The sequence below is a fragment of the Syngnathus acus genome, chromosome 3, assembly GCF_901709675.1.
Source record: "Syngnathus acus chromosome 3, fSynAcu1.2, whole genome shotgun sequence".
NCBI classification, from domain to species: domain Eukaryota; kingdom Metazoa; phylum Chordata; class Actinopteri; order Syngnathiformes; family Syngnathidae; genus Syngnathus; species Syngnathus acus.
In genome coordinates this window covers 5,003,457-5,075,545 of record NC_051089.1, presented here as the reverse complement: position 1 = coordinate 5,075,545, position 72,089 = coordinate 5,003,457, and the positions used below count along the sequence as shown (strand labels likewise).

The 72,089-nt window shown below is 41.6% G+C and overlaps 1 protein-coding gene and 1 long non-coding RNA gene across 2 annotated transcripts; one reads left to right on the top strand and one right to left on the bottom strand.

The window, feature by feature from the left end:
- Window positions 1-27,278: 27,278 nt before the first annotated feature.
- irx5a (iroquois homeobox 5a) lies at window positions 27,279-30,207 on the bottom strand. The gene is made up of 3 exons (XM_037248050.1): window positions 29,531-30,207; window positions 28,654-29,086; window positions 27,279-28,268 (listed from the first exon to the last, which is right to left on the bottom strand). The coding sequence occupies exons 1-3, from the start codon at window positions 29,825-29,827 to the stop codon at window positions 27,583-27,585; spliced, it is 1,416 nt and encodes a 471-aa protein (XP_037103945.1). The 5' UTR covers window positions 29,828-30,207; the 3' UTR covers window positions 27,279-27,582.
- Window positions 30,208-30,437: 230 nt separating this feature from the next.
- On the top strand, window positions 30,438-35,983 carry LOC119120792. The gene is made up of 2 exons (XR_005097576.1): window positions 30,438-31,702; window positions 32,269-35,983. It is a non-coding gene; the product is annotated as an uncharacterized LOC119120792 (long non-coding RNA).
- Window positions 35,984-72,089: the final 36,106 nt, after the last annotated feature.

The following is a 72,089-nucleotide window of genomic DNA, read 5'->3' as shown; positions in this document are numbered from 1 at the left end:
AACCTGGAGACGGAAATAAGGCATTCCCGGTTTCTATCAAAAAGTGAAAGTATGTCAACTGGAAGTTAGGGTGACACACTTTCAAATTGTTATATTATAAAGATAAATGTATGATAAACACAGGAAAAATTGAAATTGTAATCATGTCATGATATTTTTATTCACCATCATTTTGAATATTCTTCCCGGTTCTGACGGAAAACAGGAATAGCATCCGCCGCTCCCTTCTGGTGTATATATTTTCACCATCTAGATAATGCCGGATTAGGTTTCCGCCCTCCCCCTCGCCGCCCCCACCCCTTGCTTGAAATCTAAAACTTAACGCTGCAGTCTGTCTCTCAGTGCTAGTCCCTAGTGTGAGGAGCCTTTACAATGGCAGCTTTAATTTGTTGGAAAACAAGTTGAGAATATTGATTTCAAAAAAGTGCTCCCTTTTCGCTCCTCTGAGGAAAAAAAATGCATTGAATGTGAAAAGCTGTAGCCTTCAATTAAGCAGAGGTTTGTAGGTGTTTTCATTTGGGCACGGTGTTGACTGGAAATGATACATTTAAAAGGCCGTGTTTTACTTCAATCCCACTCTGATAATATACACGCAGACGCCGAGTGTCTCCTGAAGGACTCAAGTGTTGGCACTGGATCATGCCGTACAACACAAGACAGATGGGGCGTATTTATCACGGAATGAGAATCGTGTTCTCATGCTCAGAGAAAGAGAGAGGAAGGAAAATTCTGCCGCTAGAGAAGGCGACACGTGTGCTGTGACATTCACACTTGTCCCACTTCCCTATGTTGCTATCTTTGTTTGACAAAAGCCACACTTTGTTTTCCTTTACCACAGTGTGACTATTTTAATTTACTCACATATCACACGGGGATGGGTTAAATGCAGAGGACAAATTTCACCACACACAGATGTGTGTGTGACGATCATTGGGACTTTAACTTAACTTTAACTCACTTATAGTGAACCAGAGATTTATTCAAGGTAGGGCATTTGTTATTAATTATGGCTACATCCAACCAGTTCTATTTGTCAATCCAGTCAGTCCTCGCAAAACAAACAAGGCATTCTATTATTTTGATTTTAACTCAGTTTTCATCTTCATCAATTGTGTTAAACTCAAGGCCCGGGGGCCCAGAAATGGCCCACCACAATATTTTATATGGCCCATGAAGACAGATTTGTAATGACTTTGCGTCATTACTAAAATTACAAATTGTCTTCACTTTTTAAGAATAGAGATATTGCTAGCAATTGTTTACCATTAATCTTTTTAAACTATTTGAACAGTTTTTCTCCTCTGATTTCAAAACTAGTTCTGTTCTGTATGTTGTGTAGCCTATACTATCATAATGAATGAATGAATGAATGAATGAATGAATGTCATAATGGCCCTCTGAGTTGAAACTATAACTACAACGCGGCCTGCGGCAAAAATTAGTTTGACACCCCTGATCTACACCATTCCCTCTATTATTGTGAGATATCCTGTAATCTGGCCATTGAACTTTGAACTTTCTACACCTTTTAAGACTACACTGGTTTACTTTTTGTTGTCATATATTTTGTTAATTGAGCGATTTATTTCCAGAATGAAAGGAAACTCTATGGTTTACAATCGAGAGACCAATTAAATAGCGCTTCCCTGCGGTAAGGCCATTTTTAATGCGAGGCCTATTTGGGGCTCTCATCTGGCGCTTAAGGCCCAGACAGAATTGGGTGTCAACACGGCGAGTGACTGGAGCTACAGGGCTTGTAACACGGGCTTTTGGAAGTCATCCCGCTTAATACAGACACGACTAAAGCTCCCTATCATCCCCCACAGAATGACACGGCGCGGCTCCAAGTCTTACCCGCGCACAAAGAGCTTAAATATCTTAATGTGTAATGCATAAAGGAGGTCCTCCTATTACGAGCCCATGAAGTACTCTTGAGGCTTGTTCGTCAACGGGCTTACCACCTGATAGCGGGAAAGTAAGAAGTCAAATGAAGTTGTGAGCTCATATTTTCTTTCTTTTGTTTCTCTTTTTATGTCACCGACAAGCCTTTGCTCGTACTGCGTGTTCAGGTTTTAGCAGGAATGGAAAAAAAGGGGGCGAGAAGTTCCCCTAGTGGTCTCTCCAGAGAGTTACCTCGGAGAGTTGTGCTCAGCTCAGCAGCAAGCAAACAGATTAATAGAACCAAAAAATAGCAAACGTGTTACTTTTTTTGTTATTGTTTTCATAACAGCAGGCTATTTTTTGTTTGCTTACATATATATATATTTGTGGAGAAAAGCTTTGTTTGCAGTAAGCTTCAATACTGTGTCACAATTTAGTAACTACAATGTTCTCATCATGCACTACTAAATAAAATACAAGCGTTGAGGGAGATATACGTGTACACAAATTTTAAGTGTGAACATTGATTTTTATGCTCGCTTTTCCCACTACAATTCCACTGAGCAGCTTTTTTTTTGCTTTGTTAACTGAGAAAGCGATTTGCAGTCTGTATGCTTTGAAGATTGCATTTATTGTTGTTGTCGGTGGTGCAATAAAATCACTGAATGATGAAATCCATGAGTGAATAGCCATTCATGGTGAACAGGAGACACTAATAATATTTCATTAGATTCACTGAAAACAGAGCAAGAATGGGCCGATTCCATTTTTTTACGCAATTGAGATTGTAGTATGTGTTTTGCTCTTGTACTAAAAATAGGCTTATTAAAATGTATTATAAAATAAATATATTTGGATACTTATTTATAGACTTATTAGTCGGTCTATTTGTTGTTAAAAAAGGTTAGAGTTAACATAAACATATTTTATTAAATAATTTATTCTAGATAATTATTAGATAATTATCCATCCATCCATTATCACAATTATTTCCTATTATGGAACCGCTTTGGTCAAAACCAGCTTATGGACTCCATTTTTATTATTTTGTTGTTTTGCTGGGAAACAAAATACACGGTATGACTTGGCAAATTAATCATTGCATCAATAAAAATAGATTTGCAGCATCGAAAACAATTATTTCCTTTCATCGGTCTCTTTAAACGCTGTGTAGACATTGTTGAAGCACGGAGATGCTTTGACCTAAATTGATTACCCGCTTCCTTTTTTCATCATCCCACCCCCCTCAATGCAAGTGCCAGGTTGCTGACTGGCCAGCTGATGGTATCAGGAAGTGTCACAGGATATTTGAATTTCATTGGATTTCAAGTGAACGAAGGAGGGGAAGGGCGTACACATTAGCGCCCTGATACAATCACATTTGTCAGCATGATCCGTTTTAAGTGCATTTCAATCAGGACGTGATTTGTTGATGTTGTTACATTCCAGCCCTTTGCTGACAGACTGCTATCTAATGTGCACAATTGAATTTTCTTAACGCTGCTTTTCATACGGCGGGTTCCTCAGATGCTCTTTGGTTGCGATACAGCAGGCTTTTAATGGAACGAGGTAAGCTGGGAAACATCTGTCGCATATCAACATAACATCTGTATTTATGAGGTGGCCTGGCCCTTTATCACTTCTGGGCCATTATCTCGTGCCGATGCAATAATACAAGATGCTCGTGGAGATGTGTTGGTGCTGACTGACTTCTATCAGCTATCTGTGTTCACTAATCTAATTCATGATGTTACAGATAACTCATCACTTGATTCTCAGCATTTCGGAAATAGGCTACCTGTGGAGTTCACATCCGTAAACAATCGATGTGTTCATTATCATGAACTTCAAAAATCTTAGGCTATGAGAAGTGGCCATCAAAACACGTACAGCAGGTTTTTGGTTTATGACGGAATTCTATTGATTATGTTGCCCAATTTATATGAAAGTCGGAATAAAATGGTCTTCAAATCTTTTTCTCACTATTTGACAAAGATGATGCTGCCATCTTCAGTTGGCTCACTTCCTGGTTTCGTGTTACAATCACAGAACCTTGACCCTTTTTTATTATTTGTCTTTGTCCCCTTTCCTGAGACACACACGTTCCGATACAAGGACTGTCCCTACTTCCGTTCACATTAGTGGAGATTTTTATTTTTCTAACACTGAGCTCACCCTGAATTTTACTGCCTTAGATGTATTTTCTTTCTGATGAGTGGCTTTTATTCAGGACACACAGAAGCCTCACAGCCAAATAGGAATCAATAAAGTGAGCTTAAAATTCAGAGAAGGGTGCCGCAATGTCACATCAAGGTTGGAGGGTATCTTCGGTTGAAACAACATATCATTCACAGGAAATCCTCTCTAAGTCTTTTCCACTCTTCAGTGGTCGCTTGGCTACACTGATATGTTGCTGTGGTATATGAAAGCCGCCATAAATCAATACAGAGACTGAGAATTTGGGGTGTTGCGACCGGGTCAAGAACAAAACTGAAGTAATGCTCGGGCAAGTAAAGACCACGAAAAAGGCAGGTCAAAGCCAAGATCAAGTCTTTGAGGATTTCATACCAGGTCAAATTCAATCCAGAGGCAAAGGGAGAGCAGGTCAAGGCCAAAGCAGATCTAGAGCAAGTCAGCAAGTTTGAGGCAGGTCGAGACCAAGTTAAAGTAAAAACCAAACCCATGCATGACCAAGTCAGACTCTTTGGGGAGTTCAGACATAGTCAAGACCAGTACTTGAAAACCAACCAAAATTGATGCCAAGACCGAGTTGACCCAAGTAGTGAGACTAAGCTCAAGACCAAGACCCAACTCAATACTTTTGTTGGGTCTACAGTATGTGCTCAATTGACCAGGACCAAACCTGCCAAAACGTCTTGCCTACAAACTCACTGAAAAGGAAGTTCCCGGCTTTCGCCAGTGTTTTCCCAACAGACAAATATCAGAGCCAGCTTGCGTAGACACTGCTCAGACCCTTGACCCCGGCCTCCCTCCTGGCAGTAATCTGCATTGGCCCACTTCAGGCTGACACCACAGAGTCCCCTCTGTTGTGCTATTATCAGCCGAGTGTTATTACCCCTCTTTGCGCTGCCAAATCTGCCTTGATTTCCATCGACCGTCTCCTGAATCAATGCTTTTAAAAATCTTTTACTTAAGAGCAAAAGCATGCATTTTATGTTTTGACATGACTGTATTGATTGGGGACGTTGGGGTGGGAGTAGTTTTGCAGGGTGGTGGCGGTGGGGGGAGCATGTTGACCTCTTTATCATTCTTTCTGCTGCTTCTCCAATCTTTACGCTCTTCTCTCTTTGCACTCTGCCAGTGTCTGGTAACACTGCCATCCTTAATGGCTTTCTCGTGCTCCGTCTTTGCCTCTCTGCCTCCGAGCACTCCACCACCACCACCACCATCCTTCATGTCTCTCCGGATCCCTCCTTCCTTCCTACCCCCCTCCACTAATCAATACTCCCCTCTATCCACACCCCACGTCACTCACATTTGGACCGCCAATAAATTATGGATGTAGGCCTCTCACATCTCACATCTAAAATTTCTATTGTGTTTGTCAATGGATGATCGATACACCACCTCATCTCATCCTCAAATCTCCTCGCACCTCCACACGCCTCGCTCTTCCACTGTTTTTTGTTTGTTTGTTTTCGTTAGTTGGATTTTTGTTTTGTTTGGAAGAAGTGCTTCATTTCTGCTGCCGGAGTCTCCCGAGGCTGAAAATAACAAAAAGGTAATCATCAAATAAAAGCCCTCGGTTCCTCTCCTCCAGCACCTCGCTCTGACACTTACAACCTTTTGTTTGATTTTTCTTTTAAAATGTCATTAAATGTGTCTTGTTGGAGAATATGCCACAGTTTGCGGCTGTGGAATGCAGGGACCTCATGGGTGAAAAGGGTTTACTTTTTATTGCTGCACAGTTAAGGTTTAAGCCAATTGGAATTTTGGCATGAATTTATTGAAGTGGCATTATACGGTGTCCTTGGTTTACGACTGTGCTCAGTTGCTTCGCCAATGACTGAATCCAAATTTGTACGTAAGTCAGCATGCATCTTAGCCAGTCACTAACTTATGCTAAGGTGGTTGATAAATCATGATTGCAGGACTATTTTGGTAATAAAATCTAGTCTGTAAGTATGACGCAATCGGTGTCCACCTTATAAATAAATTTTACACATGTGATTCCAAATCTCAATATTTTCCCATATTTAAACGGGGGGTTGAATTAAGCATAATTTTGAACCACTCTTTTTTGTTCAGGAATTCAAATAATAATAGTTGGAAACCTTAATCAACAAATAATAATGCACTTTACCATTTCTATTTGAATCGGAATGACAACTTTATGAAAAATATCGTTTGGGTTCAAGTTTTTCCATACTGGTGCATTAACAATGACAGACTCAAATATTTGGTTATTACCTCTGCTGTTAGTTTAGGGCAGCTGCTGCTCTGATTCATTTTGTTAACTCACCATATATACATTAAATAGCTACTCAACCGTTTGACTTTGGGGTGGAAAAAAACAACAACATTCTCATACACTCACGTGCCAGATTGAGTTTCTCACACCCACAAATTCAACTCTCACTTTCTGCACGCCAAGCCTGCAGGGTCACATCAGTGCGGTGGTGTAATTTTAGTGCCCCCCCCCCTCACCACCCACCCAAGTTGCACCTGCTCCTTACACCACATCTCACCTCCCACCTGCTGATGACGGAGACTTTGCCGCCTCGTAACTTCAGCTGTGACTTTTCGGCCTCCCGTTTCCATGACCACTTAACCCCCGGACACTGGCTTTTAAGTGAAGGTCTGCTATGTGTCTGCCAGCCTCCACTTGGCAGCTACGGCTTTGTGCCATTACCTAAAGTAACACGCAAACCCCTGTCAGTGAGGAAGGGGGGGCGGGGGGTGGGGGTGGAGTCCTTTCAATTGGCTGGACTCACACGAATGTTTGACCTGTTGGCGTCTGTTTTCTCATCTTATGATTGGTGGATATTATTGACTCAACTACTTGTAATCTTGTAAGATTTTTTTTTATAAACTAAAAAGAAATAAACATAAAATAGTGAAACAATGTTGAGGTTAGAACAAGTTCATGAACAAAATGTGATATTGTGGAAAAAAATGTAAATGTAAATTTGAAAGGAATAATCCTTCAATCAACACTCCTTCTCATAGAGGAGCTCTAAAAAGCCTGAGCCTGTTTTGGCTCCATCTCTCAGTGTTATCTGCTTCCTGTCTGTCTGCACCTTTGTGCCCCCCACTCACCCGCCCATAACCTCAACACCCACCCACCCCAAGATCACTGGCAGAGAACCAGACCAGTTTCTCTACACCCACTTGTCCAATCCCTTCGCCCTGTCATTCCACCCTTTCCCAAAAAGCAGGCCAGGTGAAAAACAGACTGTCTCGGACACGCCTTATTGGTTCATTAAAGAAGCCCCCCACCCTGCTCATGTCCTGCCACCCAGAGAGACACGCACGCATGATCATATGCAGGCCCGTGTGCACTGACACATTGCCACTCTGACAGGCTACAGAGCAACAAAGGCAGCCAGGCACGATAAGTCCTCCCCATCAGCAAGGGTCAACAGCCTTATCGTTCCCGTGTCTGAACCTCACTGGTGTGTTTCGCTTCACTTGATAGTCTCCCGTACAAGTCCAATCATGGCAATGTATTTCTGTGACATAAATATCATTTTAACCAGAGTACATTTGAGGGCATCATATACTGCTCCATTAGGTTAAGGCTCAAAAGCCAAAGGTCAAAGTCATGCTCTTGTCAAAGTGGGTCAGAATGTGACTGAAGGTCCACTGGTGACACGTGGGGACTACTAAGGTCACTCCATTTCCAGAAATTCCAAGGAAGGTGGTCTCCCCCTCGATATTGATAAGCATACACATGTACGTATGAAAACGACTGGCGCAGCTAAGGGGGGGCACTGCTCCCTTCAGTGAAGCAAAAAAATACCAAGTTCCACATCACTTCCGATTATTTGCGGTATGGCTTTCAAAAAATCTTATATTCCTTCTCTCTTCATGAGTTTCCATCCTAATACTCATACATGCACACGATAGCACACACTCATTCATCCCAGAGTCGAAGTGTACAAGCCAGGCTGCCGTCAACTCCGAGCCGTCGCTTCGGATTTGCCTGCGAGAGCAACGAGACTTCGCTGATTTGTGTGACAAACACAAATGCTTTTAAATTCCCAGAGCCCCGGCTCCTTACCAGCCTCATACCTTGTAATGCATTATTCACATCCTTCTCCTGCAATTCCCTCACCCACCCCAACACTCCCTCGCCCAACCCTCTCGCATCACTGGAGGAACAGCCGCAGACTACTCAGCAGGCAGGAAATCCATACGGCCTTGACATTTTTGCTTCAAGCGGCCAATTAACCAAAGGCGGATATTTTGTCTCTTGTACTTAACGGCAAGGACATAATGATGTACTCAAATTTCAGCTGGCCTATCATGATTGCGAGTGGATCTCAACGACTCAGATTGTATGCATCCGTTTTATTTCCTCGAATCATGGCCCTTAATCTAGATCCAGGGACCGTTACCTGTCCTCAAATACGTTTTACCTCTTAGGTGAGTCTTTATGCAGGATTGGACTCATGAGGTGAGCCATGCAAAGGGTTAGGGTTAGGGTTAGCTCTGGTGAGCTCTGTGTTTGTTTTCATTTTGCTTGCTGAATTTACGAATTTTTTTTTTGCTCACGTGAAAATGTAGCATTTTGTATAACTTTATTTGCCTTGCAGAGCGGAAGCAATTAATGATAGATATCCTCTCTCGGATCCACTCAGGAATTGTCTCTCTGCCTAACACGTAAAGGCATATGGCGAATCTTTGTCCGACCTCCTTTTGAAACTCGTCACACTTTCTCTTTGTTCTCGGGCATGTCAGTTTACTTACAAAATAGGTTGTGTCACCCGCCATTGATGAATAATGCATGGACAGCAGCCAGCTTATTTTCCCTTTAATAATACTGAAATCTTCTGTAATATTAAGTGATATTTGCATGGATCTCTGTGACAGAATGGAAGCGATGCTGAGATGATCAAACGCCTTTCGGGTCACGTCATCTATCCGTCTAAAGCTTCTCTTCGAACCACTGGAGGGAATCCCTCACCCCCTCCCAAATAACACCAAATCACTCACTTTTCCGGCTCTTCGTCTCCTCCCCATCCCCCGCCGGAAGACGTGTCAGGAACCGACGTCTGTCACGCTGTCCCACGGCGGCCTCTTGATCCAACAAGTGAGTGGCGCCTCATGTCTTGTCACCTGTTATCTCCGCCGTGTCTCGTGCTTCTGCATCTGATCACTCGCAGCTTTCTTTTACAATTCTTGAGCGCTTTGACGTTTGTTCATAACGATTAGAATTGATGAGTTTGGATGAAGAAGAAAGATTGGATTAGCGGTTGGCATCCCAGAGTCACAGTTCTGAGCTTTTTGGGTGTGAATCTCGGTTTGGACTGGGGACATGAGTCAAATCCATATTTAAACTATTAAAAAATACCATAAAATTAGAAACCAAAAACCGTTCCAGAGTTTTCCACAGGGAAGGAATAAGCTTTGTCCCTGATTTTCCCCATGGCGCCTTCCTCTCTCTGGCTTTGGCGGTGACAGTCGGATTAGGGCGACCTGTACAAAACTGTTGTAGGTACAAGCATGCGGCATGTACTTTGGATTAATAAGAGGCGATAATATATGTGTAAAGACTTGAGTGCTACCTACAACCCCCGAGAAGTCCCGTGGTGAGTGTGCAGCACCGGAGCTGAGAATTAACCGAGAACTCGTGGCGACATCTGTTTCAGGTGTGCAATGAGCTGCGGAAAAATCAACATGACATGTCGGTAACTCTAAATAGCATTAATATGCTGTTGCATCATCCTTTACCATCCAAGAAAAACTGTACTCGATTAGCTTATTCCTACCTAGCTACTTAGGTTTAGGTGATGTGAGGGATGGGCAAGTACCAATACCAGGTATTGGTATAGGTGGTAATACCAAACTTTTTTCAAGGTATTGTGACTCACGACTCTTGTGGCCATTTTATAATCAGTAACTAGAAATTAGAAGAATAGAAAATCTGCAATATCTTCATGCAAATTTCTGCCCATATTTTTTCAATTCTTATAAAAGTTTTTTTTTTTTAAGTGTATTATTTTAGTTAGTTATTTTTTGGGTTTTCTTATGCTTTTTATCCCATGAAGCCACTTAAGAGGAAATGTCTAAAGATAACCACTGATTCAGACAGAAACAGGTCTAGCTTAGTGCTAACATGCCTTTAAAATGACAAACACTCCGTTTTTGTTTGCTTTTAGTTCTGTGTGAGATTGTGCATATTTTGGTAGCTGTCAGCTTGTCAGCAAGACTTTTTCCCTAATATCACATTCCTCAGCTTGTCACACAGCGTCCACAGCGAGGTAGAAGGCATGAGGAAAAAAGCCACAGGGCATACCAGCGAGCTTAGACATACCACAAATATCCACCCTGAGATATGACACACAGGCTCGAAGTTGTGAAACATCACCACAGAGCGATAGCATTCTCCTTTATTATCTCTCACTCTACTTTTGTTTCTCCTTTTTTCCACCTCCTTTCTCCCAGTGTTCCCACAGATTTCCCTGCTGTCGGCTCAAATCACGAACCCCCCCTAACCACCCCCAAATCTGTTAGCCAGTTAGCGATAGGGGGGCCAGACTTAAAAGGAAAGTCTTAAGGACGAGAGCTTATACAGTGTGCCATATTTTGTTAAATAACTATGAGACGATGCTGGTGCCAATTCGTCAGTAATTGTCCCTTCTGGCGGAGTCGTGTTGAAGAGTGCCGGTGGAAGCCTAAGCTCGAGATCACCGCAAATGTTAATCTTCTTATACTTAAGGTATCAGGTTTTTTCTTTTGATGTCGCTAAACATGTTGACTCCTATCTGGGGCGCAGAAGGCAATCCAGACATAGCTATGAGCCAGATGGGGGTTTGTCTGTCTTCTCCTTCCAAAAATCTGCAGCTTTACGTGTGTTCTTGCACCAGCCGTCATTATGCTGCTAAAATAAAGCAACAACAAGACAAGAAAAGGAGGGGAAAAGGGATTGATTTTGCGCTAATTGTTCTTTTCTTGGCTTGATCTTTCCTGGTTGTGATTCATATTTAATGACGTACAATCTTACTTCGCAAGCAGTAACACAGTTTGTTTCTGTGGGACCTGTTGAGTCAATTTGACACTTCAAAGCAAATAAATGTGGCGATCAATCAACTTAGTGACGTGTGAGACTTATGCTCCAATTTTCATTGTATACCTGCTGTACAATAACAATAAAGGCCTTCTATCCTAGCCTAGCCTATGCTATGCTATGCTAGTTTATCCTATGCTATCCTATGATATTCTATCCTATGCTAGCCCATTTTGTCCTATCCTATGCTATCCAATGCTATCATACTCTATGCTATCCTATCCTATGCTATCCTATGCTTTCCTATCCTATCCAACTTCACTCAAAGTGAAAATTAACTGCGTCTGATGAACTTGAATGTGTTTGCTCACACATATCTGACAAAGGTTTTTACACCAGTCACTTTCTCCATTGAAACAGCAGTAGTCAAAAGATTGCCTCCCAGACGGACGCCTCAAAGTCAAAGGTAAAATTACAGTCAAAGACATGCCTCACGCTAACAGACAGTCGATTCAATAGAACGTCTTTCTGAGAAGTCCTCACTTGTCTTTTTCTTAACACAAACCTGAACAGTTAAGTTGTGCACATAAATCTTTCAACATACGGTACACATTTGAAAAAAGAAGTTCCCTCAGGCATTGAGACATTTTTGTTTTATTGCAGCATGAGGAGAAAGTAACAGAACAGTGTTTGCAAGTTTGTATGATTGAAAAATTGCTTTGCACGCTAATTTAGAAGGAGAGATTAGCGCATGTTGACACATGTACATAGAGATATACAATGATAGATGTTAAGAAGGCTAATTTTAGGGATTTTGAGCGATTCCCAACACAAGTGTGTCCTGAGACAAATTAAAAAAATGTCTTTACTTAACTCAGTCACGCAAGTGTAAGATAAAATAACTAATCTAGTTAAAAATAGGCGGCTCGGTGGGGCACTGGGTGGCACGTCCGCCTCACAGTTAGGAGGGTGCGGGTTCGATTCCACCTCCGGCCCTCCCTGTGTGGAGTTTGCATGTTCTCCCCGGGCCCGCGTGGGTTTTCTCCGGGCACTCCGGTTTCCTCCCACATCCCAAAAACATGCTTGGTAGGCTGATTGAAGACTCCAAATTGTCCCTAGGTGTGGTTGCGAGTGCGAATGGTTGTTTGTCTCTGTGTGCCCTGCGATTGGCTGGCAACCGGTTCAGGGTGTCCCCCGCCTACTGCCCGATGACGGCTGGGATAGGCTCCAGCGCTCCCGTGACCCCCGTGGGGACTAAGCGGTTCAGAAAATGGATGGATGGATGGATAGTTAAAAATATATCTGGATCCAGATCATTTTTTTATTATTTCAAACACGACAAAATAAAATACAGTAAATTCAAAACCATTTTTTTCCAGTGTAGAAAAGCTGTCACACGTTTTTAAATATAAAATTGGTACACTTATTCATAGTTATCACACTGAAATCATACATTTTTTACTGTCTCTGGTAACACCAAGCTCAAATGTAAACAGTTTTCCCCCTTCCAACTGCTTAGCTCCAGCTTGTTGGATCAATATTAGCATGTTTCAAAAACACAAGATGAAGTGGCCCTCAGTAGAAAAAGTTTGGACTTTCTGTTCCACACGATCATTACACTGGGAGAACAATCAAAGCAACACTGTGTACTTGCCTTTCAATCCCAACTGAGCTTCAAGCAGCCCTTGACAAATCTCCACCTGCGCAAAGGATCAGTGTTGTTGTCGTACGTGCGGGAACTCGCCTTGATCCCTCAGCCTCCTCACCCGAGGCTCTCCCATCAACCAACTCACTGACTGACGGATTGATGGGAGAAGCTCACCTAACGCTAAGGAATCAGGTGATTGATTACCGAGGCTCACCTGAGCACTCGAGGCGGCGCCGATGCAACAAACGCAACGCCGGACCCCTGAGAGGGATTCTCTCTTTCTCGGCGAGTCCACCTGAGTCCCTGGGGCGGATTCCCCATTGCAGGCACCTGCGTGGTCACCTGCACTGCACGGATTCCAACATCCATCAACAAATGCCTAAAACAGTCAACCTTTAGTTCAAGTGATAATAAATAAAACTAAACTCAGTCTGTTTTTTTCCCACAGTGAAAAATGTAATTCATTTGTTCAAGGCTTAAACTGTCACCAAGATAAAAACAGAATTCAAGCTTGAGATTTTTGATCACATTTCGACATTCCTAACTGTTATATAAGTGTACGGAAACAGAGGTTAACCACAGTAAAATAAAAGAAAATTAAAATAATAATGAGCTATTCATTTTGAATTTTATACGGCTTATTTTTACACTTGTTTGAATTTTTAAAAACACTTTAAGGATGAATTGTTTTGGTCACTCCCCTCTGTTGTCATACTTTTTTAATGTCACGACTAGTTCAGGTGATTTTTACTTTTATTTTAGTTTTCTATAGTCCCATTTGTAGTGTGACGCTTAAAAATGTTTTTAATAAAGAGAGAGGAAAAACAAACACCAACAAACTAGGCTGGCTCTACATGCGTCATATCAAGATTAATTTATTGCGTTTTTGCTTTATTGTGTCTCATTGTGACATTGTCAACTAATTGTCGTGCTTGTAAGACTACGAAGAATCCCAAAATGCTGCATAAAAGTTTACTCATGCAGTAAGTCAATATTTTAATGACGGTTTGATTGTCAATTGGATTTCATAGAACATTTTGTGACTTCAAACAAACGAAATGCTCGTTTTGAAGTCGAGAGGTTCCAGTCTTCTGTGACTTGGCATCGTACGTTTCAACGTAGCACATGATGAGTTCATAAATGTAATCGTCCTTAAACGCTTTGCTTTAAAAATGTGCCAACATAATTTGCTAATTTGAAGCTTGGAAAACATCAAACCACGTCTCTGTCTTTATTCCCAAAGCCATAAAACGTGTTGCCATACACATAAATGGCCACAGGACCCCCCCTTAAGCCCAGGCAGGTTCTAACAGAGCCGGACCCAAAGCTTATTATTACATTATTGCCGGGATGACGCGTGGCGGGTATAGACTGGCATCAGTCAAAGCCACAATCTGGCCCCCGCGGGGGTCACGCCAAAGCTGGCACTTTAAAGACAGCACTCACATCATCCAGCTAATGATGGAATTACAGCACTGACTCACCGTGTAGCTACATGTAAGCACCGGGAGGACGGCAATAGATTATAGTCTGAGGGGAGGGAACAAGCGAGAGAGAGAGAGAAAAAGTAGTTCCCGAGAAACGCAGCTGTCAGTGGGGAAGAAAGATGGAGAGAAGGAAAGAAAGGTGGAGGAGGACATAAACTCCCCGAGAATGAAAGCTTAGATTATCGTAATTATGGCCCTCTTTAAAACGCTCAATACTGTAATTATCATTGAGTCATACATTCAGCAGAAGGGGGCCGTTTAAAGGGGACATGTCATCATTGTCTGCGGCTAAAAAATAAATAATTTTTTTTTAAAATGGCCTTTAAGATATACGCACTGTCTTTTTAAAAATGGGTACCGTCAATAAACAAGAATGGGACGTAATGGATTATGTCTGGCTGTGGGTTTGTTTTCAGCGCTGGTTGCTATTTGTTATTACACTTCTCATGAATATGTGGATATGTTTAAGGTTTGAGGCATGCCCACTCATTTGGACCATCTGAACTGCCTTCAGAACGCCTTAATGCCAAAAGGCTTGTAAGTGCAACCGTGGCCACTGTTAGCCTCTGTTGTGGCAGCTCTGTGTAAATGCTGCGGTCGCTCTGTTTTCTTACTTTGCTTTTATTCGTTTTTTGTTTATATGGTCTGCTTTGAGGAGGGAAAATTACATCCGTATTTATAACCTCCTGTCATGATTCAAGTTCCAGAGGACACAGATGGAGTTGGGTGGTAGGATATGGGCCTCCGTGGTGGTTCTGGGACAACTCTACGAGACATAACGCCACTTGTAGAGGAAATAGCCTGTGAAGACTTGACTCAAAGTTAACAGTGCGGCCGCAGACGTTTGTCGGGTTTTCCCAAACGCAACCCAATTAATGTCCAGAAAGTTTTCAAGAAGGAGTTCGGTTTTAATATTAAATAATGTTCAAATATCATAATGGCAACAGTTTCGGTTTCTATTTGTGCAATTATCCATCAGACAAGTCTCCACAAAATTGTCCAGGTACCCTTTCCAAATGTGGAGTCGCTGTGTCCAGACAAGCGCCACTCTTAACTGGCCCATTATGGTAACACACACCTTGTAAGAGAATTCAGACACCTGAGACCTGAAGTCAGGCGGCTGGAGGGAACAAGAGCGCAGTTTCCATCTGCTTGAACCTTCTTGTACTTGACTTTTGTCAAACTCTTTGTGATGATTGTGGGAGTCACAGGGAGATTATCTGCTGGCACTGTTTGTGGCCTTAGGCTCTTGTAATGAATAGCCACAAAACAAGATTTAAAGGGCAAACTTGGTCCACGGTGTACAGATATGATACCAGTACTCTTCTTTGGGGAAATGAAAATGTGACGTCATAAGGTTTCAGGTTCAATGACTGCTCTAATTATCCATTTGTATATAATTTGCTAGCTAGCTAGCTAGCAATTAAGGACTGATGGACGGTATTACGATGCCTATCGTATGTTGTGACGACCGTTACCTATAGAAACGCCACGCAAACAATTAATGTGCCATAAACAAACTCTACAAGCAACTTCATATTATTTCTTGAAGGTTTAGCTGAACTCGTAGCTTCCGCATTATGTCAATATACCCACGTAACCTTCTTTTCCTACTGTGACTGAGGATCGTCTTCACCGCAGTTCGATCACTGGTGGCGGCGGCAACGCTGGAACCGACCCTGTTAAAACTTGAAAACATTCCCTCGTCAAACCACCATGACTGAGTCGATTAGGCCCACATCCACAGGCATACACTCTTATTTCCTGCAGATATTTGGGGCGTTTAATACTAAAACAATGCCGCTTGGCGCACTGAGCCCTCCCGTTTGCTGCATGCTCTATTATCCCCATTCTTGGAGTTAACTGAAATAAAGCAAACAAACGCTTGGGTGTATAAAACAAACGCAGCCGTGCCAGGCTTAATCATTCCCCCCGATGAGCCGTTTCATATGTCTACAGCCATTAAAGTCACGGGAGTCGAAACAGAAACAAGCGTTCCCTGCCTATGTGGTCTAGCCTTTGTAGAAAGCGTATCATTGATGACACACGGCTGTATGCATATTTCATCGGGACATGCATATTTTACAGTGTAATCCTTGGCACACCGCTGCTTTGTTCACTGTGTGTGAAAGAGGGGGGGGGGGGTCCTGAAGAGTTGGAGGCTTTCCTTTGTGCGGTTTGTGTTGGATCAAGAAAAACGAGAAAATTGACATTCACAACCGTCTAACTTTTACAGAGAAACCTTTGATAATAATAGAAGGGTTTGACGGGTTTTTCCCCTCTTTTTATTTACTGTAATTTACCAAATGAGCTGGAATCATTTTTAACAAACGATTGGAAGCTGTGACAGACTGAATAGGAACGTGATTGCACGTGACGGTTTCCTGTGTTTTGTCTTGCTCGGCATTGCGGTTGAGGGAGAGATTATACCGTGCCAAAGGAATGCTTGCTTGTGAGAGAGGCAGCATCCATCCAACATTAAAACAACAAACAAAAGTTAGCATAGCGGCGATATGGTTTGCTCCAGGTATGTCGGCTTCCTCCCGCATTCCAAAAACATGCATGTTAAATTCAGTTCAGACTCAAAATGATATTAAACTGGCGGTTTTCTACATAGTTGATAGCATAGCATTTACTTTGTCCAACTTTGATGCAAAACCTGAAATGTGTCTTAACATGATTAGAAGATCCAATATTTTTCCAGTTTTTTGTTTTTTGGGTTGTATTTGGAGGTGGTCAATGTGACGATCGCCTTCTGTAAAAAACACGAAAGCAGACCTTTCTCCTCATTTAAAACACTGTTGCTCTTTCATTGAGGACGAGATCGCATGTCACGTTTGTCTGTTGCCAAAACGTTTCTCAAGATTCCAGCGACAGATAACTTATCTTAACCTTGTGTTACCGTAGAAAGGTATTTTGTTTATGCCACTCAAGCTTAGTGTCGAATCTGTAGAATATGTTTCTCTGGATGGACGGATGTTGAATGAAAACGTTCAACATTATTGTGAGAAATTTATTGTTGGTATGCACATTCCTTTGTCCTCTAGCATCCGTGCGCCTTTTGGATAATATCCCCAAGAACGAGACAAGGTCAAATGCGTAAAGGATCACGCCACGCTTTCGATGGTCACTGACTTACAAATCATAAGTATTGATCACGGCAAGGATGTTCCTGAATGTAGGGCAGACGGTAAAATCATACCCACTTAGACTTAATAGCCCACATTAAAGCAATTATGCACACAGACTGGGACTGTCTAACCGTAAGCATATTAAGCCAATCCATATATTTTCTTTTTTTTTCCTTCTACCCTTTTACTTTGCATTTTTTGCCCATGCAATTTTGATAATGAATCAGTGTTTTACTCGGTATTGACTTGCTCGGGGTGGAACAGTTCTAATTGGTCGAGTGACCCCACGTCTGCTCGTGGCTGCGCCGTCTTGTAGATAAAACTGTTTAAGTCAATGACATAATGCGCATAAGGTTTTTATATGTGTGTGTCAATACTCTTGTATTTACTAATGACAGAGCAAGCACCCAAGCGGTTGACCCGCTAATGAAGTCGGCACATCGGAGAGTCTGTCCAACAGGTCAAGGACTCCAAAGAGGTGCTTGGCAACTGCGACGGGACAATTGAGGACTTTTGAGCAGTTGAAATGAAAATGAGGAAAGTGAAATTAGAAAATGACAAAAAAAAAACATCAGCATTGTTTTTATGTTATGCAGCTAGTGAAAACCTTCACAGAAACTTAAATGGTTCAAACTCGAGAACTCACACAGGCGACAGTGTGATTCTAACTTACTGGTGATTGGCCTACATGCTCGGGAACCTGCTGACCGTCGGGTCAATGTGTTTCAAAAAGGAGGAGCACACACAAAAAAAAAAGTCCATCCCCTGTGAGCTTATCATAGCGAAGGCAGCCGCTAAAAGAGAACACTTAACGCAGCGGGCCATTCCTATAGCTTCTAATTTTGACTCCCACTTAGGGCTTATGATATATGGGCATGTTATTTTAGGATTTTTGAGGCTGAGATGAGATAGTGCGTACATCCACAAAAGAATACTGGTCGCGTTCTCAGTAAAAAATAAACACGTACGAAACAGCCCAGAGAAAAAAAGCCAGAGGCAAAGAGAGTAGTTTATGTATGTAATGGAATTATATTAGTGAGCAGTTAATTTCCAAATTTTGCTGTATGGTTATCATCATACCACTTTTGTTAAATGTATATATTATATTATATTATATTATATTATATTATATTATATTATATTATATTATATTATATTATATTATATTATATTATATTACTTGCATTTATATTATAATAATTTTACATGTCATTTTATTATCATTGCACTTCAATGTACATTGAGATGAAGTTCTGAGACTTGTGTCAGGGTTTTGCATGATGCGACGTCTCGGGACCCAAGTGCAAGGAATGATGATGCCACTTTTGCTACAATCCTCTTCTAAAGTATGATAAAAATGCATTTCTAACCCCAAATCTGTACATTTCCACTGATGGATGCTTGGTACTCTGCAGTTGAGTAACTAGACCTAGCCATTTGCTCTTCCTTGCCCCTCGTGTACTTTCAGGCTCCATATGGCTTCTAATTTTGACTCGTAAATTCAGGGCTCATGATATGCGGCCGTGTTATTTTGAAACTACGGCTGCACGCATACATCCGAGTATAGGCTGCTTTCTCGGAAATAAAAATCCCACGTCATCAAACTCTTTCATTATCTAATGTTAACACTCCAGAGATGAGTGCCTGGAAGATATGGGTTTATAATTGCTTTTATTGGTTTATTGTGCCAGCCGAGCAGCTCTTTGAAGTATTTAAGGGAGCATCCTAATGAACGAAGAAAGGGATTTCATCTCTAAGGGGGATGATGATGATGGGGGGTGGGGAGTGTGTGTGCATGTGGTGGCGAGGGGGAAAGTGAGGTTGGGGTGTGTGCGTCGTTGCCATGCGTTCTTTTGTGGAGCTCAAACAAGTGCGGACTTAATCAAGCACATTTGAACACAGGGCAGGTGAGTCCGTGTAATCGGGTAGAAACGCCTCCGATGCATCGGGCAATGGTTATCGGGGCAGGAGGGGCTTATTACGTAAATATTCAGAGACAGAAAAGTTCATTTAGGACTTTTGACCTCATTGATTGACCATGAATCAGCATGAGAACATCCGAGAAGGAGTGTGTTTTGTTTTTTCAGCTTGGCTTATTGATATTTTGTTGGATTTAGACTTTGACTCAACTTTATTCATCCCTTGGGATTGCTTCCTCAGGAAATTCTGGCTCCAGTAGCTCACACAGAAATAGTACAAAAGAGAACATTGCAAGGTTGCTCAGGAAATGTACTTATCTCGTAAGTCAAGGTGCTTGGCTAACTAGCAGCTAACATTAGCTAACATTAGCACGCTGTTGTTGGGTGGGCGAAGTACCGCGGATCTGGTTCCACAAAAAATGATTTCAGTCTCATACTGCCAATTGTGCTCCTCTTTACCCACATTCTCATGCCCGTCGGATCAGTCAGGTTAACAGCCGTTAAAGAGGAGGAGGAGCCGGGCGACATTATCTCACGTCTGGCCTTTCGTGGCCTGGCGAGCCACATTAGCAAGTCCAAAGAAAAAGCGCATTAGTGTATATACTACAAGCGTTTGATGAGCGGCGAGGCAATAAATTCATTAATCATCATTATATGCCTCATCAAACCCTTTGCCAGCCTCTCCATGGGAGTTACACAAATTAGCCAGCGAGAAAGCAGTCACTTCAGAGGAGCCGGGTAAGTGCTTTTTGATTGCTTTTGTCGACAATGCTTTCCGTGACAAGCTCATAAATCACACCTTTCTGTACTTAAAAGTGCTTTTACCGTGAACCCCGATCACACACACAATCACACACAAATAACAAAAAGGAGGAGGTTTTTACTAGCGTCGAGTCTCTTTCACCAATTTATTGAGGATTCTTCCTCGCTGAAGCACAAAAGAGGCCCGAGCACAAAGCCCAGAGGGCAGAATGAACTGCTTTTACTGAGAATAAACTCATGTTTGACTTAAGTCATAGTCATTGGTGACCATTTGGAGAACAATTTAATTAATTGAGGCCTCTGCTGGAGTAAATGCCGGGCCTCACTTAATCACCGGGTGTGTTGCCACTTGCAATACTAGAAAAATAAATACGTAATGAAATAGTAAAAAGAATTTAAAAAGAATCATAAAAATTAATTCAAAAAGTAGTGCCAGTATTTTGTATATCATGAAGTTTACTATTACCACCATGTGTCACATTGCGATAACCAAAACAGCAGCACCTACCAAAGCTCTGGCACATTATCATTATTTGTATTGGTTGGCACGTTAACATCCCTAACGAAGACTGTAAATATGTGTTCTGTGATTTAACCCACCTCTCACCCAAAGATCCATTGCATCTTCATGAGGAGGAGTTGAGCCGGCAGGTGAGGCTTACCTACTGCAGCGATCGCATCCTTCCATCCAGATGGCCTTTCCATGCAAGACCAACAAATAAGCCATCAGACCAGAAACGTCTCTTTTTATTGAAAAAGGAGGTCAATAGATGATTCGGCCCGATCCGTCGTGAACCTCCATCCGGGCTTCTCCGTGTGTTGGACTCATCAGGGAAGGGTGGCAGGGCAGGATGTGGGGGGGCTTGCAAGTGAGGGGTGGTCTTTATCTGTTTAAAGGCACGCTCTGATGAGATTACCTATTGGCTGCAAAACACACTGTTAATCTGGGTGCGGCAAGCCAACACACTCCCACTGGCTTGGAGCCACTCTTTTTGAAGACGTTGGAGCCACCACTTCAATTTTCTTTTGGAATCATCTGGGGGACTTAATGAAAGGCATGTGCATTAATATATCTCATTTCAATTTGGCTGTGTTTTACAGTGGAATCACTACAATTAATTTTCTGTCCAATTTCTTTCAACATTTTCATTCCCATGGGACATATGACTTATAATAATCCTTGCCAGAGTCCAACTGTTGCCATCATGAAAGCTTTATTAACTATACAGGTGGCTTTTAGATAACATTACTACTGCTATGTAAGTGTAAAAATAATTTAACAATTATTTGGTTGTATATTCTCAGCTAACTGGTGAGTAAGTGCAAGAAAGTCATGCGCAAATAACATGAGGAAGAGGCACAGGCGAAATAAGAGACTGGGAAAAAATGAAATTTTTTATTGTTCATGTCAATTTTACTGAAATGCCATTAAACAAAAATAATTGATTCAGCAAAGCAGTTATTAGCTTCTGAATGTTCAAATGGTGTCATGGTCTGATTACATTTAGTTTTGTTTCATATTTTGTTTCATATGCCTTTTTTTGTCTTGCTCTTTAGGGCATCACTTTCCGCCTGTGCTCGTCAACCTGGTCCCTCGCGTTAACCAATCAGCATCCCTCCAACCATTTGTGTCTTGTACAGGTGTTTCTGGTTTTCTTGTCAGTCTGCTTGTATTTAGTTCTTGGGTTTCTTTCAGTTCTCTTTTGACTGTTGTCGCTGTCACGTTGGTTTGCTCCTGATGATTTGTTTGTTTGAGTTTAGGTTTCTCCAGATCTTTGTTAGTGCTTTTTGTTCAGAGTTTTCCCAAAGTATACCTGCTGGTGTTTTTGTTAATAAACACTCTTGAGTACCCCCTGCTACTCCTGGGTTGTTGATCCCACCATGCAATTTTAACAAACCTGTCACAAGATGGAGTCATACCATATCACCCAAGACAAAACCTAATTCAAGTCATTTCCTCGCATGATAACATTTGGTGCACAGTGTTGAGCAGAATGGGCACAAACATCCAATTGCCTTTTTGCCTCTTCCACTTCCTAATCCCTTCAAATTTTAGCCCTTGAATGCTTTCCCAAATTTTCATGGTGAAAGCCATCAAAGCTAACTAAAGCACAAAACCCTTCATTTGGTGTCTTAGAATTCTATTTTTCTACTACTATCAACCACCAGGAACAGGTTGTGATGCTTTTGATTGAGCAGCATGAGTGACATCTCACGACAGCACATTACCAAATTGCTATTGGGACACCATTACACTTATGGGGCCCCTTAATGCCTTCATGCATCCCTCTCTCCACTCATTGTGTGGGAGTGAAGGACTGGCCTGGACCCCACCACCACCACCACCACACCACCACCACCACCATTTTCTAACACAGGCATAGACTAACACACACACACACACACACACACACTGAGCAGAAAATAACTTTGAAAGAGGACAGTTTAAAAAAAAATGTGTTGCCCTGTTTATCTCCATCTTGGGAGCTAATCCAATTACACACGTGGCCATTTGCATCCATCAGGCTACAACCAACAGAGAAGGTCCACTTTAGTGTACAACATGGCTGAGGGAGAAGCATGCAGCAACGTCCCAGAAGAATTTTGTGTGTTATGGTACCGTAACACACAGTCGATGTGTGTTTGTGTGCGTGTCAGGCTTTATTACGGCGGTCATTAGGACTCATATCTGTGCGCTAATGTCGAGCAGATGTTGAGAAGAAAGGGATCATTTGAAAAGGGCAAATGTAAATAAACATCCCTCCCTCACCGGACCCCCTCTGAAGGGGGGCTGAAAGAAAACACTTAATCAATCTCCATCAGCGGCGTTAATATTGTCATCTTTAGGGGTCTCGTCTGAATGGCCTCGTTAATGATTTCCTCACAAATTATATTTATAATGACACTTTTTGTGCTGGGAATCAAATCAAGTCAGAAACCTTAATTTTCTAATCTATAAAAATCATATGCCATTTTTCAAAATGTGTATTCAAAAACTAAAAATAAAATAAGATATGTAGATATTTAAATAAATATTTTTGTAGTGCCTGCAATGCAAGTGCATTCACGAGATGGCTAAGAGGAGTGTCATTCATTCATTCATTCATTCATTCATTCATTCATTCATTCATTCATTCATTCATTCATTCTCCAGACTGCTCATGCCCTTTGACTTGTATTCCTTGGCCACCAGGAGGCAGTATAATGCAGCCATTCATAATAAACAAAGAAGAATTGTGAAAATAGTCATTTTTATTTAATAAAAAATATTGTGTTATATTGTCTGTCTGTGTGTTGCTGCACAATTCATGTTGCTAAAAGAATTGTAACCATGGCGACACTGATGCGAGTTTCATTTGGCCATCTGTTGGCATTTGTTTTATGTTACACTGTTGCAGCCTAATTTGAAATTGGAAGGATGGAAACAACAATGTAAAGAAATAAAAGGTTAACCGCTTGTGTGTATACTTGCGTGTTTTGGAATCGGCCTCTTCTTCCCATTGGTCCTCGTTCTCCTCCAGAGCAGGGCAGAGACCCTCGGCTTGGATGAGGGGACGATGCCGATATGGAGGCAGGGAAGCTAATAATCGTCATTGCTAAAAAGCAGCTACTATTACTCAGCACTGCAACTTAATCCGTCAGTTTTCACAACCTGAATCGGCCCTTTGGCCTCCTAAAGGACTTCATAGTTCATCACTCTCACTTAATGTTTTCCTCCCCCTTCTTCTCCTTCTTTCTCCTCATACAAATGTTTTATTTATGTAGGGGGAGGTCACTTAAAACATCTCGCTGCAGAAAATTACACGTGTAATCTCTCCCCAGAGGAACTCTCTCGGCTGAAATAAGAAAAACAGTCGGTGAAGCGAGTGAGCGGCCGCGAGAGAAAGCAGCGAAAAAATAAAAAAGTGCTAAATAACTCTTTCCCCTGCCGCCACCTTATCTGAGGTGCCTTTACAGTATGTCCGAGAGGCTTTTAGAACCCACACTTAACACGGCCGCACTTTACCTTGACATGTTTATTCTTTCTCCCCTAGTTTAAGTGTGGAGTTATTTTAAATTTTGGGGTGTGCAAAATCTGGCTCGGGGACCCAAATTGAACCTACATGAAATTAACTACATGGTAATCAACAAAATTTGAAGGCTATCAAAGAAGCTAGCGGAATAATGGCTGGCACATCACCCTCACAGTTCCATTTTTTTTCCGTTTGGAGTTTGCATGCTTGCATTTATTGAAGACTCAAAATTGTGTATTATTGTGCTTGAATGCGGATGTGTGCTCCTGACCAGTTTAATGTGCACCCAGCCTTTCGTCTCCAACTCACCTGTGACCCAGAATGAGGACAAGCGCTAACGGCGCAAAACACAACACGCTGCAATTCCATAATCCTTAATCCAACTTGTCCTTTTACGCAGCAGCTCTGATACAGTACATAGAAACGAAAATGTGACTGTTGAGATGTTGAAACTCAATTCAACTGAAGACTTTCCATTACAACATTATTGCATTCCCCATTTGGCAACACTTGAGTCAATGAGTAATCCGTCATGTCATTTCGCCTGCATTTCACCCCAGCGTGCATGCTTGCGTTTGCCTTTTGTCATAGTTACAAACACGGCCCATCAACAGGTTCCATGGTTGCTTTAAAAGGCAAGGAAGTACGTTTGGTGATTTTTAAATTGAGCCTAAATGGACGCAAATTAAGGCTGTGTGATTTAATCATGGAGGAAAAGGCAATGAAAGTGATAAAATAATAAAGCCCTAAAGGTTACGGGTTGGTGAAATTAGCGGGGTACACCCGTGACTGGTCAGCCATCAATCAGAGGGCACATACGAACAACCACTAACATTCACAACTATGGAAAAGGGAACGTTTTCAATGAACCTACTGTGTACATTTGTGGCACGTGGGAGAAAACACAACTAAGCACATGCAAACTGAAGGCCACAGGCAAGATTTGAACACTGAGAAGCAAGCAAACCGCCACAATTATAAATTATAATGAAGTAAAAAAAATAGTGTCACACTAATTTTCCAAGGTTACAATTTTCACTTGCCAATCATTTTGATGAGTGCTGTATATAAAGGGTTAATTTTACTCAAATAGTGAACCATTGTGAATTATTGGTGGCATTTAAAACATGTTAACACAGTTCATAGATGGTGTTATAGTAATATAGAACATTGTGTGCACTTCAAAGATAATAACACCAGCTAATAAGACTTAAGGCTATACGAGGGCAACATCTAACATTCCACTTCCTGGATCCTCCCCCCCTTTTTCATTATGAATGTCAATCCATATACTAACATTTCATCTTTTTTTTAACCTTCACTTTAATTTAGAGAGTGACTATATTGGCTTGATTTTTATTATATTCTACAGCTGGAGAATATATTTTAGGTGTAAAAAAAAGAATTCAAATTATTAATAAATGTACACTGCACTGAATCTGCACAAAACGAGAAAAGGGGAAATTTGCACTGACTAATTATAATCATGCATATTTTGCGCACACCTTCACGCCAACCAATTTGACATGTAAACGTCATGCTGTCTCCCTCCACCCCTCTCGTCATGTGATTTACACCTCACAGAGGGCGTGGAGATAACCCTCTGCGAAGCACAATTTGTCACAGAAAAAAAAAAAAAGCAGCAGTTTCGGCCCTCCAATAATAAAAACGGTAGGTAATCATAACCATAATAACGATGACGATAAATTAGAGCACATGCCACAGAGCAGTTGAAGCCCCTGGGAATAGACAGAAGAATACACACATAATTGCGCGTTGGTGAGTGTGTGTGCGCGCACGCGAGCCAATCTGTGACATGTTAAAAGCCTGGAGGGAATTTCAATCAAATATTTTTTTTTTAATAATGATGATCATAATACTGGTTGCGTCCTTTAAATATTTACAGACATAACGAATTTATTAACGGTTGCGTTCGCGCTCAAGGCCTTGCTGCTGAGGCTGTGCCTGCACAAAAACAAGAATTAAAATAGGTAAATAATTTCTTTAAATTTTCTTCTTAGAGTTGTCTTAATCCATGTAATAATCGTCAAGATTATTATGATCATAGGAGAACTTTTAGTCCCATGCATGGCATCGTGACCAAAATCTTATGAGAAATCAGATCAGTGAGCATCTACGATTATAACTTCAAGAGTTAAATGCGTTTTGCTTTTTCCTTGTCCTTTTTTTGGGGTGGGGGGTTGATCCGATAGCAGGAGCAGTGATTGTCTACAAATTTTTATAGAAAAAAATAACAAATAGTAGAAAATAAAAAGCAGTATTTTTAACAACAAATGTATATTTTAATTATTTTTTATGTTGTTTGGTATTTATTTGCTCAATCATATAGTCATTATTAAAATTATGGACATTCGAAATTATTGAAATTATCTTCGAGTTGTCATCATTCATAAATGATATTATAAGATATTATTGTCCCGACAACGTTATTGCAATAATAATATTTTTCTATTATTATTATTATTATAACATTACTGTGTGTAAGCCCAATGTCATAGCAAGCAGCACCAACAGAACCAGAACCAGAGGGACCTCCTGTTGTGAAATCAGGGGCAAGTGTGACACCTACCTGCAGGAGTTGGAAGAGTTTCCACGACACGCGTGACAAACAAGAACCCACCCACCTATTTTTTCCTTTCTCTGTGTGTGTGTGTGTGTGTGTGTGTGTGTGTGTGTGTGTGTGTGTGTGTGTGTGTGTGTGTGTGTGTGCGTGAGTGCGTGCGTGTGTGTGTCCAAACAGCCATTAAAAATAGCGAGTGTGTCCCTCGCCTTGCATTAATGGGGCCACTATTCACGGTTTCACTCTCTCTCTCTCTCTCTCTCTCTCTCTCTCTCTCTCTCTCTCTCTCTCTCTCTCTCTCTCTCTCTCTCTCTCTCTCTCTCTCTTAAAACAGCCTCCCTCTGCAATAGTAATGAGGTCTAAATTCGGCATAAAATCGAGCTCATTACCTTGGCCCGCCACCTGATTGCACCGCGTAAAACACGCGAGGTAATTGGCTTTAAACGGTTTATTATTTTGGAAACTTTTAATAAGAATAAATGTGATTCGTTTGATGTGATTAAAGGAATCTTGACCAAAGGGCAGTCGTTAAATGTTGTTTTTTATCTTTAAATTAGGTCTCTTTCAGGTACCCCCTCAAGTGCAATAGAATTTGACGCGCTTGTCAGGTGCACACCCCACCGCCCTTTTTTTTTTTATAGAAACACATTTGCACCCACAAAATAACTGCTGCACAAATATATTTATATAGTTTTTCCTCTCTCCATAATTTACTTCAAAGATAGCGTGTCGTCCATTTTTTTTTAAATACAAAAAAATGCTACATTAAATATACATGTTTAATACAAATAACTTCGGCTGCAGCCTTAAGACCGTTCTCGTTTACACTCGTTGAGAAACTAAACCGTTTTTCTTCAATGAATGGGAGCGAATATAATGTTCAGACGTAACTGGGGTTTTTTCTTTTGTTCTGTGTTTTTTTTGGGGGGGAAATAAATTAAAAAGAAGTCAATTTTTTTGGGAGCTGTTAAATGTTTGACATACCTTTCTTCAGTTCGTAAGGAGGGTCTTTACAAAGCTCTACCTGCGTTTGGCCTCTCACTCTGTGGCTCTCCCTCACCAAAGCCTCAGCCCTACTTAATACAGTCTGGTTTAATCCATTGAAGTGCGCCGTGGAGGAGGGAGTGCTGCTGGGGCCGGAGCCGTGGAGGTGTCCGAAAGTGGCCCCGTGGTAGTTCGTGTAGCCCGGATAGAAGGGCGACGCGTAATAAAGGGGTCGCGACAGAACGCCGGGGGAGGATCGGGAAGGGGAGCCTGACGCGGGCCCCATGACGACCGGGCAAGGCTGCTGCTCGCTCCGCTGCAGTTGCTGCGCGTCTCCGCTGCTTTTGCAGCGATCCGACGAGGTGGCGATTTCAGCAAGGGACCACAGTTTGGGTTTGGGGGCCGAAGGGGGCGAGTGTATGACGGAGGTGGGCGCGTGGTTTAGGTCCGACGAAGGAGCCCCCGCCGCGCGTGGGGACGAAGTGGTAGGCTTGCCGCCGCAGGCGGAAGAGGAAGAAGAATCCAACAACAAGTCAGTAGTCCGCTCCTGCGGGTCCTCCGGTTCTTTAGACTCGGAGTCGCTCAGGAGGGGGTCCGCGTCCTTGGGGTGCAGGGGGTCCTCCTTGAAGCGATCGCAGCCTACGTCCCCTGGGTGCAGTGCTTTGGCATCTGCGAGGGCATGACGCAAACAACCTTCAGATGCGTAATAAAAATCATTTAAATATTCAGTCTAAGCTATTTAAAAAACGACTAAACAAACGACAATAATCATAATTCTGCTTTTAATGAGGCCAATCCACCGTTATTATGCATTTGGAGATAAATGGCGTGCTAAACACTTTGCATGAGCAGCACTTTCATGCGCTGGCAAGTCAAACGAGGGCAGTTCAAGGTGATTATTATTTAAAGCGATTGTCCCATTATAAATAATACACTGCCATTAACCAGCAATCAATTTTGCACCCTGAGTAGAAACGACTGCGATGAAAAATTGATGGTTTTTTTTTTTTTTTCTCCCCCTCTCTCTCCCACTGCGTGCATGTGCACCACCAACCTGCTTCAGTATCCGAGGATTCTTGAGTCTTGTCTCCGCTGGGTTTGAAGTTGTTATTATTATTTGGGGTCACGTCGTCGTCATCGTTCTTCTCCAGGTCGATGTTCTCGTCCTCCTCCTCGTCCTCGCTGCGATTGCGCGGCGTCCACGTCATCTTGTTCTCCTTCTTGAGCCTCCTCCGGGCGTTGGCGAACCAGGTGGAGACCTGGGTCAGTGTCATCTTGGTGATGATGGCCAGCATGATCTTTTCACCCTTGGTCGGGTACGGGTTCTTGCGGTGCTCGTTGAGCCAGGCCTTGAGCGTGGCGGTGGCGTCACGCGTGGCGTTTTTGCGGTAGGCCGGGTCGCCGTACGGGTAAGAGCCCAGGGGCGCTGCGTACGGGTGGTACCCGATTGAGCCGGCCATACCCGTCGAATGGTCGTAGGGGGAACTCTGCATAGCACAATGCAGAAATATTCATGCACTCCCTTAATGCGCCATAACGCTGATTTGAATGACTTTAATATCCGTTTGATATGGTTTTATTTGTGTTTTTAAAAAATCAATATGCAAACTATGGTCTTCTCAAAAACTATATGACGTGTCAGCTTTTGGTTTTAAGCAGGCCAACATGCTGGGTGAACGCTCCAAAAAAAAAAAGGCAAAATAATAAAGAAAAACAATTTTCTTGTTCAAGAAAATTTTAGAATAAAAAAATGAACATAATGATGCTAATTAATGCATGCATTCCTTTCGCCCATTAAAAAGCACTAATCAACGCCCTCCCCCCAAAAATACACCACACGTTTAAATGACAACTTTTCTCTATGATGACTTCCTAATCGATCACTTCCAAATGAAACTTTTTTTTTTGACAGATAAAAATCGTGTACTCACCACGTACGAGGTAAAAGTGGCCGCCGCAGCCGCCGCCGCGTCTGCGCCGTACGTCAAGTGGTGCGAGTTGTAGCCGGGCGAAGCGCCGCTGAAGGCGGCTGCGGCTGCAGCGGCGGCGGCCGCCGCGGAGGAGGCGGTGGTGGATCCGGCGTAGGGTGCAAACGCAGAGCCTGACGACGAGCGGCCGATCTCATCCGTCCTGGGTCCCGAGATGACGCTGGTGCCGTAGGCTGCCGGGCACGAGTAGAGGGCCAGGGAGGCGGACGGCTGGTACAAGTAGCCCTGAGGGTAAGCCATAGCTTCGGCAAGTTTAACACTGTCTCCCCTCCACTTTTGAGCTTTTTTTCCTTGCTTGTTTCCCCCCCTCCTCAGCCTCTCATGGGCGCATAGAGACAGCCGTGTGTGGAGACCTGCTGCCTCCTTCTCCTGCTCCTCCCCCTGAAAAAAAATCTGCAGTTGTCTCTTTTTCTTTTTGGGTGAAAGTTCTTGCAGATCCTCTCTTCTGGTGTCCGCGTAGCTATTTTGCTTTCGGCCGTCAAGCAGACTTTTTAGGGGGGCTTCGCCTGCCCTGCATGGGAAAATCTAGTCGCGTATGCCAAGATGCTAAGTTGGAAATTGAGGAGCCTACTTCGCTGCACAGCACGCTCCTCCTCCCCGTGCTCCTCCGCCTCCCTCCTCTTGAGGGGTGTAGTCACTGCAAAGTGGAGTGAGCGCTCGCTCAAAGCGCCCCCCCCCCCCTCTCTCTCTCTCTCTCTCTCTCTCTCTCTCTCTCTCTCTCTCTCTCTCTCTCTCTCTCTCTCTCTCTCTCTCTCGCTCGCTCGCTCTCCAACATCTCTCGCGTTAACTAACATTATTTCATTTCTCACTTATATATATATATTTATTGGTCTTCACACGCTCCCTCCCCAAGTGGAACAATGCAACGGCTCATTTCTGATGGCGACATCACGCCAGTCTTGGCAACTTTTTTGTTTCCTCTTCCATTTCTATATTTTTTTCTGCACACTCCACTCGACTGCTTTCGAGAGAGAGTCACAACCAGGATTTATTTTTTAATGTACTTTAATATTTTTTTGATCCACTCTTTATCTGATTCGTTTTTGTACTTTCTGTGTGTTTTTGCGCGTAGAAAAACAGCTTGAGATTCTGCAACGATGCGTATTCAGGTGGATTTTTAAAAAATATATCTTGTTTTATTTGTGCGCGGTATCTTTGCCTGTGCTCAAGTGGAAGTACGCTTGTACTTGCGTGCGTCTTCGTGAGTGTGATCGTGTGGCAGTAATTACCAAAGTGTGTGTCAGGGTGTGTGAGAGCGGTGCGTCGCATTTAAACGGATTGCGCACATTCGTTAGGGTCCATTTATGCTTTAAAACAAAATAGCCCATTTTATTTTTTCTGCAATTTTATTTTCAATTGTTATATATCTGCCTGTTAGTTTGGAAATGCTATGCTACGTATTGTAAGATTTATTCTTATTTTATTTGTTAAATTGTCTTGATTATTGCACATGCATGATTCAGTTTTTCATTATCATTCCGTTTATTTTTAAATAATTTATTGTTTGTCAGATTGGCCACGCAACTAATTTGGCAAAGAGAAATAGTATATGCATCTTAATATACTTTATTAAAAAATCTTGTGCATTCATCAGATTTACTTGATTTAGCGCGTACGAATGGTGTAAAAAAAAAATAATTTCGGGGGGTGGACTGTATTATCTTTAATATAATATGATCATATATTATGATTCAAAGCAGTGTATTTTCTCCGCGTGTGTGGATTGCCTCTGCCGTCTAGTTCAAGTCCCCGTTAAGCCGAAAGGGATCGCTGTAGGCGCTGCTAAAGAGTGTGTGCGCGCGACTGGTGATCACGTGGTGAAAAAAAAATCTACAGCGCAAATAAAGGGGGGAAAGAGTGATGACGCAGGAACAGGGAGGAATGGAGGCAGCCTTTTCAAAAAGAAGGAAAAAGCGGAGAGAGGAGCAGGGTAGGGCTAAACAAAAGCGAGTGGAGCGCCTAATGATCAGATGACAGCGCGGCACAGCAGCATGATGCTGACACCAATACAAGACTCATCGGAATAGGACCTTTTATTTATTTAGTTTTATTGCATAAATGCTAATTGCATTAATCATACAGTGGGGAGTCATTGTGACAACTGCACACACACAGGTGAGTGTGTATTTTTGTTTTCTAAATTGATAGCTTATATGCTTGAGTAGTCTATATTTAATTCATTACTTTGTGCACCCTTGAAAACTTTTTTCTTGCATCAGAAGCCAATATGAATGTGATTTTTTTTAAGTGGTGCACAAAAAAATGCTTGAAGTATTCATGGGATTTTGTCCTAAACCGATTAGTTGACACCAATTTTTCTTTGATGTATTAGCTGAGGGCTTTTTGCCATTTGGAAGTCAATTGAAATTCAAAACAGTTCCCCTCAGCCCCCCCCCCCCTCTTAAATGCCCCTCCCTCAATCCAAAATAATGCTTTGGGGGATCTAAATTGATGTGACTTATTTTTGCCTTGAATACTCATTTGTATTATGTTTATCATTAATTATTTTGACCATTGAAATGCTAGAGGGAGGATTAATATTATTCAATGATTATATATATAAATATATCAAATCAGATCTATGAAGATGAATTTGACTCACACGTACTGTTTTGTGAATTACAATGAAAGAGTGCGCTTTTCTGATCTGCTTTTCCTTTCCTTTACTGACCTGGATGAAGATGTATGGCGTTCATCAGATGGCGCCGCCCACCCTCATGGGGCTGAATGGCAGACTGCTGGATGCACTAAGTGATGAAATGATGACCCCATTATGAGAAGCGGCTCCAAAATTAGGGGGTATCGGCCAAAGATTGCAGACCACCGCCATCCTCCTCCTCTTGCTCGCCCTGCTGCACACACGATGATTGATTCGCTTGAGATGGATCACAGGAAGCAGCTATTGATTTTTCTTCTCCCTGCCTATAGTGTTTTATGAAGAAAATACTTATTTACACTTGGGTGTTATCCTGACTTACTCAATATCCACTTTTTAGGGGGAGGATAAAGGATCTAATTGTCCTTGCTCGGTGACGTGACAAATGACCTGTAATATTATTTCGGTAGGGAGTCAATAGGTGGGCTGACTAAATGAATATTGATTGGTTATAATGAAGCCCAAGTGTGAATGGGAGCGCCTTCCCGGGCTGGGCCTTGCAGTCAGCATTCATATGTGATGATGCCAGACGTACACAACAGAGACAAAATACAGTCAAACAAGGGACGTTTTGCAAAATAATTATTTTGTAATTGTGAAAATAAAATAATCATATTGTACCCATCATAAAAGCTTTGCTAACTGTAAAATCAATATTTTACCATGTATATGATACGTGTAAAAATAAAGCTACACTAAAACCAAACCAAAATATGGTACCACATAGCAGCAGTACCCTAAAAAGATTTTTTTTTGTTTTATAATAAATTCAAAAGTAGGTTAATGGTATTGTTGCCAGCAAGTCAATCATCTGAATGGTGATTTTTCGCATTCTTAACTGTCATACAAATGAAAAAACAAGTTAACCATCGTTTAGCAAGACTAAAGTGCCAACTAAAATTATGTGATTCAGTCATGATGGAAATGTAGTTTCCACAAAATTGTCAGTAAGACATTTCTGAAGGTGAGCCAGCATTCTGCACTGTATATTTAACTTTCTTAACTTGCATACAAGTGTAAAAAAAAAGTTAAAGGCTGTGTTGTGAAACATAAAATGTGTTGATTATATGTGTGTGAATGTGTCCATGGATGTGAATGTGAATTGTTGTTCGAGATGCTAACAACCACCGCACTGCACACATTTGCACCAACTGGAATCGGAAAAAAGGAGAGTAACTGTATGTGAGGCATAATGAAATTTGACGAGGTTGGTGATAGATCACAGCCCAGGTAATGTAAACACATTAATCCCTCAGGGTTCACCCACTCTTCCTCTCTCTTTAGCCCTCCCCACCCCAGACCCCTGATCTCTACTCCATGCTCATCATCTTCCCTAAATGTGTTATTGGAGCACAAAACCAGAAGCAGCCTTAATCTGTCAACATGGCCTTTAATTGGACCACCGGAAGAAAAAAAAAAATGAAGAAAATCGGTGCCACTCCTAAGTGCACACATGCCATACGAAGGAAGTTCATCTGGCGAGAGCTCTCGAGGCATAATTAAAAGTAGCTTTTAATAGGCTTGTAATGCAGAGCTGACTTTAAGTAGAGGGCAGACATGTGAGGGGGCTTGTAAACGATATGCCACCGCCATCTGACATCACGCCACCCCCCACCACCACTACGGTCACCAAAAACAAGGCTGGGAAAAACCTTCACACATTCCATTTTTGTCATTTAAACAGGCCACTGACACCTTCAAGAGTATTTCTAATTTTGTTCTTTTGTCTGTTGTGTTCAAGGTAGAACTCTGACATCACCCCGCCACCATTTCTCCTATCTTGGATGTGGCGAGATGCCGTCACTGGGACCCAATTGAACGTTTTCAAATTAGATCTTCAAGTTGCATTTTACATTTAATTTAGCTGTCACAAATAAAAATGCATTTTTTAAATTTAATTTAATTTAGATACAGTAAAATGTTAAAAATCTCAAAACTATAATAGCGCTATACCTACAATATATGCAAAGGGAGTTTTATGGAACATGAGTTGCAGAATAGTTTGTTTAAATTCAGAATTGATTTTTATTATTTTAAACTGTGGTTTGCTGGGCTTGGAGGAGGTGTGGTGTCATGTTCTCTTTTGCATTCCACAGCAGCCGCATTGTTGTTGTTTATTTTGCTCAGGACACTCTTTGATACGGTGTCGTCTTACCATTTTGCTTGCTGCCAGCTGTGTTTCATAATGCCATTAGAAATTCAAATAGGCACGCTTTTCATTCTCCTGAGTCAGCAACTTTCATTAACTCCTTGTGGTGCTAAAACTATAATCCCTCAAAACTTTGAACAAAACAAAACAATTCACAAACAATGCCTTTTCACTGGAGTGTTATGCATGACTGTTGGCAAAATTGTCAACATGGCGCCCCATTTTAGTTTTAACAGTAATTGAGGCACAAAATATGATCCATAACACTTTAATATTAGTTTAAAGACATTTTATTTTGGAAAAAAACGGCACTTAACGTGTGTGTGTATGTGTGTCCATGTGATGAAGACTCTCCATCAACAAACCAGGCTGAACTTGGCACATCACCCACATACAAAGATGCATCACTTACCACACAGTTGCTTGACACCAATTACTTTCCTATTATCCAGGGCTTTGGCGCCATCTTGTGGATTCTTGGATTATTACAGAAAGGTTGGTAGGTTGGTAGGTAACAACCAATCATCACACCAAAACATACCGCCGAATGTTATTCTAAATTTTTAATTTATTAATCTTTCACCGCTTGATATTTTACCATCTTTGCCATAAACGTTCAATTCCGAGAGCTAATTGCGGGTGTAAGTGAATATTTAAAAGTCAAACATGTCGAAATAATGTCAGACGAATTTGGACAAGGCGCAGATGTTCCTCTCATGCGTTGCCAAGTCTTCCTCGAAAGAGTGAAGATTGGTTTTGTCCGACATCCAAAGCAGAAAATTCCTGACACCTGGTGCATATTTAGTTGGTGTTTTAAGATATTTCCCCTAACTTTTCATGTCTCTTTCCACTCAGCTGTGCCACTCAAAGATTTACAATCCCAAATACATTGGAACCTCAAAAGTGGTATTATTTGGAGTACCGTGGGGTTAGCTGGGTAAAGTAAATCAAAAGTCAATCAAAATTTGGAATTCATAACACGATTATCGTGTGAGACTTAGTCAGCTCACTGAGTATGTGAAGCAGGGGTGTCAATCTCATTTCGGTCACCACATTTAAGTTCCTTAGGTGGCTGTTGTGACAGTGAAACCATAAAGATGTGTAATCACATTATTGCAAATCCACAACAAATTGATTTGCTTGCACTATTTCGACAGATTAAAAGTGAAGACAATTTAGCAACAAATTTGAGCAATAGACTTATGCTTTAGTGGGCCACAAAAAATGATGTAATGGGCCAGATATGACCCCCGGGCCACGGGTTTAACACCTGTAAGCTGAATGATGTTTATTATTATTAATTTGCAATTCTGAAGGAGTTTAGTTGTCCTAATCATTAGCTTACCCCTCTCTTCATACACTTTTTCAAAGAGGTATGAATGCTTAAATGACATGACATTCAACCTTCGAATCAAACGCTTCTTGTAAGTCTCAGGACCGATTTTGATGGCCTACGTAATTATTGGCAGCTGTTTCAAAGGCAGCAAGCTCAAGAAAAACATGAAGATTTGTTTTGTTGTTGCTGTAATCAAGTGCATGCAATGTCGACGTGAATTTGGAACATCAAATAAACATCTGCTACACGGATAAACTAAAGGATTTATGCTCTTCTTCGCAATCATTTCATCTCATTCTGTTATCAACTTGAATTTATCACTGTGTGCCATTACATCGGACGTACAGTAATAGGGTACATACTAATAAAATAACTAGTATATAAATAAAATATAAATAAATATAAACACAATTAATTGATTAATTTTAGTATTTTTTAACAAAATAATACATACACTTAAATAACTTTGTTTATTAATAAATACATAAATGTATATATAAAGGCCTATAGATTAGTCATTCGACGATACTTCGCCTTTTTTGTTTGCTAATTGTATTTCCAAGTAAAAAGCTTGGTGGAACTTAAATATTGTGATAGCTCCTCCATAAAAACACATTGCATGTTTCAGGTCGAGTGAGCTCACACTATTTATGTTGACACATGCAACTCCTTCGCCGGTCTCCTGATGCAAATGCAATGGAGACGTTAGCAAAGCAAGGCAAGCGTGGCCCCATAAAGGCTGCGAGCTGCAAACAGTCGGCACAGACAACTATCACTAATCACTCCCAAAGCAGTGTGGCGTGTAATTACTCCGCCAAACGTTTTTGCCTTTTCACAGCTTAGCACCGGGAGCTCTGACCCCCCGCGCTTCCTCGTCTTTCCTCGCCACGCTACATGTGGAAGGGGAGGATGCCCCCCCCAACACCCCCAACCTCTTTTTCCATTTTTTTTTATTCTTCACCAAGGGACTGAGCAAGCGGAGCTTCTCAGCATTGAAGGGCTGTTGACTCAAGGCCATTTATATCTGCAAGTGTATTTTACCCTTTGAGGTACGCTCCAGGAGACATGCCCAAAACTGTGGCTTGGTACGTAGGTCGATTGAAAGGTCACGGCTCAGCTTACATCGGGTACAGTAACTAAACAAACAACAGCTTTTCTGGTGTGTAAATGGGGATGGATTTGAAACCAAATGAAAACTTGCTTCTATTTGAAACACTACAAACTGTACTCTCTGAAAATGGAGCTCTGGCTTTGTTTGACTGTATGATCGATCACGTGACAAACATGCAGCATCTAGCCCAGGGGTTGGGAACCTATGGCTCGCGGGCCAGGTATGGCTCTTTTGATGATTGCATCTTGCTCGCAGATTTAGGCTCTTCAGACAAAACATATTACAACTTGTTTTAATCCAGCCATCAATTTTTCACGGCTAAATCCTGTTCAGGGCTGCAGGAGCAACTGTCCATTGTTTTAATTGGATAATAGCCTACAGGTAAACGCCCTCTTTAGAATTGCTCAGGAGCTGAGGAGCAACTGTCCATTGTTTTAATTTGATAATAGCCTAGAGGTAAACGCCCCCTTTTGGATCCCTTCGACAAGGAAGATGGCGAAAAGAAAAAAAAAAAGACGATTATTGTACATTTCAGAATGAATGGACCTAAGAATTCGCCTTTGTGGAGGGAGCAGGTTCTGCGGTGTGTCTAATTTGCAATGACAAAATTGCATCGATGAAACGGTGCAATGTAAAGCCGCACTTCGACACGCGCCATGCTACCTTTGCATCAAAAACCCCTGCAGGAGACAGCGGAAAGAAAGCGTGCCAAGAGCTACTGAGCAAGGTGCAAGCAAGCCAGCAGCAATTCCGCGTATGGACCCAGCAAGGTGATCATAATACCGCAAGCTTTGCTGGATCTTTAGTAATAATGAGGAACGGAAAACCATTCACAGATAGCGAGTATGCTTAAACGTTCATGAAAAAACTTCAACCCGAAGACCAGCTGATTCTCAAAACTTGGAACGCGCTTCTTGTCACATGTCGAGTATTGGTGCATTGACCATGTTTGGATCTACGTATGCATGTGAGCAGCCATTCTCACATCTTAAAAACATCAACAATCTACGATCACATTTAACGGATGAAAGTCTCAACGATTACATGAAGCTTAACCTCATCAAGTACCAACCAGACTACAAAGACATCTGCAAATCCATGCAGCACCAAAAGTCGCATTAATGGTGAGTAATATAACATTATTTAAAAAAATAAATTCAGAGGCTTATTATACTGACATTTAGTTGAATTTATTTTTAAAATATAGTATATTTATATTTATATTATTATATTTTATTATATATATTCTGACTGAAACAAATTTCCAAATATTTTGCTTTTATCGCTCTCTTAGTCAAAAAGATTCCAGACATTTGTGAGCGACGAGCAGTCGCCATCATTAACCAGTTCAAATGTCACAAAAAGATGGATTGTTTGAACTTTTGGGGCATGTTCTTACCCAAAGTTCAATTTAATGCCAAATTGCTTGTTGAGACTTCAAGGCGCCGCAATAGTTTGATGCTCATATTTTAAATATGTCATTGTGAGTTTCCAGGTGTCTTACTATGCACATGAAATATTTCATCAAAAAAGCCAAGTATTGTTCGAGCACGTTTCCACCTAAGCCTGTCCAAAAATATGTCAGTTTTGTAATGCCAAAGCTGAGTTTGGTTTCCGTTACCATGACGACTACTTGTTGAGCTCCAAGTCTCGAATAGCAAAATTTGAAATGAATAGGCCTTTTTTCAAAATGACAGAGCCACCTAGTGGACTGGCATGTATATGACAGTTTTTCTATTTTTTTGCATCTTGTCTGTACGTAAAATCTTTCCAACAAAAGCAAACAGAAAAAGACACAAAACAGCAAGAGGTAAAGAGGAGAATTCCGATCGGTGCTTCCGGCTTTGTGGAAGCCCATTTTGAAACCACTTTGAAACCTTAGCCACCCGGAGATCAGAAATAGAATTATTGACTGCATGAGTTCTTAGAGCTCACACACATGCGACAGAGGGGGGCATCTCCAAGCTGTGTGCTCATTAATTTTACATCAGGAGAAAAATCACATTCTGCCGGCTCTTTTTAGTGTCACCGGGTCGTGCTGTTGTTGTATAATAATTCTTTTCATGTGTCGCCAAGTGCAGGACACGTAATTCCCCGTCTTCCTTCCCTCCTATTTACTCGCATTAGCCATGCGGCTGATCCCGTCGGCAGTCTGCTCGTAAAATGACACCATGCAAATGTACGAAGGCGTCGAGCGACTCCGCCTTGGCAAGCAGGTAGGCTTCGGGGAGCGCCGGCATCCCATAATGACTATTAGGTGGATTTCACAGCTTGCTTGTGATCTGCTGCAACGACAGGAGGGGGGAAGCCCCAAGAAGGATGGGTGTGCCAGCATCCCTTCTTTAAAAAGTCACATGTGGGCCACAAACACAAAAGAAGAACAGGCATTGTCAGGAAGTTTGAAATGGTGCCATTCAAGTCCAGTTTGCCCTTCGAAAAGTGCCCTCACGAGTTCTTCCAATGCTTTGTTGGAAGGATTTTGTCATTGCTGAGGTTCTAACTCGCGGGAAGCACACATACATGCTTATAGTGTCATTTTTTTCCCCAGAAACAAATCAATACATAACATGCCATTTAAATGTATTTACATTGTCCAAAACATACTTGGCGTACAAAATATTTCATTTTATTCTTTATTTGCAATTGTATTCTAGAGCCTTTAGTTCATTACAGTACTGGAAAATACTCGCTTTTTAGAATTTAGTTACAATCTGTGGGTGAAAGAATGAATAAATAAATAAACAAGCAGGGCAGAGAAACTTTAATCAATTTAAACTTTAATTAATTTAGAAATAATGCTCAAACCCCAGATTATTTTAATTCTTGATTTAAACCTTTTATAAATTTTGACATTTGTGATATAGATAATGCTTTATTTTGTCGAAAATTATATACAAACCAATTTTAGACACTTGAATCCCCCACACCATCCTAATAAACACAACAGCTTTTTAAAAATGTTTTTCAATAAGTATGTACATTTTATTTAAATATGCATATCATATATTGAATTTGACTGTATTTTACATTTTGGTTTTCATTTAACATTGTATTAATTACCACTAATAATAAATATATGGAACACATTCAAAACATTGCTATATATACAGGAATGATTTCACTTGTGCAATGAGAGGGAAAGCCTGAGAACAAACACAAAGCAAGGACATGGCGTCAACAGAAAGTTGGAGTCCATCTTGCCCTTGAAAAAAATGCCCACACTTAGAATGACTAAAAACCCTGATTAGATTTGCCTCGTTATTCCTTCCGCTGATTGAGTTATGTCTAACTGAATGGAGGACCTGTTTTCATATTCCGCTGGCCCGCCGGCACAATGGAAACGGACATTTTATAGCCGAAATGATCATTTCGGCGTATTATGAACGCATAATATATCCTTATCTGCGCTTCACCTCGGAGTCATCTCGGACGTATTGTGGCACTGCTCGCTGCTGTCGTACAAGTTCATTTAGATTGCAGCTACAGCGTTAAAGAGCGATCTTGTAAAAGCTTTTCACAAAGAACCACCCCATTTTTTTTTTATCACTGATATAGTAATTTCACTTCATCAGTCACTTGTGACTAAAAATACATCAGGGATTAGCTCCTCGGCCGAGGCGGCTTTGATAACATAATGGCAGCCGCTTGCAGTCATCTGATATGTGCAGAGTACACATGCAGTAATACCACGGGGCAGAGAGTGCGATCCGTCTCGTGAAAATGACGTGTCTTGGCTTTTTAATTCCTTTGTCGGAGCGTTTTGCAAAGATGAAAACACACGCGCCCGCGTTTCCACTTATTAGCTCTGGTCCTTGAGGGCAAAATGACAAGAGGTTACTGGAAGACTATGTGTTTAATTAATTGAAAAAATGCTTAAATTGCTTTTACAGTTGTTATTGGGGGTGGTAGGGAAAAAAAATGTGAATCTGTGTTGCCAGTGCTCTGTAATTAGCACCCGCGGGAATTAAATATTTAGCATTAGCTACGTTGTAGCGCGCGGGACACAAATTCCTTGTTTTAACTCTGAAAATCGAGCCTGTGTGTGTGTCTGTGTGTATGTGTGTGTGTGTGTGTGTGTGTGTGTGTGTGTGTGTGTGTGTGTGTGTGTGTGTGTGTGTGTGTGGACAGCTGTGCAAAAGAGGGGAACGGTGAGACTTCCCCCCCCTAGCGCCATCCGGGGGTCCTTCCACATCACATGTGTAAGAGATATGGCAGTTGTACTCCCGAGGGCCACGGCGTTACTCCTGACTATTTAGTTTTCTAATTAGGCTGAAGGCCTTCGTCCACGCCTGCCACCGCCGCGGCAGCCAAAAGGGAATTTCCTCTCATACGTGTCAAAAGGCAAAGAAAGAGCCAAAGACAAAAAATTAGAGAGGAATGTGCAGTGAGAGGACTCGAGGGCTTTTGTTTACAGACTTTAATTACATGTTTGCTCGATATAGCGACTCCACTGCAGTGTTAACGATGTGTAACGGCGGATGGCAAACTTTTTTTTTTAAGCCTCTTTGGTCAAGCGGACCGCTCGGAGACGTCAGCTGTTGGTTTTGTCGGCTTGCGTCAGGTTACCCACTAATGAGCCAAAATAAGGGTTATCCCAACTTTGTAAGACCCTGATCTTTTGTCCACGCTCGGGGATTTAGGCTCAAAGTTAAACGGGAAGGTGTGTTATTGGACTTCAACTCCATTCCAAAGAGCGTTGAAAGTCATTAAAAGCTCTCGTTTCAATTTTAAACCCCATAGAGCCGCCATTGAAATGGACACCATGGATTAGTCACTCAAGAGAGAGACGATAAACAAAATCACCTATTTAAGGGGTGCCTATTATGGAGATTGACTGCCTCCACCAGTGAAAATAAAAAATAAAAATGTATTTTCTTAGTTGTGGTTTGCGTCTGCTTCGTAGTTTACTTCAATTAATGCAACATTTTTTACATGTCACCCCAATAAGCTAAACCTGAGCCAAAGCCTCTGTCTCTTAAAATTCGAAAGGAATAATTCAATTAACATAACAACATGGTTGCACTGTGTTACTTGTTTTGACACAACGTTGTCTGGCATGGCTCAAGCACTTCAGAGTGTTTCAAATCCATGTTTCAGGGGATTATTTAAAGCTCAGAGAATTGGGATGGGAGGTGGCAATGAAAAAAAAATCCAAGCGGAAAATTAGCGCCCATTCAACTTCAGGCAATATTTTTCTCCAGAGGCCAATATGTTAATTAAAGGAGCTCAATCCCCAGATTATTTTATTCCATCAAAAGTCTGCGCTGAATTTTCAGCAATTCGAAGCCACTCAAGGTGGCCACTGAGGGGGAAAATGGGCAGCTATTGAAAATATTTCAAAATAAACCATGCAATGGAATATTTTTCAGTACTAAATCACACTTCTTGGTCTCCCTGACAGTCACTAGCGTCATGTCGCTGTCATAAAAAGCACCTTGGCTGGACGCGGCGCGTCCCGGGGAAATTTTGCGGCTTGACGCCGACCATCCTGGTCCGTCTCGTCAGCGACAACAATAACCTCCATTCCTTCTAACTTGTCTTTACATTCCCAAGCAAAACAAAATAAGAAGCTTCGACACTGTTGAGTAATTTGCGTTCCCAAGATGATGCAGCTCATCTGGCCTCAATGTGGCCTCGACAGGCTGAGTTTCAGACACAAGTGTCTATTTAAAGAAGCACTAGCACACTACTTGCATCATGCAACAGAACCTCCTCTGTAAAATTTTATAATTAGTAAAACAAAATTTAAAAATACAGTAATAACTTCTAAAAAAGGGAATAGCTTATGTTAGTTTCATGAAATGAATAAAATAAATAGTCTGAATGCATTTGTTATTTCTTTTGACTCTGTTAGCCAGATGCTGAGCTGCACTGTAGTTGTTTACAGAGTAGCTGTGTGGCTACAAGGCAAGAAACTCGACAATACTGAAAGTCCCATACTAAAAAACAAAACAATTGCAGCGTGTTCGAGGGCCTTTGTGCGGCTAGCAAAACTGCACAAGCTATAGTTAAAAAAAATCAAATACCGAATAAAACAGTGGGGCTCTGCTTAAATTGCCGTAAATTTCAAATCGGAAGTGGGATCCACATGGCAAGAAATGTTTTATAGCAGCAACGGTCTTTTCATTTTTAGATTTCCTATTGGAGCACCTGTCATCTATTTTTCTTGGCAAGGGCACACCCCAGTGCCAGGTCTACTTTCTTGTGTGTGTGCGTTGTCCATGTGTATATGTGTGTGTGTTTCTTTTTACATGTGTGTATAAGATGAAACAGCCGACAAGGAGCCAGAGTGATCACACAGACAGACAGGGTGAGTGACAGACAATACCTGCTGTAAAATTCCCTCACATCTCCCCCTGATCTGTATTCACATATCTCGCCTGTTTCCGCCGCCGCAAAACCTGAGCCCACACCGCCGCCTAGATCTTTTTGGCGCGCCGCCCCGTTTACTTTCATTCGTTTTATTTCTCTCGGCTTTGCACCCGTGAAAACATATTTGCTAGCTTTTGTTCGTAAGCGACGGAAAAGGCTCATTTATGCTCATTCGGGTACCATTTTTCTGTCACGCTCCTTACGGATGCATCGCAAGTATTGCAGTATCACCAGAAAACCATAGGGGCAGTGTTGACGTTTGAGGTGAGGTAATTTTACAGAAATGGTGGATACCACTGAAAAAGATGGCGGTAGTTAACAGTCATACAGATCACCACCACTTTATTTTTGAAACACTTTTTATGACAGTGCTCTCTATTTTTTTCACATTTTATTGGGCCAGTAAAAATTACAGCCTGTGGTCATCAAAAAAAAAAAAAAAAAAGACTGCCATTGGCCCAGCAGTAATGTTGGCATGAGAAAGGCCTGTCTCCCTAAACAGGGTAATTTTGGCTCGGGAAAAAAAAAAAAAACACCAACAAGCAGGACACACCAGATGATGAGAAATTTTCAAAATTCCAGCTTCACTGACTTCTGTGTGAAAGGCAAAGCCAAATGCCAGAAATTAGCCTTAGCACTGATGCTAACTGTTTAACAGTGTTAACTATGATGAGCCATTTTTGGAACCTGTATGAAAAAGACTTTTGTTCTCTCTTTTGCACTATTTATACAAAACACTTAAAAGTGTGGACAAGACAGCTCATTTCTCGATTTTGCCTTCCCTCCTACATGACTGACTCTTGTCCTAAAACTTCTCGAAAACCCAGGCGGTGTGACGAGACACCCGAAGGACACCGCGACACAGCAGTGGCTCAAAGTAGATTAGGTTTGTTGTGCTAGATCTGGGTTTCAGGTTTGACTTCAGTAATGTGTCGTTTAATTTCTCCGGGAATTGTTTTGACAAAACAAGTTAACGTTAAAACAACAAGGAAAAAGAAATCTCTGCGTGTGTTTTTTCCCATGCTCATGTGAAGCGCATGTCAGTCATCAGCGAGGTGTTACAGCAAATGTGACATCAGAACCCTGGAGGGCTTGCACTCTGCGAGAGGCTTTTTGATATGATTTCTGTGAACTGAGAGTTTAACGGAAAAAGAAAGGCAGCTGCCGGCGTCTCTGTTGTCGGAGAGAACGGAGGAAGAATAAACTCTATACAAACATTGGAGGTGAAACAAAAGGTGCTTTCAGCGAATCGCTATCACGGTGGCTGTCAGTTGAGGTAAAAGCCGGGACGGCTGACGGTAAATTACACTTTTACTGTGACAAAGGTAATTACGCCGACATTGGGGAACACGGATGAAGACGTGTTTGTCTGCCATGATTACACTCGCAATCATTCTGTGATTGTAAAACGGAGCCGTGTTTTTGTTTGATTGACCTAACATGTTGAAACCGATTTGCGATGTCGCGCCGTGAACGCAACCTCATCAACTGCTATTGTGCAATCATTGAAATCATTTACAAATATCTTCTGAAAATGCTTTCACAAACATTTGAAATGATTTCTTCTTAATCTTTTGTCGCCTGCCTATTTCTGACATTGCCCGCCATGCTGCATGCTAGCGTCCGTGCCGGAGGATCTGCTTTAAGACACGAGGCCCTACAATGAAAAAAATCGAGCCGATCTTTAAACTGGCTCATCTCAGGAAGGAGGCGATGATGCCCACAGCGGCCAGAGATTGATGGATTCAGGGGCAACCCAAGTGGCCCGGTCTTTGAAGTCATCCACGCGAGCGGGAATTGATATATCAGTTTAAGCCCTGGAAGCCCTGATGAGGTTAATGTGATAGCCTCGATGTTAGCCGCACACGCATCCAGGTCAACCCCGGTCTTCGCGGCAATGGAGTTTTAGTTGCCCATCAGTAATGTTGGTTCTCACGAGTGTCAAACAGTGGATTTACACCTTAAGGCTGCACCTTCATCACCAGTCGGAGGTTTATTTGGAAAGGTTTGTGAAAGTCTCAACCCCTCCTCCCAAAATGTCTCCGTGCCTCGTCTCCAGGAGGTGTTCATTCATTTTTAATGAAATGCAGAAATACATTTACATTAAATATGCAGAGTGGCATCTCTAATTCAGACATATTTATTATTAAACCATTGTCTTGGAGGTCAGATCACGAGGAGCCTGCCCATCAGATGAACGCGGGACATCCGGATCGTTGCCGTAGTTTTACGTAGTCTGTTATTCACTTTGATTCGCTTTCCGTGTCACAAGTCATCAGGCCAATCTGAGGCATCAGAGAGAAGAGGAGTGGGACCAGAATTAAACATGAACAGAGGGAGGGGTGTGTTTCAAAGAGACAGATGACAGTGGTCAGAGTAGAATTATACATTCGCAGGCAACTGATGCGGTCCTCATCAAGCGGAAGACTTTGGCCCTGGACATCTGTGCTTTGGTCCCATGTTCCCCATCACACACAAGCCTGTTGGATTTTCTTTTTAGCGACTTGAGACATTAACTTGCCTGATGGATAAGAACTAATCTCAGAATGAGTCCCAGATATTTGAACAGGGTTCTGATGGTCTTTGCCTTTTTGTCAAAAAGTAATTAAATAGGATTTATTTTTTATCAGATGACACTTCTGTTCGACAAAGCCTTGTTGTGCGGACAACAAAGCTTTTACGTCTCAAATGGGGCGATGGTCAACCTCCAATTTGTTTGGAGATGATGATGATTTTTTTTCTGCCAAGTCAAAGACTATAGAACACTAATGTGTACTGAATGAGAAGAGCTGCTTTGATTGGCTGTGATTAAAGTCGGTTGTGTTCATGCCCACTACGGCGCAGGACCCCCTTTCTTTTTAAGTCACCACGCTGCACCATCTTGTACAAATACCAAAACTTAGTCCAGCCCGCCCATACATAGATTTAGACCACAACTTGCGCCAGACGTAGGCACGAAAAGAGAAAAAAAATGAAGACAATCGTGCACATACACACTACTGCGTTGTTTGTTCTGGCTTACAAGATTGCATGGCGTACTTTCTACCTTAGCACAATATTCCTAACTTCCATGTAAGATGGAAGGGAAATAAAGAGGAATCTCTCAAACAAATGACTTTATGACAATGTCTTTTCACATCTACGCATCCGTGCATATTTTCCCCGGCTGGTGTCGAGATGAATCCCGTGTCGTTCCTATTATTGGCCTCTCCTGAGACTCGGCGACGTGAATGACTGTCGAAGCGCCATCAGATCCGTCAATTGCATTCAAAGAAATGCTAACCATTGCTCTCGCCCAACCTAGCAGATGTTCACATTTTTTTTTTGGTAAGTGGAATTCCTTTATTATGTTAATAGCACTGTTTTGTCACATGCGCCATTTCCATCTGAGTGGTCTAAAGGAAAGAGGAGAAAGGGGGGGAATCATCAGATGGATTGTGCTCCTTCTATAAGAGATGTTTGACATTTAGCGTGGAAAGAAGAAAAAAAACCATTTGAATGGCAAGTGGCATATGACAATCATGAATGAACATAAGATCACAAAAGAAGCTTGGCATCGTGCCTTTTTTCTTTTTTTGTGTAAATTTTGCCATCAAAAACATTGTTCAGGAGCATAAATGGTATGGAAGATAAGAACATTAAACTGAGCTTTCATACAAGAAACACTTTTTAGTGATAGTTTATGGTGTCAGCCATTTTGAACTGAAGTAGGTCATCGCATTGATTTTGAAGATGGTGGTCTTCTCTACTGTAGACATTTTTCACTTTATAGACACATTTTTCAATAAAATCATAGATGTAAGTCACGTCTGAGAAGAGTCGTTACGCAACTAAATAAGTCTTTCCAGTTTTAAAAGCAAATGTTTGAGTTGAAAACAAACTTCACTGTCTTCCTCAAGGACGCTTGGACATGATCACTAGGTTTGAGGAATGAACCTCAACGTTGATCACGCTATAATCGAGCTGTGAAAGGGTTTTTAGTTAGCTAGGAATCAGCGTTGTCTAGAAACTGTTGGCTAGGAATCTAAAAATGGGAGAAGGGGTACTTATTCTCACAGGTTGACATACCAAAGTGAAATACTGAATAAGTACAACAAAAATGTTTCATTTTTCGAGAATAAATGCAACATAAATGTGAAGCAGTTCATCGTAACAGTGGCTTTACAAGTAAATATGAGTTTAGCAATTCAGAGACTCGCAAAATTGTCAAAAATTATACAACACAAATAGAAACAGTGATTCTACAAATAAATCTGTTAATACATTTTTATTAATATATTCACTATTTAAAACTACATTGTGTTCATCATAGCTAAGTAATAAAATTATATTGCAACTGTAAATGTGATTAAGATGAACATAAGAGTGTTTTGTACACACACTTTGTGAGCGTGTGTGCCCGGCAACTTGCTCAAGGGAGCGTGGCTGGGTAGCGATAGGCCCTCACGCACGGTGCACTGAAGCCTTTCGCATATATATGGAATTTTTGAATATCTAAACCATTATTTAGCATCGGAATCAGTTCTGCTTGTCTGACTGATGGACAATTTTAGTGTGACCTGGTTCTTTTTTGCATGTGACCTATACTGTGGGGCTGCCTTGCATATATTGTTCGATGCGTTCAACATGGACGCCGCTCCCCCCTCCACTCCTGCCACCCCCCTTCCTTCCACTTTGATCCTTTTAGCATGCTCTTTGTGTCGGAATTCATGCAATATTCATGGCTGGACTGCGGTTCCTTCGTATCTTTACGTAAAATTATTGGCAGGCGTCCTGTTATGTCAAGCCATCTTAATAGTCACTATTGGGCGCACTTAAGTGTGACTTGAGATTTTTCTGACAGTTTAGCAGGCCGGGGCCTGTGCTATGAATTGATAAGGCGGGGGGCATTATATTTGCAGATTGTGCCAGCGTGGCTTCCTTCTTAGCCTGACATTAATATTGATAAAGGTAAATAGCGTGTGTCACGTCACAGATGGAAGATCAGCTCTGGAAAATGACATATTGTATGAACCATTTTTATTGGTATTATTTGGGACAATAGTTCTTACATTTAAATATTATTTTGATATTCTTTGCATCTTGTAAATGATGTAAAACAATAACTCGTATTACCTAAAGGTAACAATTTATATTTTACATTAGATAGAAGACATTTTATTTTTCATGTCCTTAATAGCTTAATAGTTTGTTAGTAGGTTACTTTGTTAAAATATTCAAAAAATTAAAGCACACTGTACACAATATTTGAAGATCTCGCTGAAAACTTCACTTTGTGCCGCGTACAAATAAACCACTGTCCACTGTTCACAATTTTATTTCGTTGCAATGGGATGATAAGTCAGAATCTTAAAACAAAAAGCGATGCACGCATGGATTGTATTTTCACTTAAGGATGCAGCACTTCTCCACCAAGCTAACAAATTACACTATCAGTTAATATAGCCCAATGTTTTCCAAACTTGATAGCCAATGCACCTTAAACTGTAATTAAATACAGTACGAGGTTGTATATGTTATTCCCCACCACTGAGGAAAGCTCCAACAGATAATTGGCAAAATAACAACCTTCTGGGACGTAACGATCTTAAGTAGGGTGCCATCTGTATTTTTTTTTCTCCCTGCAAAAGCAGGAGCCTTTCTATGTTGAACATGATTCTTGAAAGTGTGTATGCGAGGGAGGGAAAAGTGCATTTCAGAAAGCGGTCTGTTTGCGCTTCAACGTCTTCGGGATGCCTGTCACCGTCACACGACTTCACCTGGAATGCAACACCGTTGTGCTCCGACGAGCCGGGGAAACATCACAACAGTATCGGGGTGGGAGGGGAAAGAATAGAGCCGCTTTTAACTTTACGAACTCCTCAAGTTCTCCAAGCGACGCCTGTGCGCCCGCAGCTTTTTATTATTTTTTTTCAACGACTGTGCCCCCCCGCCTGCCGTGAATGAAGAAGGGCTGGAGAGAAAGGAACAATGTAGTCATTACCAGTCACTTTTGTGTCACTTTGGCAGGCAGCAGTCTTCCCCGCTGCTCGGCTTGTGATGCGTACCCCGGATCACGCCTCCGCCGTGCGGCCTCGGCGCCTGCTCTGCGAGATACGTAAACAAAATGAGAAAGAAAAACTGAACACAGACGGCAATTTAGTCTCTGACAATGCGTTCCCGTATTTCAGTGCGTATTGATTTGAGGCGACAAAGTAATTCATCAAAGTTTACTCACTTCTCGGATACACAACAACCTGCGCAAGAGCATAACTATGCGATTGAGCCGTTAGAGCCACGCCCCCAAAACGCAGATCGACCAATCACAACACAACACAAATCATCTGACACTTTTGCAAGCTTTTGAGTGATTCTTCCTTTTATAAAGAAGTTATTGTAAAAATGAGCACTGGATAAATCTAAAAAAAAATGCAGGGCAAGCCTATTTAAGTGAAGCCTAATTTTCAATATTAGCTATTTAAGCTAACATGCAAAAATGACATGATATTTTTACCCGTCAGTGACGACTACATCAGGGAACTTTGGCAATTCCTGTTTATACACTTTGCAACCGAGAAAAAATAACCAATTACGCTACTAATAAGCTGCTTTTTTTCCTGCCCTTCCTATGGGGACAATAAATAAACATGCCCAAGCGTTTTCGCTATTAAAGCCATCACTGAGTTATTTGCCTTGATTAGCTGCACGAGGCTCAGACGTCCCCGCCCGGTTCGAGTCATTGGAGGCGTTCAAAATGAAATTATGCGGCATCTCGTGCAGATATTAGTGTTAAAGAGCGACTGGCCCGCGGCTACAATAATCCCCTGTTAATCCTGACCTAATGAGACCAAGCAGAAGAGGAAGGTTCAAACTGCAGTACATGAGCTGATACAGTGCACTTGGCCAATTTAATCACATCCAATAAAAGAACTGCATCAAAAATTCTGCCTTCATAAAGATAATAATGCTCGGTTTGGTTTGATTATAGACTCAGAGAGGTTTTCATTTTGTACTTTTTAATATTTCATTCACCACGTGTAGCTGCATAATTGCCATTAAGTGTGAAATGGTTGCCATCGTGATCCATTTTTTTTAGTTTTAATTTGGAACTATTTCTTTTGTATGTGGCCGTCACCTATGCTCGATTACCTGATCCCTTGTGTTACCCAATCAGCTTCCTCCAACTCGTGTCCTGTTCAGGTGTTCCTGTTCCAGTTTGTTTGTATTTAATTCCCTCCTTTGGTTCAGTTCTGCTTGGTTTGCTGTGTCCATGTCACGTCAGTTCTGTTCAATTCAACACGTTTAAGTTGTTTTCCTATTTTAGTTGCTTTGGTATTTGTTATCAAATTTGTTATCAAATTTGGCGTTGGTTCCTTCAAATTAATTTACATTTTTTAACTGCACTCCTGCTACGCTTCCCTGAATTTGGGTCCTCGACTTTCGCCTCATTACATAACAAAACAAAGAAATACTTTAAAATGCAAGTAATAATTATACAATACTAGTGATTACTTCTAAATAACATTTAAGGTTGAAAGCAGCAGTAAATAGGTCCTTCCACAAACTTTACATTAAGGATGACCCATGGTTATAATCTCCTCACATCAGTTGTACTCATCCAAACATGACATCGAGATCATTATACAACTTTCAGTTTATGCTTTTTCTTTATGGACAGAAATCAGGTCTTGGAGGAAGACAGGAAGATTTTAAATCGCATTGAAACTCTTTGCATTTCTATGCAGACTTGAAAGCTATTTTTCCAAAAGCGTGTATGTGTGTGTAGGCAGAGGTATATCATCAAACTGGTAATTAAGGTTGGAGCTCAACACACATGCACGTACATACACACATAAAGTCCACAGACGCACACAAGACTTCCAGGACTGTCAGATTAGAGCAGGTCCTTAATTTGTGTGACTTTCTGGAGTTTCACTCGCTAATGAGATGGGGCTAATTGCCATCGTTACTGTAATCTCCCGAGGCACAGCCAGCAGGGGAGGGCAACGCATTTAAAACATACACTCAAGTGATCACACTTAAAAGCTGCCGGCACAGCTAAAGGTCATTAGCAGCAATGTGATGTCGAGGCGGGCGCGTTCAACGCTGCCGAGGTTCACCGAGGTTAAAACATTCATTTGCTAATTCTAGGTATGCACGTTGCGAAAGAAAAACACGCTGTAATTACAAGAGAGAGGAGGGGCTAAAAGGACCAAGGGCCCCCTTTAAAAACACAATGAATAAGAACAGAACAAGAATCCAATGGAAATTTACATGGAACCAATTTTCCTGGCAAATTAATAACACTTCATACGAACAACATATTTTTAATCAAATATCTTGAACTATACTTGCACATTTTATTACGAGTATAAACAGTATGACTAATATTACTACAGTACATAAAAATAACCAAGTTATCAAATGAAGTATTGACAAAATATCAACTTTTATTGCCCCTTTAACAGCAATACGATTAGTAACCCGTTCCTCATACGTATGCTTTTTTTTTTAACTTGGGAATCTTTGTCGCCATTTTCCAGGTCGTAAACAACCACAATGTTGCCCACCTGGCACTCTCGTGTCAGCTGTTGATGATACTGTGCATTCTGCAATTAACATAATACGGTCAGTCATATCACACTAAGCTAGGTCATCATCGTGAGAATGCTATCGACTCTCAACTCTGGCCTTCTTCCGAGGCGGTGGAATGAGAACAGTAGCTGATGTTATCGCTAATGTTAGCATTAGCGTTAGTATTTGCACCGAAGATGGACGGATCAGCCGGAGCTCGTCTGTCCACGTCAAGAGACAGGTGGGGCCGCCGAAGCGGTGGCGTTGAGTTACCAGAAGCGAGCGGCCATGTGCGTCATGCCAATATTAAAATACACAAAACACAACTTAAGTCGTTTGGATTGACGGTGTGTTTTTCTTAAGGCTGCGTCAATACAATAATATTGCCTCTGTTGCTACTACAACACATGTAAACAACATATGGTGTTCCCGTTTTCACTGATATCCAGAGGGGCAAAAGTGCTAACACTGCACTTAAGAAGAAGCAGATACTAGAGGTCATTCTCATTATGTGTGAAAAAAAAATCTTTCTCAGGATTTAAAACTGAAGAATCAAGACCTGAAAATATACTTTAGTCACATCTCATTATTTCCCACCATAGCCAATATCCTCTTCATATAAAAAAAAAAGCACCCCAAGCACACTTGTGCATTACACAGCAGAAAAGAGGAGCACTTTTTTTTTTTTAGTCACGGGTTGATTTTGCTTTGTGATGCTAAAATATGGTGGGGGAAGTTTGCTTTAGTACCACACGGTCCAGCTAAGCCCTGCCACCTGTTCACCGGATCCAAAAGCTTTATTAAATATTGGTATAAAAGCATGAAAAAAAAGAAAAGAAAACAAAGCACTTCCTGTGCGCCTGTGGCACACCATCTGAAGACCTGTCCTATTTTTAGGCCACAGAGGCCCCTGTGTCTTTTAACCTCAAAGCTGGTGTTTCCAGGACTATAAAAACATATTATATATTTTATCTGCAATGCAACAATGGCAATGACAAAAAAGGGACACCAGAACGCTATTTTAAAACTACAATATAATGTAGACGTTAACCCATCTTCCCCACTGCAGGCAATGTTTATAAAAGGATCCCCGGGAAAAGATGCCATGTTTGCCTTGCAATCATATGTGTGAAGCCCTACAGCCACGAACCTCCCAAACGACGCTCCCTTACGGGCAAAGAGACGGAGCAACAGCTCTAAATAACGCACGGGTGCCATCGAGCCAAGATGGCAGCCGTCCATCATACGCGGGGCAAAAATAGAGACCCCGCATAGTTAGATCGAGTTCACACGGACGCGTAGGCTAGCTTGTCTCCTCATAAATTCAAATAGCTTGTAGTGACAGTGTCAAAACACATTGGAGACCCCCGTATGCCAGTTACACGCCACCCTCTGCTTAAGCAACCACACATTGACTTAGGAATAAAAGTACACTGGCTCAGAATGAGGAGAGCAACATTTGTCATTGTCATGGCAAACCTTTGGCCACCTGTTTAAGTGGTTTGTAGTTGTCATGTTTGATAGCAGGACGTCTTTATTAGCTATTTGCTAGTGTGTGCCAACCTGGTGGCTATTTCTTAATTTTACTAACAAAAGCCGCTGTTTGAGTCTAGGGAGTTTTAATAAGGATGGGTGCCAAAATGTATTTATATTTATTTGTATTTATTTATATTTATTTATATATATTTTTGTATTTATTTATTTACATTTTCACAGAATTCCACTTTCAGGTTATTTCATTGACCTACAAAATGAGGATTTCTTTTTTTCCCCATACAAACTGCACAGTGTACCTACTGTTAAACATGAAAGAGAATTGGATTTGCTTTGGAGCAAGTAGTCTTAAAACTGCACGATAAAATGAAGTCTCTTGACTGTCAAGGTATTCTGGAGTGAAATATGTCAGGAAGCTTAGTCTCAGGCACAGATGATGGGAAAAGAAGAAAACATACAAAAAGTCAGACTGTTTTGAAAGACCCTCAAATGATTACTGATCTGAACCCATTAGAACATTTCTGGAAGGAGCACAAACATGTGAAGGCACCCATCACAATTATTCCAGCGAACATTCCCGTTTTTCTTCCTTTAACAGAAGGTTCCAAAATGGACCGTCTGCCGACTTGATGGAAACGTGACTTCTTCCAAATCAGACAAGAAAGCAACGAAACGTCAACTTCTATTCATCGCGATCAGCGATCATTGAGAGGTTATCGACACAGAGGTCCTGACTGCACTCAATATTCTGTTAAACCTGACACAGTTTGAAACAACATTCTTTTTATTCATCCAGATCAGTCGGTTTAAACGCTTGTTGAAATCAACCCAAAAATAAAGAGAGGAAACAATTTCATAAAACGAAAATTCCTTTAACACCACATCAAGCCAATCAACTGTTTCACTCCACACGGGGAGATCAAACTAATATTAACTGGAAGGTGGGTGTGTGGGGGGGATAAAGCGAACCACTCGTCCTTCTGTGCTTCAGAAGTACGTCCTCCATTTTTTATTGTGTGTCGACTTTGTCACTTTAATCCTGTTTGCATTCACAGGAAGACACTTGAATAATTGGAATAGTTTTGTATACGCACAATTCGTCCTTCTGAAAAAAAAATTAGCGCATGTTTTTGAAAGATATGTGATTATCCTGCGATGGTCATCATGGCTCACCTAATCTGTACGAGTGTAACCTGCTTTGCAGGTAACCTGATTTACCGCCATACATAACGGCAGGTTGAGCAGGTAATGAACTCATTGCAAACACATTGACCGAGAGAGGGAAAAGAATTAAGCACTTCCACTGGTTCCCCTGGTGGAAAACGGAGTGAGAGTGAGAGAGAACAAGAGCCACGGGCTTATAGCTCCACTCCGACTGATTTGTGAATCTCTTCTCTTTAAACAGCTCTGCGCCACTGTGCACGTTTGGGTAAGGAGGGGGCGCTTCCATCCATTTGCGCATTAATAAACCTCCCGAAACATTTATTAAACGCTAGGGGGTGGGGGGGTGGATTGTATTTACACTCGAAGATCTCCAATACGCACGAAAGCGTGTTTGTTTGGCAATTTGCAAACGCTCGGCCGCACGGAAGGGAGGTAATGACGTCCTCCATCCAATTAACACTACTGAGTGCCAATAACAGGCGATGATGGAGGGGAACACACCATTAACCCTGTTACTGTTAATCGACATGAGGCGCTCACGCTAGACCTTTGTTAAGATGATTAGATCATCCGATATTCAATTTTAGGTTGTTGTATTTTGGGAAACTACTAAAATGGAGTTGATTTGGAAATTGTATGTTAGGCTGCTGTTGACTTTTACAAGAAGCAAATTACAGTGGAGATATTCCTTTCAATGATCCAGTTTGCGGACATTTGGGGCACATTTGATTTTTAAGATGAACACAGGGTCCATTACAGATGAGGTTAAAATAAAAAATCTGAAAATTTCACCAATTACATCATCACTCATTCTTATTTTTGTGGCCACTGCAAGTCTCACATGACGTTTGAAATTTTGTACGACACGAGGCATTTTTTTTTTTCATTTTTCATTCAGATAAATTTTGAAACAACTTTTGTGGATTATTGACACAAATGATCTACTTTTGCTTATGCCACTTAGCTGCGAGCATTGAATAAATACAGTATGTGTTAGTGAGTTTGTTTTTTAAAGGGTCATCCTCACCCCATTAAAATGGACGACAACAGACGCTTTTCATGCGACACACACACACACACACACACACACACACACACACACACACACACACACACACACACACACACACACACACTTAAAACCGCGCCACCCCACGCCAGCCCACTCCATCCGCCGTGTGGGAGGTGTGTATGTGTGGGTGGGGGTGCTGTCCATACGGAGGCTGTGGTCCTCTCAGTGTGCCACATCAAACTCTATAAAGGGAATCATTTATGTGCCACTCCCCATTACCGAACAGCATGGAGACAGCTAATGAGGGCCGAGGCAAAAGGAATATATCCACCAGTTTGCTGGCAGGGGAAGAAAACTGGCGGTCTTTGGGGAGTCATTGTTTTCAAGGAGGTTTGGGGAGGGGGGGACAAAAGGAATTTGTGTGTGTGTGCGCGTATGTGTGTGTACTCGCTTCATCTTGCCTTTATTTATTTATTTGCCGCCTCAACAGCTTGAGGTGAAGAGTCTGCAAAACACACATCGTTTTGTGAATGGGTATTTGCTCCTGTGTGTGTGTGCGCAATTGTGTGTGTGTGTGTGTTTCTGTGGTAATGTGTAAATAAAATACCCCAGTGGTGAGCGTGTGTGAGCTAATGGACACCTCCGTGCGTCGGCAGTGCATGCTGGGACACACACACGCACACACACACACACACGAAGAGGTCTAGCAGTGCTGATATATATAAAAAAAAAAAGTAGGTAGCTGTGACATTTCCAATTTGCCATGCACCAGCCCACTCCATTTTCTTCCCTGCTGCCTCTTACATGCTAGAGTAAGCCTCCAGGATTGACAATAATTACAGCCCGCATAAAATGAAGAGGGTAATATGAACACAGCTTTGCCATAATTGCCTTTTCATTATTTGCTAACAGTGAGCTATTCAGTCATAAGAAAGAGATTGCATAGTAATTGGCTGACAAAGGGAGGCTGCGGCTCTTTTCACAAGTCTCTTTTTTTTTTAGGGGGGGCGTTCGTGTGTGTTGCTGTGAAGGATTTCTTCTCTTTTTTTTATATGATTATTAAAAATCTCTAGCATTAATGTGTAATTTAAAACTACAATTTTCATCCGTGAATGGAAATCTGGGTATTAACATGAGCCTTCTATTTAGAGTGGAACATCCTATTAGCTGTATTAGCACTATTTTTGGTAGCTTTCCATATCGGGGCCGCCTTTCAGCCCAAATAGGATTTGGAGACAGCTTTGTTTCTGATCAACAACCACACAGTCTTGTTTATATGCCGTTACTGCTAATTTATTGGCTAACGTGCTTAGTCAGTGTTAAGTGAGCATTTGGCAGTGGAAACGCTGCCTCGGTGCACAAAAGGAACACGTGACATTTCGTGCAGGTTGATCACAAATGGTAATGGTAAAAAATTTATATATATATAATATATATATATATATACGTATATATATATATATATAAGAATAACCCTTGAATCCAAATAGATAACCTCTCTGAAAAACATTCATCTTGTTAGTTGAAGTAGCCCCGCCCCCATCATTGAATCAAAACCTCCAAGCCAATCAATATGTATCTCATACAGAGCGCTCTTGACTTGCTCGCCATAATCGTTTAGCTCGAGTGCTCGCCTGAGTGCTGAATAAATTACATTTGCAGATTTACAATGATATCATTGGTTGCCTGGTGTTGCCCGGGCATTAGCGCATATTTAGCTGCGGCCGCACATTAAAGAAGAGGTCGATAGAGACGAGCAAACAAGCACATGTAAGAGAGTAAGTGGAGGTTAATGTGATTGCACCACTTGAGAATTATCCTCTCTTTAACTTCATATTGACTCTTATGTTTTTATTGTGTCGATTAACACAGGGTAGCAGGCACGTGTTTAAGCCAAAGCAACATTTGGGTAAAATCTTTTGTGCTGACCCTTGACCACAGCAGAACATATATTCTTTTGATAGTTTGCAGCAACATTGTAATTCAAATTACCACCACCTTCAGGACTGTAGGGGAATTTTGTATTGGTAGCGTAAAGTGGGAAAGAAAATTGCCATATATTCTTTAGTTAAAGGAGTCACTCTGTGCTCTGTGTCCAATAACACCAATATTATCAACATACTCCAAGGACAATAATAATAATAATAATAATATTAATGTTTTGGATTTATATTGCACTTTTCTGCAGAAAATAAAAAACACCTGATAATGCATTTAGCTAATGCTAATCAGTGCTAACATTACAGTTCTGTAAACCGGGGGTGTCCAAACTGTGGCATGGGGCCATCTGCGGTGCACCGTCCATTTCTCAACGGCCAATACTAAAAGTGAGATTTGACACAACTGATTTTAAATAAATAAATAAATAGGGTGGAGGTTGTGTAGGTGTTGAACTTGACCCATGGAGTTAGACCATGTGCCCAAAAGAATGGATGATAATATTTTTGTGTGTTTTGTTTATTTTCCACTCTGGGTTCTGCTATATTTTTGCGAATCATGCCAAAGTTTTGACTGTCTTGTTTAATATCTTGTTTAATGTCCAATTACTGTGGTCGTCTCTTCTCTGCTGTCCATGTGACACTACCCCCTCCTCACCTCCACCTCGCACCCACTAACACACCCCAGCAAGGCAGCCTTGAGTCTTGTGTGTTGTTTGAGGTGAGAGATGGTGTCATAATTATCTAACACAACAAGGTTGCTGCTCTTATTAGTAATTAGCTCCCACCAAAACTGATTGCTACGCACCCCCCCATTCCGTTCTCTGCTCATCCCTTTTAATGTTTAAACATTTACTTTGTGCTTGAAGGATTTGTTTGTATATATCTCGTGTGTGATGAGCGCTTTTCAAGTAATTGGCTCCTAGGGGACGCCACTTTCCCAACAGTTAAAGAATAATTACAGCCCCTATGAAATGTTAAACTGCCCCGACTGTCTTTTTCACTGGCGCTTAATTGCGTGCAACAAGTTCGAAGGCAGCCTTTTCATTTTGTTCCAGTGCTACGATGGACGGGACTGAACTCTAGTGGGAAAAAAAATGCATGCTTTTCTTTTGCAGACTTGTAAATAGCCTCTCATATGGTAATTTAACAGGACACCAAAGCAGTTTGAAAGTCAAAGCGCTCATTGAAAGTGATGCTGGTAACTTGTTTTTTTGTTTGTTTATGTTTTAATCATGTTGTGGAAAATGAAGGCTTGGTGTTGTCTGTCTTTTTCTGTTCTAATGGACTTTTGCATTTATTTTGTAGTTCTTAAAGGGGAACAACAGATTAAAATGGCCAAAATAGTGACGGTTTGATGATTTTTGAAACATTGAGTAACATTTATGTTTAAATTCATAATTTGACATATATATACTATATTTAGTTTCAAAGTTAAAATAATACATTTTAAATCAGTTTTGATGTAGGAAATTATGTAAAAAGCTAATCTGTTACCAGAACAAACAAAAATTCATTAACCAAGCAGGCAATACATAATATTTTAACACTTTACAAGTGTAAAGAGAAGGCTATCTTCTAATGCTTGACGATTATTTTTTCTCAACCCACTATTAATAAGTACATAGTATTCATTTAACTATTTTTTTTGTAGAGCACATTTGTAAATAAAACATCATTAAATGTCTGAATGTCCTCACCGATGCCACACTGCCATGACATCGCGTAGATATTAGAATGAGAGATTATCACGCGTCGGTGGTGAGACTCAATCAGCCTGCTGAATGCCACGCTTCCTTTCAAAGTGATTAAGAGAAGAACGCACCATGCAGAACTCTCCTGCAGCTTCCCGCTCACGGATTTAAGTGTTGATAATCTGTTATTTGGCTTAATTAGCAGATAGGCGTGCCGTGCATTCAGGTATGTGTTGTACCGACAGAGATGTAACATTCTGGAAAATGTGTTCGCCTTTAATTGTTTTCCCCGTTGTTGTTGTTTTCCAACCTGTTAAGCAAAATTAGGAGGAACAATATTTTTGTGTGACTGTTTTACTGTAGGAGGCAGTAGGCCATGTCTGATATTATGAAAAATCTCTAGAAAAGGATAGTCATGGGTAAATTAGCTACTGGATATTTTTGCAAAGAAAATCATTTGCAAATTTTCATTTGGGATGTGAAGAGATGTGGAACAAGATTTGTTGCTTCTCACATTTTTTTTTTTAATGTTTGCTCGATGGATAAAAGAAGTTTGTAAGTTGGGAAAAGTGAGTAGCCTTAGCTTTGTTGCAACACCCTAACGCGATTTGTGGTTGCCATGGAAACGAAAGAAGAACTGCGTTGGAATCTCTTGTTCTTGTTGACTTGTATGGTCAGCATGTTTTCACTATTTGTTTGGGCATTTTTTTGATAACACAGGAGTACAAACTTTATTTGTATTACTTTATTAATAAAAAATATAATAATTGGTCATTAATATCCATTTACCATAGAATTAGTGTTTTATTTCCCTGTATTCCAACTAACCGCGACCAAACCCAAAACAAACATGACTCCTAATTGTTTTCCTTTCACTTAATGATTCATTTCGAGGCTCAGAGTGCACCACATTTAAAACACAAATCCAAACTCCATTTGGTTTTGTAATCCAATTTGATCGAGGGCATTTCTGTTGAACCGGGGCTGCTCGTGCTAACTCGATGGAGCCCTGTGATCCAGATGGTAAGCAACACAGCCCTTGGCTAAACAAATCCTCCTTTGTTTTGTGTGTGTGCGTGTGTGTGTGTGTGTGTGTGTGTGTGTGTGTTGAGTGATCTCCATTGAGAGGAGGGGACGAGTAAACACTGCGAGCTCTATGGAGCTACACATTGTAAACACACAGCGCTCATTAACTATAATGAGATGTTATGAGCAGCCCTTGAGCTCATTGTGTGTCTTCCACTGAAGAACTTGCTTTGCTATTGTTGTTGTTGTTTATGCAAAGTGAGTCGTGGGTTTTTTAAGCAAAGGGGGAAGGCAAAAAAAAACAACAACAAAAGAAACAGTGGATTCCTCTTGTAGTTTTCATGCACTAATCAGCAACATCAGGGGAGCTAGTTTAGAAACACCTCACTTGCTCTCCACTGCTACCTTTCATGCCCTCTCTTTGGCCCCTTTCAAGTCGTATTCGCTGCTATTCATGTATCCTAATTCCCGACTAGGTCTTGAAAGCAAGAGTTCTGCGGTTGAGAACATCGCCTCCTCCTCGCTAACGGTTAATTAGAGCGAGTTTTTTTTTTAATGAGGATGACACCGACCCACGCTGGGTCACTGTGACCTTTCTTTGGATCTCCAACCCTGGTGGCATTCCAGCCGATCATGCCCGCTTATCATATTTCCTCAAATAGCGGCCGGGGGGGGGCTATGTTAGATACTCAACAGCAGAGAGGTGTTCATTTGAAGCCTGCATTTTGAGAGGAGGCCTTTATTCCGGAAGAATGTTTTTCATTCTAGTCTCAGTTCTTATCAATAACAAAGTGCAGTTAATAAGACCATACCAACATTAATTAGTTTGATTTTTCTCTTCAACACAGTCCTTATGGGCTGTTTTACCCAAAGAATTAAAAATAAAAAAACTCACCTATAACTTGGCGGAATAACCACGATACTAACCAATTAAAAGTACCAAATGGCATCACCCTTTACTTTTTAATGGGTGTGAGGAGTCTGCAACTTTCTGTCAAAGCAGTTTTGCTTTTTGTGTCCCTGTTTTGTGTGAAAGACAAATACAGGGCATGAAGGCGATGCCAACTCAACAATTTCCTGGCTTAGGAGGGTAGTATCAAAGTCAAAATAAAAGTGTAATAGTCTGTTTGAAAGGGAAAAATGTACAATTAGAATACCTGACGGTCTCCTCTCCCACCGTGTTGTTAGCCAGAAACTGCTGTCTGCCACAGCTCACACCCAGACACTTACACGTACTGTTCATCACACGCGGTTCCTACAATGCGTACACAATTTTCCTTTAATATTTGTTTCTTTTTTTATATTTTATACCAGCAATCCTTTTGTTCATATACACTTACATATAATGCCTTTAGAAAGTATTTTGATAAGTTCACGATGAACAGAAGTATGTTATTTGAGGCCGGGTGTTTATTTATTCAAGTCGCCAATGCTCCCCACCCTTAATTGAGATATGACTGCTATTTGAGAATATATTGAGCCCCTTTTGGTAATGACACCTTTGCCAGCATGCTTTCCGGCGTGCGTCAGTTAAAGCGACTGCGCGGGGGGGGGCTCTCCACAGTTGCCTAATTACCCCAAAAGTGCCACAGGACATTCGCACGTAACAGGGAGGGGTCCGAGTATCACCACGGATGGCTGGCCAACGAGTGTCTGCACCTTAGGCCGTTAATTGAACACCCCTCCTACCCACCCCAGCGACTGGACCCCCTCCCCTCCCAGACTGATTGGGAGCGATCTGAATCGGCTGACAGTTGGCTCCGATTCCTCAGCCACATGCAGCCCGATGCCTCCTAATTAGACTCTCCTATAGGGTGGTTTACATTAGACAAACATTTGTGCAAGACCTTGGGAGATGCCAGCTTTTGTTTGGAGAGCTCGCTACACACCAACACCAAATGAGAAATTTCCAGACTTTGCGTATGTGTTCTGTCTGGATTTGTATATCTGTGCACATAATGAATTTTAAATCCTGTCCCAGAGACGGATCATTGGAAAGAAATGCGCCTCAAAGTTAATTTCCTTTCCTGAACATCATTAACATATTCAGACTTATTGGTCTTGTGTACCGTCACCAAGCATGTGCCATGCGATTTGCTGCGGTATAGTAAATAAATGGATGGATGTTTTGGAGCACAACCTTGGTTTGTGCTCTATTCAGTGACTTTAGTATTTTTTTTTTCCTACACAAAAAGCTATGGTGATGTATGGATCGACCACACCTCTGATGCTCACATGATAAGTGTCCTGTAACAATACGCTTCACACCAGCGGGGCCATATTTCTATCAGGCTAGCCTTTTATTTCCTATTTAATTTTCTGAATAAAAGCACCCCCCCCCTCTTCGCACTTTCTCTTATCACCTCAACCATCATGAGCCCTTTCAAAGCCAACAAACCCGGTTTCAAATGGGCTTGTTCGGCAGGTGACAAGATGTAGCTCATTTCACTCATAGACCGGCAGCAAGGTCACCACTCTCTCAGGTTCATTTTGTGGGAGGTGGGAGGGAGCCAGAGGGGAGGGGAGGGGGGAGCAACCAGAGAATAAGTCCTCGTCCTCTTGCCTGGAGGTCATTCCCAAAGCCAGTCATCATATTCAGTCGGATAAGAGAATTGCTGAGATAAGTGTGTCTATGTGTTTCAAACTATATATAGACACTGCGGTTTCAAATGCATCGACTTCCTCAAGTTTGCCTGATTTAGTCGGCTAGCATTTCTGTAATTGCGATGCCCGCATGGAGAGCCTGATAGAGAGACGGTGAATTATTAGCATATCCCCACCGTTGGCTATTCTGGGGGATTTTCTGTAATAAGAGGCCCCTTTGTACTTTAGCCTGTCCTCTTGTGTGGCTGCCGGGCTTGTCAGCCTGATAGTTTAATCAGCCCACATGTCACAACCGGTGCTGGAGTGGGACTCCGGCCCTGTAAATGCAGATTTATATCTAAGTTACATCATTGAATTACATTTTCTGTCTAAATAGCGGGCAGGGTGAGGTGGGGGGGTGTAATAAAACTAATCTACATACAGCTCTGGGTGGATAATCACATCTAATAAGTGGGTACTCACGCCCCTATTAGCAGGCAAACAGTGGGGAGATGACGGAGGACAATTTGAAGAGTCAGCTGTGCTGGCTAATTATCTCCTTCGCCCGATGTCCGAGTGTGTTTACGTGAGGGCCGTGCGACACGAAGATGTTCTGCCACATGTGTCCTTACTCATTTGTCAGATCAATAAGTTTGATTTATTAGCGGTGAAGTTGCGCCCACTCCCAGTTTTTATGTTTTCAGTCCATACTGAGAGCTTGGACGAATTAATTCTGAGTGACTCATTCTTCAAAAAACACAAATGGATGGTTTGGGACGAATGAATATTTTCCAAAACGTTTGTTTTTACCAGTATACAGTTCAAAGTAGTGGAGGAGAAAATAGACCCTAACACGTCCAAGCTGGACACCAGTAGCAGCTGGATGATAAACGTGTCTCCTACGGCCTAAATATCTAAATTCTTGACACAGCTGTCGACGTACGGGCTTTCGCTCCACAATAGCACATGCGTGTCTTCACCTTAAGCCTTGCTAGCTATCTCAATTTCTTCTTTTTCTTCATTCCCTGACAGCAAGGCGGTGAAAAGAGGAAAGGGAAATGGGACCATGTGAGGCCTTTGGGGTGACCAGAATCTTCGGTGGTTCTCAATATGCATGCCTAATAACCAGGATCATCAGAGAGGGTCTAAGAAAATGACTTTAGAAAAACTGCCGTTTGCTTTGAATATTGGCCTTGTGTCTTGTGTGTCTGAACGGAAGGGTAAGACTTCACCTTCTTAATCAGCCCGGACTTTCAGGCACCACGATCTCGACCTGGCGTCAAACCCGAGCCTGTGGCAACCTCTCCTCTGGTGTTAGACATGATTAGGGACAATTGGACGCCATGTAAAAATTGATTAATAATAATAAATGTTTCAATAGAAGAGTGACAGATGTCCTAATTTAAGATGAAATTATTTTACAATCATATCCAAGTTTTCCAAAGAAGCCTTTTATGATCAATATTTCCCACTCACTGGCCCTTGATGATGTAATAGAAAATTTAATCCTGTCCTGTGACCGAGTTTCACATACAACATCACACATGAAACACTGAATTATTCAGCGGCCGACTTGTGTCGTTTTACATTAACGACAATATGATAGGAAATTAATGAGGCAGTCGCCATTTATGATTTTTTTTTTTCCACCTGACTTATTAATACCACACCCACCAGGTAAAAGTTGGCTTTTTAATTGGCGGACAAGCATTAGGAACATGATCTTCATGGCCACTTAATCACTGCTCGTCATCAATTATTGACTGTAAATGTTTCCACTGAGCACTGCAGCCCCTCACACACACAGACACACACACACACACATGAACAACGCAGGTTCCCGTGCTTCAAAATGATACGTTTGGGTGAAATTCACAGCGACATTATCATCATCTCAGCTAAGTGGGCAATCTCCAGGCTCCGGAGTGCCGTTAACGCAGTTTTTTTTTTTTTTACCCCGATTGAACTGTCGAGTAGCGATGCGAGGCGTGGCGAGGCGAGGCGATGTGAGGCCCCCCGGGCTCGCTGTCGCCGCATTACCTCGCTAACTGGAGACTCCTGTTTCACCAGAGAGCTATCACATTTCATAACATGGAAAAATAACACTTTAGCAAGCAAGGGGGGGGTCAGGTGGGAAAATGGCACCTCTAAATGAGGGTTAAGGCCGTATCATTGTCTTGCTCGCCACCGCTCAGTGCCGCCTCCAATAATTCCGCTGACCTTCGGTGCCATGCGGCTGGTTCGACATGGAGGGGTGAGCTGCCGGGGAGGCGATCCTTTTCACGCCGCCCCGCTCCCCTCAAAATGGCTTTTTTTTTTTCTTTTCACAGACAATCATCTGATACGCGAGTTGAATGAAATCACAGATTACATAAGAAAAGGTCCTCGTCGTCGCACAGCTCCAACGATAAGGCCGCACCTGAACTGACTGCTCTCGCTGCTCTGCCATCATCTTTCTTATCTATTCTCGTTGCTTCCTTCTTCCTTTTCTTCCGCCTATTAACCTCCGCTCTTGATTTAAAACACCGTGATGGTGCCCGGCCAAGCAGATTAATATGTAAATGTCTGTAAAGCTTTATAATTACAGAAGATTAACTGTATTGTAATATAATACTGGAGAGAGATGCTAAATTCTATCCATTCTCAGGTGCATAATGGTCTTTTACCATCTTTTTTTTTTTTTTTTTACAAACAATAGACATTTTTTCTTTTTCTTCAGAACAAACCATTAAATAATAAATGCTATCCATTATACATTAATTTATAATTTTTAGATATACGTATATAAAATGTATTTATTTATTTCTGGTTTCTGTGGTGGAGTGATTATAATGGAACCAGAAAAATATGCCACGACAAGGGAGCATAATTAAACCCTCGCACACTTTTGATGGTGTGTGAAACAGAAGGAAGGGAGGGAGGGAGGTGGCTCAGAAAAGAAAAGACACTGAGAGTCAGAGTGCCACACTGTGGGTTGGGGGAAGAATAGTAATATTAAACACTAATATGTACTATTCAAATACATAATTGAGTGAAAGTGGATGAACTGAATGTAAAAAAAGAAATAAATAAAATGATAAAGTTTTATTGTAATGGATGGAGCCAAACAAACACTAGCTGTTGTACATCTTTGGTCTCGGCCACCAGCTCCTAAGAAGAACCATGCGATCAATCCAAAATCCACTCGGAAGTTGGCACCATTGACGACGAGTCTATAAAATACTTTCTCAGTACTTGAATACCAAATTCAAAATTTTTATAACTCAATGAAATGTATCGAATTCTGATCTTTCTACCACTTTATACATCAATCTAACACATTCTCCTCTCCTTTTATGCAGCAGAGATTATCCTTGAGGGGTTTACTGATATTAAAATCTGAAATCAGTAATTAAACGTGAACGCGGCCTATGTAGCCTCAGGATGTAACATGAACAGTACATATTTTCATGCTGTAGGTGGAGAGGGCCTAAAATGGGGAGGGGGGGCTTAAATCTTCTGCATAGATTACTCAAGTGCAGTTTTGGCTATTAATATTAAGGTTATTGTTCGTAATAATCTCCCCCTCAAATGAAATGATGACAATAGCTTAGCATACATTAGAACGCCGCAGCTGACTGATCACAAGCGAGCACAGCAACATTGTTTACAAAAGGGCGGCGGAAGTTTTGCCATGTCGCAACGTATCGGATGCGTTTTGCAATCTGCGAAAGACTTCCCGTCGACTTCCCCGGTATCAAATGTGTTCGCCAGATAAGACGAGGAAGTCAGGTCTTGTCGGGTGCTTCACTTATCTGGGCGAGACGCGAGAGGCAGATTGCATTTCAATCCACATGTATTATCTCAAACGCTTTGAGGTATTTTGTCGAAGAGCAACTCAGCTACTTAGAACGCTTTCAATGTTCATCTGGGGATGCATTTGAGAAAGTTTTTTTTTTTCATAAAAAAACACACATCTGCACGGATTAAAAAATTAAAAGATTTCAGCAGCGAGAGACTGACCTGGATATATAATCTACAGACAATGCTCACTGACAATTTCATTTTATTTACTCACAATCTTATTGGCTCCTATAAGTACAAATAGTAAAGTCAACTATCCAAAACAGTTATGGCATCTGCTATAAAAAAAAGAGAAGAAAATGAATCCTGTCCCGCAAGAGCTTAGTTCACTTCTCCACATTCTTTGTGTAAGAAAATGTCTAAATCAAACACGGTTATCTTAAGCAGCTCCCTTCTGATTACGGAATGAGTTTGCGAAACTCTTTCCAACTTATTTAGCCTGATTTGTTTATCTCAGAGTATTTCACCCCCTCCCTTCTTGAAATCCTCTTTAATTTATTGGTTAAAAAGGCACAAAGGGAATACAGAAGGGGGGCTTTAATGCCGGGACAAACCAGAGTGCACATCCAAGACAATCCCGGTGCTACCTGTGCCATGAAGATTAAACCATTGTGCGGGGCGCAATGTTATCGTGCCAAGTGAAGACTGTGCCCGGAAAGTCGCCAGTAAGGTGCTTAAGATATGCAGTTTTGTCACGGGATTTATTGATACGGTTACAGGGAGAAAAGGTGACCTGGTATCTCGGATAAAGTCCTCGCTAGAGACACTTTGGGGATTTTTATGATGGTATATATATTTTTACACCTCCTTGGCAGTGTTTTGAGGGGTGTTTGCACCTTGCTAACATTTCAACGACTTGGAACAGAAATTGAAATCCTCAGCGGACTAACGTGACATCGGCCGGAAGCCGTACCTCTCTAGGCATTACCCTATGCACCGCTAACAATATTCTTAGCTAACAATATTCCTAACTAACAATATTCCTAACCTTACAAAGACTACCTTAACCCTTAACTATCCTAATCTAAACCCTATCAACAATCTAACTGTGACCATCCAAGATCTGAAGTTCTAACCCTTTGAAACATTTCTGCTTATCCTAACATGGGCGGCCATTTTGAAACCACTCCTGTCCACTCCTGGTTGTAAATCCTAATCAATCAAAAATAAAATCAACTTAAAAGACTTTGTAGTTGGTGTGTTAAAACATAACAGAGCAAATGTAATGGCTCGAGAGACTATTAAAAATCGACGGGATCATTTAACAATAGAAATATATCTCGACGAGAGTGTATTAAAAGGACAATCTAATCCTGGAGCGAGGCTACGCTCGAGGACGCTTAGGTGGACTCCGGGCTGGAGCAATAAACAAATGAACAGAATGGCGTCGAAAGTGGCACAGTGTTCCGTATCAGAGCTCTGCTGTGTCGGCACTCTGATTCCGTTTGTGCTCTTACATAATTAAATTTGGACTTGGACGGCGCTTTTTAAAGAGATTATGTGAGCATATGTCGCTTGAACACATGCCAGCCTGTGAAGCGAGCCTCCTTTTCATGAGCGCGTATTAGCTTTGGAGAGTTTATTGGAAATTAGAACGAAGTTTGCTGCCAACAGTTAATGAATTAGCCTTATGATGTGAGTCCAAAAGGATGAGAGTGTGCTGGAACTCACTTGATGGCAGGATGCAGGCAAAGGTCTATTAAACAGACTGTATTTTGTTTTTAATTCCACTTTAACTCAACAGTAAAGATGTTTCATATACTTCAGTTTCAAATTGTGCTTTTTCATGGAGGCAATACCATTGTAGATTCTGTACTTGAGAAATTTGTCCATAAAGTGGATGTGAGTAGTTCTTAGTGATTGACTGGCAAGCAGTTCAGGGTTACTTTGCCGTTTGGTGTGATTTTGTGAGTGCTTCAAATTATTTAAAAAAGTTTTATTACATAAATAAAACATTTTTTAGTAATCATTTTGATTATTTTTAGTTGTCATTGTATTAATTTGTAACTCGTTACAAATATGGATTCATTTTTCATATATATGTATTTAATTATTTAATTATTTTATTTTGAATAGATTTTTTTCCACCCTGGTTATGTGTAGGTATAAATTTCCACAGGAAATATATTGCCTTGACTCTACATCATTTCATCACTGTGAAAGTTCCAACATATGCATGGAACAGTGACATGCAATTTTTCTTCCTAAATTCTCATTAGGCCTCACTGCATCTAACCTACTCCAAAACAAATACACAAATTCACATTTAGACGAAATTCAGCACCTCGTCTAAACTTAACGGCGTACTTTCCGTGTTATTTTGTTTACTCTCCGCCATCATTCCTGTCTTCACGCTCAGCCCACGTCCCCCTGCCACGCATTCATCAGGAATGGGAGCGGACAAGCCAGTTGGCTCCACTTAAACGTGCGCACATATCAGGCTGCGCTCCCCTCCCGCATCTGTCATTTTCTCTTTGCTTGAAACATGGCCGCTGTCAGCGCAGCGGCTGAATATATCACTCAGGCTCTCGCTTGCCTTTTATTCCCGTCTTGCTCCGCCGTCACCACTCCAGAGTGCTGTGAGGGTCCGTAAAGGTTTAAGCGGTTATTCCAGTCATTATTGGCTGTTAAATCTGGTGATGGTCGTAAAGGCCCAGCCTGTTCTCCCCCCTCTGTGCCTCAGAGGTCAGCCGATGGTCTGGTTTATGGGCTCGCGGCACCGTGCATCATGACCGGGGCCGCCGTTTCATTCCCGACCCCTCCTCTCCAGCCACTTTCCATCCCGTGGGCAGGATGGATGGGTAAGCAGGCTATCTATTTTTCCCGTGTCGGCCGGGTTAACCCAAAGCGACGAAAGGCCGCCCAAGTGCCATATTACTCCTCGTGGGCTGATGGGAGGGCCCCGCTGTGATTTGTGATACCGCACGATATGAATTGACTGGACTTGCAAGAGTGGAGGCAACCGTTACGGGTGGCGCCAACGTCAAGAGCAATCCAGTAAATTTATAGCGCATTTCAAGAAATTGTCATTTTATTACAATCCCATAAGCGTGAAAGTGAGTTACGTGCGCTCGTAAGTTGGCAACGTTTCCCCTTTACGTTTGCCGGGAATTCCCGAGATCACCGTTGAGTTTCAAAATAAAAGTGAACAACATAAATTTTATTTGACATATTCAAGAAGAGCTTTGCCTCACGATAACTATTGTTATATGAGACCACATCAGTTATGACTCAAGGAGAGTGGAGGACGACTACTGGGAGCTTGTTCATCACATTGACACATTATTAACACACCGGTAAAAAGTTTTCCAACTTGGGATTCAAAGTAGCCATTTTATTTTGTATTCAATAATCCCTTTCAGCCACATGAAACTGCTGTTCTTTTAAAGAAAAGTTACATTTAATGGCAATTCTGCCAGAAAGGGACTGTGTTCTCTCTGTCGCTACCGTGTGCTAATAATTCATTGACCTGCCAATTATCATCTGGCAAAATAGCAAGCAGGGAGGAGAAAAAAAAGGTTCCACTAAAAGACTGCTGTGCCCGAGCCAAAGATACTTGGATGTTTTCCTCTTCTTTTGTATGCCTCATTCTTTTTTGAAGGCTTTTTTTTCTTAGCCGCACACCAAGTGAGCTGTCGTTACTGTGAAGTGCAGGCGCCTTTATTGCCAGTGCCTCTGGTGACCTCACCCTGCTGAATGAAGTCATTGACTGGGCCGCAGGAAGACAAACCGGCATTCGGGGGAATTAATCAGGTCCATCAGCGGCAAAGTGGCAGAACGTTGGACGGCCATACCACCGCCGGCCCCAGGGAGTTGACAGCCGGCTGATAGACCCGCAGCCTTCATATTAAAGTACATGAAAGGCCGGCATCTCAGATAAGCTGTGACGGTGGGAAGGGGGGGGGTGAATGACCTCATCCCTAAAGCCACCACAGAATAACTTCTTTAACCTGTCAAGAAGTTAGCAAAAATGTGTGATTCCCTGGAAATGCTGTCGAAAACATTTTTCAATTCTCTCAGTTATAGATGCGAGTTAATTTTAGCGCTTCACAAACTTGACTCGCATGCAGGAAGCATGGGTTCAGTTCCCACTCAATGACTTGGATGAAGCGGCTGGGGAGATTGAAGTCCGCACTTCCCTGCCAACCTATCCTAGGAGGGATTTTGTACCGCACGATTACGTAATCTCATTCTAAATCTGGTTTATTACACTTGGAATTTGCCCTGTGTAAACTCTGCGATTGACATTGTGGTTTTCAGTATCTGAAAAAGAAAGTGAGTTTCACAGATTTATGAGTGCCATGGTGGTTGAAAAGCCAGCAAGGCACTTGTCGAAGATGAGGAGCCATTAGCTCACAGACTTGAAGCTTTGTTATGTTAACTGTTCCGCACTCTATGTGGAAAGTTACACCCCACATGATCCCTTTTCAACCAAATAGACCTTATTTTACCATTTTATAGCTGAAAGGCGGTCATTCTACAATGTTTGACAGCGCAAGCGTGTTTGTGTATGTGCCTCCAAGGTGGGGGCGTCTGAATTCCTGCGCTGTATGAAAAGGATCGCCTTCTTTTGGAGGCGGAATTAAATGAGATGATCAACGACCCTCAAGATTCACAACACAGAGAGAAGAATGAGCGCGACTTGGACTCAATGGGTTAACTGCGATTGTGTTCGAGGGCCTCTCTTGGAAATTGTTTTTGAAATCTGTCTTTTTGATTGCAGACCTTTTCTTTTGATGTCGCTGCGAGGCAGACACAAGTCGAAAATTATTTTTCAAGTTCCCGTAATCGACGTGTGTCTGTTTAGTCAATAGCTATTTTCGCTAGTTTGACTCGGGGATTGTCCTGATTGGGTCATTCCTCCGGCAAAAAAACGGACTGACATGTCACAGCCGTCCAACAATTTGTTCTGACTGATTTTCTGCTTATTGCTCTCACCTTCGTCTCTCCTTTGCTTTGAACTGCAAATGGTAGGACGGCAGAGAGAAAGGTAGCTTGGAAACAGTACTGACAGAGAGCAGCAAATTCTCACTTTGAATTAGCGGGCACATGAGCCCTTGTCGGATCATGTTGGCGATCACACAACGATATTTTCATGTAGTTGTTGTGCATATGAATGAGACTGTACTCTTTATGAAGAACAGTGAACCCTGCTAGACCTAGACCTATTCCGATTTTTTATCTTTTCCTATTTTTAAAATGTGAGCTCTGCCACACATCACGAGAATGTGTTTTTCCCTTGTGTTCTTAGTTTAGTGGACTCAAGATAACCAACACATACCAATATCGCCACCAATAATTGTTAGGCCGTGTCCCAAACTAGATATCTGTCGTAGATCCAAGACCATGAGAGGAAGCGTGGTTCTACAAGGCAAAATTTGTCCTGACAGTCGATATGTGTGTACCCTACACCTTCCACTACTGTTGTGGGTCACATCATGACAAAGGAAAGTCACTGTCCTGTGGTGTGCCCACCCCCTCCCCACAATTTGCCTATTGTGAGAGTGAAGTGGAGGCGGTGAAGAGCAATGACATCATGCAGCAGCCAATGTTTGAAGTGCCAGTCCTGAAG

Bases quoted from the DNA above. Each gene is read 5' to 3' on its own strand.
- irx5a (XM_037248050.1), bottom strand. From the start codon at position 29,827: ATGGCTTACCCTCAGGGCTACTTGTACCAGCCGTCCGCCTCCCTGGCC. The intron at 29,087-29,530 runs GTGAGTACACGA...TGTGCTATGCAG, and splicing joins CCACTTTTACCTCGTACGTG to AGTTCCCCCTACGACCATTC. The intron at 28,269-28,653 runs GTTGGTGGTGCA...ATGCCCTCGCAG, and splicing joins ATCCTCGGATACTGAAGCAG to ATGCCAAAGCACTGCACCCA.